The 55,348-nt window shown below is 30.7% G+C and overlaps 5 protein-coding genes across 9 annotated transcripts in view; 2 read left to right on the plus strand and 3 right to left on the minus strand.

Moving 5' to 3' along the window:
* The window catches only part of LOC113868657 (phosphatidylinositol 4-kinase gamma 7-like), a 3,434-nt gene extending 1,726 nt beyond the window's left edge, over positions 1–1,708 (minus strand). Inside the window, exons 1-2 of the mRNA XM_027504446.1 lie at positions 1,278–1,708; positions 1–1,054 (exon numbers count right to left, since the gene is read on the minus strand). The exon at positions 1–1,054 is cut by the window's left edge and continues 1,726 nt beyond it. Coding sequence (XP_027360247.1) covers positions 1–904 — 904 coding nt within the window. The 5' untranslated portion in view covers positions 905–1,054; positions 1,278–1,708. The remainder of the gene's footprint in view (positions 1,055–1,277) is intronic.
* Positions 1,709–17,936: 16,228 nt separating this feature from the next.
* On the plus strand, positions 17,937–23,203 carry LOC113868892 (transcription factor BIM2). Of its 3 annotated transcripts, XR_003505432.1 has the most exons (9): positions 17,965–18,140; positions 18,238–18,362; positions 18,729–18,813; positions 19,328–19,397; positions 19,496–19,591; positions 20,107–20,522; positions 21,199–21,335; positions 21,654–21,783; positions 22,795–23,153. XR_003505432.1 is itself a non-coding variant. In XM_027504869.1 (8 exons), exons 2-8 carry the CDS (start codon positions 18,260–18,262, stop codon positions 22,897–22,899), a joined length of 1,005 nt encoding a protein of 334 aa, XP_027360670.1. In that variant the 5' UTR covers positions 17,937–18,140; positions 18,238–18,259; the 3' UTR covers positions 22,900–23,203. The 3 variants fall into 3 exon arrangements, 2 of the variants coding, with proteins under 2 accessions (XP_027360670.1, XP_027360671.1); XM_027504869.1 differs by lacking the exon at positions 21,199–21,335 and having other exon boundaries at positions 17,937–18,140; positions 22,795–23,203; XM_027504870.1 differs by lacking the exon at positions 21,199–21,335 and having other exon boundaries at positions 17,965–18,362; positions 22,795–23,135.
* Positions 23,204–26,585: 3,382 nt separating this feature from the next.
* On the minus strand, positions 26,586–32,724 carry LOC113870370 (protease 2). The gene is made up of 12 exons (XM_027506964.1): positions 32,363–32,724; positions 31,289–31,455; positions 30,639–30,861; positions 30,376–30,532; positions 30,100–30,303; positions 29,866–30,000; positions 29,519–29,644; positions 28,497–28,909; positions 28,049–28,265; positions 27,563–27,756; positions 27,098–27,441; positions 26,586–26,988 (listed from the first exon to the last, which is right to left on the minus strand). Exons 1-11 carry the CDS (start codon positions 32,722–32,724, stop codon positions 27,246–27,248), a joined length of 2,394 nt encoding a protein of 797 aa, XP_027362765.1. The 3' UTR covers positions 26,586–26,988; positions 27,098–27,245.
* Positions 32,725–35,363: 2,639 nt separating this feature from the next.
* Positions 35,364–39,747, plus strand: LOC113869582 (lysosomal Pro-X carboxypeptidase-like). 3 transcript variants are annotated; one of them, XM_027505974.1, is made up of 9 exons: positions 35,364–35,802; positions 35,925–36,111; positions 36,350–36,483; positions 36,582–36,694; positions 37,136–37,379; positions 38,593–38,745; positions 38,953–39,032; positions 39,156–39,205; positions 39,455–39,747. In XM_027505974.1, the coding sequence occupies exons 1-9, from the start codon at positions 35,407–35,409 to the stop codon at positions 39,598–39,600; spliced, it is 1,503 nt and encodes a 500-aa protein (XP_027361775.1). In that variant the 5' UTR covers positions 35,364–35,406; the 3' UTR covers positions 39,601–39,747. The 3 variants fall into 3 exon arrangements, with proteins under 3 accessions (XP_027361775.1, XP_027361776.1, XP_027361777.1); XM_027505975.1 differs by lacking the exon at positions 38,593–38,745; XM_027505976.1 differs by lacking the exon at positions 38,953–39,032 and having other exon boundaries at positions 39,455–39,594.
* A 2,104-nt stretch (positions 39,748–41,851) lies between these two features.
* Positions 41,852–45,680, minus strand: LOC113869379. The gene is made up of 6 exons (XM_027505676.1): positions 45,205–45,680; positions 45,027–45,130; positions 44,000–44,097; positions 42,912–43,126; positions 42,708–42,757; positions 41,852–42,274 (listed from the first exon to the last, which is right to left on the minus strand). Exons 1-6 carry the CDS (start codon positions 45,590–45,592, stop codon positions 42,224–42,226), a joined length of 906 nt encoding a protein of 301 aa, XP_027361477.1. The 5' UTR covers positions 45,593–45,680; the 3' UTR covers positions 41,852–42,223.
* Positions 45,681–55,348: the final 9,668 nt, after the last annotated feature.

Below are 55,348 nucleotides of genomic sequence, written 5' to 3' on the forward strand. Positions count from 1 at the left end.
TCCCTATTCGATGCACCGAAGCAACTGGGAAGCTAGATGTCCCGTGATCACTTGCATCAAATTCATGAGGAATGAACTGCTGGAAAGACGCAATCTTGCTAACCGGCCTTCCCCTCCGCATATTGTTACCATTGACACCATCATTAACATTGAACACCGAGTGAGTAACCTTCACCAACGCCGTTGGTGGCACATTGGCAAAATGATCATAATCAAGGAGATACGCCGCAACCTCCCTAAACCCAGTCTCCCCTACCCGAACGGATCGCTTCAGCCCTGGTTGTCCCAATGCTTTCCCAACAAAACCTTTCGGGTTATTCGGGGCAAAAGGCTCCTCATCCGTGGGTTTCACAATTGCAACACTTTCCCCCTTAGTATTCATAAAATAATAAGCCCCTCCAAGCCCACTATGCACAGGAATTGGATCAATCCCCATCTTAATCGCCTTCATAGTCTCCTTAACAATGGGCTTTATCTTATCAAGGCGGTTGGATTGCCCCAATGTCTCAATAGGACCACTCTTATCCCTCTGCTGGATGTCCCTTCCGGAGGGCGAAAGACACGGCGTGGAGGAGCTTCTATGAAGGAGATTCCTATTCCTAGTAAGCAAAAGAGGGGAATCATTACGAACAGCACTAAGGTCATTCTCCAAAACAATATCCCCAAAAGTTAACGAACTCTCTTCAGTTGGAACATTGAGAGCAAGCTGCAACCTCCTCTTAACAGTGTGTGCATTGTCACCACGATCCAATTCCATACCAAACACACATCCCTTCTCAGTTTGCACAAACACACGTCTTCTCCCAGCGGGTTGCCTCCCATGATACTCTCTCCCAAGAGGACTACTCCTTATCACTCCCACAGCCATTTGAGTCTGCACAGGACTGTCTAGTTTCCGAGACATTAACAGAACAACCACGCAACAAGGCAACAGCGGAAGAAAGCACCTTCTTCTTCCCTCCCAAGTAGTTGCCCAACCTTAGAGCCAATGCCTTACACCCCCAACGATCATTAATTTGTTAGAACAAGCCAACCAACCATGTAAACTCAATATCTGCAAAAATATGAACCCTCTGTTGAATTCAACACGAGTAATAATAATTCACTTTCAGATACAAGTTCAAATGCATGCATCACACGAAAAAAAAAATTGACTTGATTCAATCGAGATTGAAAAAAACTGTAACTGTTAAGTGAACAATGAATGAGGATTTTGAGGGGAGGAAAACCGGAAGAACTTGATTATTTAAAAATAAGAACGGAAGGAATGGAAATACCCCCAATAAAATGGAATGAAATTGAACAGCGCCGATTGAGCTCGAGCTTTGGATTCGAACTCGCTGTAATCAATGCGAGATCTGAACAAGCACGAGCAAATGAAACCAACCGAAACAGAACAGCAAACCCGCAAAAGCTGATTCGGTCGGAAAATGAAAAAATGAGGATTATGTTGAGGAAGAGGACCGACTCCGAGGACGGAACCGTACGATGAGGCAACTCGTCCGAGTTGACTCGGAAGGGTTTTTTCTCTTGTCCAAGCAACGACGCACAAAGGTTTGAACCCTCTCTCTCTCTATATATCTTTGTATCTTCCTCTTTCCTTTTGAGTTTTTTTTTTTTCTTATTTTCCTCTCTTTACTTTGTGTTTCTCGCTCTCGCTCTCGCTCTCGTTCACGCTAGGAACGTTCTTGCTAAAGCCCGATGCGTGGAGCCCGGTTAAGAAACTAACCCTGGTTAAAACTTGACCACTTTCTCTCTCTGTGTATGCTTAGCGAGTGGAAGACTCTAGAACCGGGATTCAGGACCGTTGGATCCTACTGGGCGATTAACTACACGTGTGATGGGAGGGTGACGTGGAGATAAGGGACTGGACGCTGATGTGGCACTGAGGAGTCACCGTCATGCGAGTAGTGTTAGCGAATGAGGGAGGGGCTTTTGCAATTTTGTGCGGTGATTTTGCATCGTCCATTCTCCCATACACACACGCGTTTTTCACTCGTGTGCTTGTTCATGCCAATTATAATAATAATACGAATTAAAAGAAATAAATTAAATCAATGAATAATAAAAAAATATATAGATAAATGAATTATTTTTTATTCTAAAATAATTTTTTCTTATAATTTATATTTATTAAAATAAATAAATATTAATTTAAATCTAAAAATTAAAGATGAACAATTAAAAGTAATAAATTTTTATTAAAACAATATTTATTATTTTAAGAATATAATAAATATTATATTTTTTGTATAAATTTATTTTTTCATATGCTTAAAATCAATATTAAAGTTGTGATTAATAAAAGAAAAAATTAATTACTAACACCATACTAGTTAAGAAACATAATTTTCTATAAAAAAAATTAAATTTGAATCGTATGACTAAAAAATAAATTGACTTAATTTAACTTCAATTGGTTTAAAATTAGTGCAATTTTTAGATAGTTAATTTTTTAAAAATAATATAAAATGATTTAATTTTCTGAATATATTCTCAAACTGAAAGTAAGAAACGAAAAAGGATTTAATTTAATTTTTCAAATATCAAAGTAATCACTTTACATTATTTAAAAGTAAACATTTTAAAACACCTTACATTATAAGAGCTAACTTGAAGTTATAGTAAAACTAAAATAGTTTAACGAAAAATAAAAAATATCTCTCTCCCTGAGGGTCTTACCGTAAGATCATGGGTCCCTTTAGAAAATTGGACGGGTCGGATTGAATCATAGGATTTTCATCTAGATCCTGTGTTAATTTTAATTTTTACTGATTCTTGACTCGTGTCTACATCATGACAAATTTTCAGAGCATTTGGTGTTACTATAAATTTTGGTAAAAGAAATTAGATCGTACGATCGGAACGGCAATAACAGCCACATGAACAAGATCAGACGGTTCATTTGAAGGGAGTCACCGTCAAGCATACTGTAATGTGGTCTGCAGCAGATGAGAATTGCTTCTCAGCATTGACTCACTCCTGAACGTGTTGCGATGATAATATCGAACACAAAAATGCCTCACATATTAATTATTACTTAAGTTTTTATTTAAAATTATTTAATAATGTCCAAAAGAAAATAAATACATAATAAAGAACTGAATCTAACTTTAGCCCCACTTGGGTTTCTTTATTTAATTTTTGGGCAAGGCGGCTATGTTCCCCATTTATGAGAACTTGAATAAGAAGATGCAGGTTCAGCTAGTGGCACCCACCCTACCCTTTCTCTGTCGCATTTTGAGGTGCTAAGGGTATGAATTGACTCAACTGCGCCCTGATCAAAATCATGTGTGCTGGAAAGGAAGTAACAACTAACAAGTGAAAGTGGACGCTGCAATTTTGGATTTCTGCATAATTTTGCATTGCGCATTAAATATCACGTCATTTTATATGGAAAGATGAAATTGAGAAAATAAAAAATTAAAAACGGAGTGAGTGAGTAATAGAAAACATTCTCAAATAAGAGAGTCATCGACTATATAAAAAGAAAAAATTTTAAGTAGGTTTTATTTTATATATCAAATCTGGACATCTTTTATTTATGTCAGCATTTAATAATACGGACATATATAGTAAAAATTGTCCTCATATTAATACGTTTTGCCAATTGTAAGCGTGATATATTAAGAATTTGTCTATTTTAAAGAAGAAAAATACAGTTTAAGAATATAAATCATAATTGCTAATTAAAAATTAGTATCTAATTATAACATTATTTATATAATCCGAAATAATTAAAGTTCATTTATAACTGTATACATCTGGCTAAATGTATATCTTTAAAAAGAAAAAGGGTAAATATGCAGGTGACCTTGGATGCACACAACGTGTTTGATGTTAGGATAACCACAAGCGGATGACATTGGGAACTCGGTAGCGAATAGCGATATCCACTTTCACTTTTTCTTTAGAAAAAAATTAAGTTTATTTTTCCTTTTTGTACAGAGAAATGGGAGGGTAAAAGAAGGGGAAAAGGGAAAAGCGCAAAAATCAGTTAAAACAAGAGTCTACGGTTGCACTTTGTTGAACCACGAGTTCCCTTTATCCCTTTGTAACCCATGCAACTTGTCATGAAGGGGCCTATAAGGTACATTTGTAAAGTTTAAAAGAAAAATCACATATAACGCCGAATTGTTAGAAATAACATTTAGAAACATCTTAGATATATTAAATTGAAAAGGGTAACTTTGCCGCTATATATATTAAGAATCTAATTTTAATATAATTCAGTGTACACGTAAATTAAAAAAAAAAAGGGAGTCAAAGTTCACCATTCTCTCTTTACACCCATCCCTGATTGTTGTATTTGATACATAACAATAGAAAGACAGTTTATTTTGAAAATAATAATGTCTAAACAACATTTACCTTGGGATTGTTGTTTTGCAATTAATTCAAATATAATTTATATCTCGTAATTTTCCAAAATGGAAATCCCTAAATCAACTCGATTTAAGGGTGCATTTTAATCGAAAATTTGACAGATATAATATGTCTGTGTGCTGTTAATTATAAGAGAAAATCAAACCTATATTTAGATTAGTATAACTATTTATGTATGAGCAACAACTAAATAAATCAATATATAATGTGTTCAAATAAACTTGTATATAAAATTTAGTAGTCGTTGTTTCTTACATCCAGATTCATTGGACGGAAATATCATACAAACATGGGCAGAAAAAAATAATGAAAAACGTATCTTAATTTGAGGTAATATGTATCTATATAAACTAAGAGTTATAACTTTTTCTGAACACTGTTTTAATTTCCAACCCTAATTATGAATGAATGTGTATCTGGGAATTCAAATGTTGCATCACCAGCAAGTATGATTGCATATGAAAAAGCATAACACATGGAGGGACCGAAATGTTAATAGATATTGATCAAGCTGGTCATGACCATGATCTTTTTTGTTGATGAACTTTGTTAGGTACGCCCATTTGTCAACACTTTTGATATAACAGAAGTGAATGTATATCCATTGCCACATATTTGGCCATGGAGATTAGGGTTAGTTAGTGCAATATCACTGTCTATGAATAATTCTTACCCATTAAAATATATAAAGTGTTGCCAAGAATTATTAGTTTTCGCAGGTTTCCTCATCTAATGTATATGCACGCAGCAAATGTTGTGTTTCAAATAATAAACAAATGCTAGCAAGTTTGCTTCAGTTTTTAGAGAAATTTCGAAATTTATTAGAAAACTGAAAAAAAAAAGCTATTATTTCTAAACAGTAAATTGAACATAAGTAAAATGTTTTTATAATAAATTAAAGGTTTAAATACACGAGAGTGCATATTAATAATAAATATTAATTACTCAAAAAATTACATTTAGGATTTTCTAAAAATGTATTGCTAAAAAATTAGAAAGAATGATATACTTAATCTATCTATATCGTAGTAAAAAATGATATAAGAAGAATTGATACTTTTTTACTTGACAAATAATTTTAATTTAATAGAAATATATTATTAAATTCTTCAATTATTTTTAAAATTATTTAAATATAAACTTTTCTATTATACAACTAAATACATAACTATTAAAAATATAATTCCAATAAAATTTTAGAAAATAATTTTTTTATTTTTTAAGTATATAAATCTAGATAGAGAAAAATGATCAAAAATAAAAAATAAAATAAAATCATAAATTTAATAAGTAACAAAAAAATCAAGAGATAATTTTAGTAATTGAAGTAAAAGATAAAAATATATAATAAATAATAACCTTAAAAATTTAAAATGCACTAATAATATAATTAAAAATCATGTCAATTATTGGCAAGTAATAAAATAAAAATTAACAAACAAAAATTTAGAATACACATGATAAAATTACTTGAACAATTGATTTAGACATAATTAAATTCAATTTGATGTATTCTTTGAATTGTTTTATTTTAGAGCAATGATTATATTTTTAATTTTCTAAACAAGTTATAAAAAGTATAATTATTTCTCCAAAGTCGAAATGACACTAACCTAAAATTTATAAGTACTTAAGAAAAATCCTAAAGAAACCTCATAAGACCAGAAGTAATATCAGGCAGCCATAGACAAAGTTGCCATCACTACCCGCAGTTTGTTTATATAACACGGAGAATCATAATAGAAAAAGGAGGAAAGAGTAGTGCACGTGGCAAGACGTGGAAGCTTTATCCACTCGTAAGGTTATTAAAAGAATAAACATGTCAAAGAATACAGAGGTAGTACTCGTACAATACATAGGATAAATAAAAAAGGGGTAAAAGAATACTATAAAGAAGTGAAAACGTTATAATAATAAGATAACAGTGGAAGAAGAAAACAAAAAGATTCAAGTTTGGATAACAGGGGGATTGGGATGGGCATGGGCATGGCAGAAATTAGTGCGTTGCGTGAATGGATACACTGTATCTGTGAGAATGGCCAACCAAGGAACCGGAATCTACTCCAATCACATTCTCTACTGTTTGTGCGCAGCACTGCACAAACTCACTCCTTCATCACTCATTGCCCTTATGTCCTTACCCACTTCCATGTGCAAATCCCAATATATAAATAACCATTTCAAAAATATTCATTTGTATCAAAGTTTACAATGTCATTCTTCAGAAAGTAACGTTATTTTCATGTTTAGCATACATTTTTAAAATTAATTTTCAGATTTTTATTTACTTTTAAGAAATCAGTATCATCAAATTATGTTTAAATTTTATTAATCCATTATTTTTATTTTAAATTCAAAACTCTATACAAAAATTAAGAAAATAAATACCTTAAAATTTGTTAATATTTTAGAAAACAAATTTTATATGTAAGAGCTTTATTTTATTAATTTACAATAATATTAAATAAAATCTTAATTTTAATTAATAATAATTACTAATTACTTTTTCTAATTTTTATTATATTAATTATCTCGTTTATTTATTGATGATTATTTTCTACCAAATATATGTTAGTTATTAAGATAAATTTAAAAAGTATTCAGCATTCATTAATCTTATAAAATAACAACAAAAATATAAACAAAACAAAATTATTGAAATAACAAAGGGAAAAAAATAGGAGTGTCATTATGAGAAGAGAGTATGTTTCATTTCCTTAAAAACATAAGAAGTTATTTTACGATTCATATTAAAATTTATTTTCATTCTTGCTTTTTTACTTTTATCACGTGAAATTGTGAAAATATTAAAGTTTAGCTAAATATAAAATTCACATAAAAACATCAATCCTAATTTTAGTAATTAATCTTAAACATGCAATAATATGATTTATAACAAATGCTACCTACAAATTAAGGTAATTTTAATTAATAAGTTGATATACTCTTTTGGAATTATCTTGTATATATGTATACTTCTAAAATAACACAAACTTTTTTAGAAGTTGAATTATATTTTAACTTTATACATAATAATGCATCTCATTAATAAATATTTTAAGAATATTTATGAAGAAATTTAAATTTAATTTTATTGAATAAAATTGGAATATTTAATACTGACAAATTTAATGCATGTAATGTGAATTTAATATTATGTTTGACTGTAAATATTTGGAGGAAAAGAAATAAAAAATATTTTTTAAATAGTAAGTAATATTTATAAAAACAAATAAAAATTAAAATATATTAAATGTATGATATTTAATATTTTTTTTATTTTTAAAAATTATAAAATAAAAAAATTCATTATTTTTTTATATTTTTTATTAAGCTTATAATTTTATTTTTAGTTTTATTATTGAATTAAGAAGACAAAAAGAAAAGAGCAATTGATATTTCCGTGCCTTTAAACCTTTTTATATCAAATAAAATTTTTAAAATAGATACATATATAGATACAAAAAATATGTTTACTCTTGTGACATTAATATATTTAAAAATTTAAATTCAAACCAAATAAAAAAAAATCTATATTAAGTTATAATGCTTCTGCTTAAATATATTTAACCAAAATAGTTTATATATTGTTACCTCCTTGAGTACTTTTCTTTTTGTGCTAAATCTTGAGTAATTTTTTAAGTTTAACTAAGCATATAAATTAAACACTGACATACTTTAGTTGACGGGTTGTGTCACGAGTAGTTAGAAAAATATAGTTTAATTAACTAAACGTTGAAATTTATATATAATATTATATAGTTTTTTTATTATTTATTTATACATTCTATAAAATATAATAAAAAAAGTTATAATAATGTAGTTTGAACGTATTCTCTTAAATTCATTATTTATTATTAATTAAAATATATTTAAACTTATAAAAATTATACAAGTTTTATTTTTCATTTAGTTTTCTTATATTTTTAATATATTTGAATTAATAATTAAAGTGTGATGAAAATTTTATATATTTTATAAATTATAGAAAATGAATTAGATAACCAATAAAAAATAAAAAAATTAAAGTTCTATTTGAAGTTATCTTGAATGTACTTGTTTTAGTTATTTTTATTTTAAAAATAGAGTTTAATGATTCCGTTTCGGTGGGCGGAGATTGCGGTATTTTGTTATGTTTGGAGGGGATAGGCTCATAGTCGGTCATGGCACATAGAAGTAGCACATTGTATCCTCCTGTAGGGCCCACCCATTGCGCAACTTGGTACCGGTGTTAATGTTCTAAGATACACCTCATCTCCATCAAGCTTCATGTCCCCTCTTACACCTCAATCACAAATTCACTCTTCTTTGATTTACTTCACCAAGTCATACTAAGTTTTTTTCATCAATTCTCTTAATATTTATTATATGAATAAATATTAAACTCAAAATACTAAGTAAAAAAATTTTGTAAAATTTTTTAAAATTAAATTATTTCAACACATCATCGTCTCCCTTCCCTCCAAAAATTAAAATAAAATCATATAATCCTATTAGAATTAATCTTTATTTAAGTATAACCTAAGAACATCATATACTCAACAATTGAATATTAATCCCTTTTTATTATGGAAATTATGAAAATAAATTATATTCCAGGTGATAAAACTCACTTGTTAGTCATTATTGAACATTGTAGTATTTGATTACAATGTTAGTGACACATGTTAATTAAGTATTAGGTATATTGCATAGATCAATAAAATTTATATGGTTAAAAGAAATTTATTAGATGATTTTTCAAAATATAATCAAACATATTGTAAGTGTATTGTTAATTAATTAGAAATTATTATATATATATATATATATATATAAGTGTAAAAAAATTTACATTATTATTTAATACCCAATTATCATATTATTAACAACCATTAACTTTTTTTAATAAATATTAGACAAAATTAAACAAAACTAGTGTTTTCATTCTTCAATTTAAAAATTATTTTTAATTTTATTTTGTAACTTTATTTTTAAAAATATTCTAAACAAACCATTTTTTGTTAAATACATTAACTTCATTAATTTTTTCCTTTATCACATATATCATTTATCATATTTTTATTAAAATATTTGTGCATTTTTTATTGTCTTATTCTTCAAATATTTAATATTAATTGTCTCTTCTATATTTTTAAATTTTTTTTTTCTCAAGTTCCCTCCTTTCCTCAACATACCATACACTCTCGAAACCACTAATCTTGTCACCTTATGATCATTCTTAATACCGCATCTTCCTCATATATTGTAACCATATTTAGAAAGAAAGTGGTAAAAAAGAATAAGAATGATTGAAGATAAATATAAAAGAGAAAAAAAAGCGAGAGAGAAAACTAAAATCGCATATATGAACCATGCATTGAAATGTGAGGAAAAAATACAATAAACAGTGAACAAACAATATACGTGACACAAAAAAATTAATTGATCTAACCTTTTAATAGAAAAGAACACATTTAAATTTTTTTTAAAAGACAGGAAAATAAAACGATTTAAAAGAAAGTTAGTAGAAGAAATTAAATTTACCTTTAAATTAAAGAATGAAATCAAAATTAACTTTTAAATTAGATGGTGAAAACATTAATTTTGCTTAAATATTATAAAAAATATATTTTAAATTTTTTAATTATTAATAATATAAAAATGAGTTTAATTTTAAAAGTAGATCAATTTACATTCATCCTCGCTAATGGCAAGTTTGAAAGAATTTACGTTTGAGTTGAATTTGTCATATTGCCTAAGTCTCATAGATCAAATGTACAGGAGATGAACTAAACTTAGAGTACTAAAGGTTGCACTTATCATTTTTAAGCGTGTCAACTACGAGCATCGTTTAGAAGCATGCACTGATTATCTTGTATGGAGAAAGAGGAGACAAATATGTCTCTAGAAAAGGTCAACTTGTTGAAGGAAAGAGAAATGGAGATAAGAGGAATGATGGTTAGGGTTGGCGTCAACACTTTAAGAGCTTCATATTTTTATAGATGAAATATTTAGATGATTTTTTGAATTACTATGATTAATTAATGCATAATTTATCATTTCAATTTTTTTTTTTACTGAAATTTGCTCTTTCTGGATAGAGATTTCCTTAACGTTGCAACCAAAGTTGTTTTTTTATCGTAACTAAATAAAAAATTAAGTGATAATTAAAATGTTGATTGAAAGTTAAAAAGGTTATTAAGTGATTTTAAGAATGTATCATAAAGTGATTGAGATTTAGAAATTTTACGAAAAAGAAAAGTTAGATTTTTATGCTTATAATTTTAAATTTTACTGTTGCTTTTAAAAATTTATAATAAATAGAAATAATTTTTTAAATTATGTTTTTTTAAAGTGGGGTTTTCAAAATAAAAGTATTTTTTCATAAAAAAATTAAAATAGGTAAAATTTGAATTGAAAATGTTTATTAAAATTAATTGGTCAAAACAATAATACATATAAAATGACCTAAAAGGACAAACTTATATATTTATGTATATAGATATTATAGCGAAAAAAATTAAATTTATATAAAATTTTATTATCAACAAATTATATTTTATAAAAAATGTAAAAACAACTAAATAAGCACATATGATTTATTGAAAATTAGACATTGATTAGAGAAGAATAAAGAATTACCTTTTTTTTTAGAAATTAATAAAGATAACATAAAATAAAATCTTACAACTTGTATCTTAGTAATGGATTCTCCTATTAGCTTATTTAATGACAAATTTCAAGTTAGTAGCTTCTTCCGGAAAGCTCTTGTCAAATACTTTTAATAATTTTGTTTTTTCAAATAAGCCACTCCATTAGCTTATAAGCTACCTACTTTTCTGCAAACACATGCTAAGAATGTGTTTACCAAAATTAGTAGATACATTAGTTATAATTTTAAATAGTTGAAAGTTAAAAAGTGGATCATATCTACAGTGCTCACCAATTACAGGTTCATTTATAACATAGAGTTAAGAGTTTCTGAAACTAAAAAAGAAAAAAGAGAAATTCTAACAAAATATATAATAAAAATAAAATAATATATAATAAACTAAAAATTTATAAACTTGAATATTACATGCAGTAGTTTTTTTGAAAACGCTAATTGAAAACTAGTAAGAAAAAGCTATTTTACTGAATAATTATATTTCCGCCAAAGAAAATTGTAAATTAATTAAATAAATTTAAAAGTAACTTATTTATGTTTTGGAACGCACTTTAAATCTATATTCTTAACTTCATGCAATATATATAAGTTTTACTCCGATACTTTCATTTCAAATTACTAGAAGATTCTATCAGAGTTCCACGTGCATGCAACCCATCTATATTTTCTACTGCCTCTCGCAAGTCCAATTTACCAGTAAAAAGGTTGTTAAGTTGTCGCACTGATCAGGAATGGGGAATTGTTGATGATTTGGATTCTTTGCATGTGTTAGGTTTGATGTTTTTTTCTCTGTCTTTAAACTTTTGGGTTCTAACTTTGATGATTTTCTGTTTACTTAATATTGTTTACCTCAGAAACCACATGGTCGCATAACTGATAGAGAACGCAAAGATTGCAGATGTTGAAACATTATTGGTTGGATAAAGCATCGTTGGATATATATACTCCAATATCTTAGACTTTAAGTTATACAACAATTACTCCTTTATCAGGTATAGAATCATTGACTGAACTGCTTCCCATGTGCCTCTAAATATATAATTAGCAACCATAAATGCATCGATATATAAAAAATAGTGTTAGAAACAAATCTATATTGCAGAAGCAAGAAAATACTGCAACCCTTTAATTCGTTATTGAGAAACTTTAATTTGAAATTGAGTAAACCCTATATCCTGTTAGTCAGAAGTAATATATATATAGTGTGATCAGTGGTTTTTTGTTTTGTTATTTATTTATTTATTTTATTTTATTGGAAGGAGGGGAACAATATTGTTTTTAAAATGTGTGATAAGAGATAACATCTCTCGCCTTCTTGAGTGATAACAATATATTCATCCTCTTCCAATTAACACATTTTATGAAAAACTATTTTTGTCGATTTCATGTCTATCACCTTTCATGTTATACCTAATATATATTAAAATTATGAAATAAATATATTAAAAATTAAATCACCACAATGACCTTTCATATATGTTACAATATATAATTATTAAGTTTTGTTATATTCTTTTACAAATCTTTTTAATAATACTCTTATTACTTAATAAAGTAATTAAGTATTAAATAAAAATGTATAAGTATTCATTATCTTGACAATATAAAAAAATGAATATTTTTTCTATTTAATAATTAAGAAGAGTTAAAATTATTCTATAACTGATATAAACTTAGTTCAATGAAACAAAGATGCAGGGAAATGGAGAAATTTTCTAATTTTATTCATTTTTTATTTCGTTTTTCATGCACCCTGTTAATCTATTTCTCCTAGGCTACAGATATATGTATAGATATATAATAAAAATGAGTTAGAGCAAACTAATTAAACATTAATTACAAGTTTCTCACATAAAAAATGTTTCTACAATGACAATTCTTTAAGACAGCTGATTGTCTCCAAAATTTTAGGTATGTATCTCTTGATACTTTTGAGCATCCCGTAGAGTCATAATTTGTCATTCAACTCATTTAAAAGTCCAGAAAATATTTATATTAGCTCAATTCATTGAATTAAATTTCTAAGGTGGCACTCATAACGGGTGTTAAATGATTGTACTTAGCTTTGCAATGATAGGTGATAATAGTTGTAGCTGAATGATCAATGCGAAACTTGAGAAAGAATCTTGAGAGGTAGATGCTGAGCTACGTGCACCAGTTGGCTTTGACTACTATTGCTGAATTCTATTAGAAGACTCTCATCAAGTGAGATTTAGAGATGGTAGATGTACACAGTTTGAGCCTTTATATAGGTTAATACATTGAATTTAGTTGGAGGAAAATAGCTAGTAGAGAGAGTAGATGAAATATTTTTATAAGACACATTTGAAGGGAAGAAGAAGGAAAATGTGTACAACTATACCTAAGAAAGTAGCCTCAAGACGGTTCGATAATGTCAAAAAAGTTTAAACCATTATAATGAATGTTTACTTATTAGGACAAGGTGAGTGTACATACAAAGATAATTTCAAAGCTCTATGGTTAGTCATGGAGCTATAAAAGATAAGTAGAAGTAAAAAGATGCTCACATAAAAATAGCTATGATGTGGGTATATAGGTATATAAAGCCAATTAATAAATAGGTCTCTTAAACCATTGTCGTTACCAAACATATTATAATAGGAGGTTAATTCTAAAAAGTTAAATTTGACCTAGCATGAGTTTAATGATTTTCTTTGTGTATTAGAAGAGTATAATAGTAGGTTAATATATTTTTTCCCTCTCTACTATAGTCCTTCCCTTACCCACTTGTCCATTGAACCAAATAGACTGTTAATCTTAGTATATGGATGACCTACTGTTAAATAGACTTACAAAGTGGATAATTAAGGTACGTGGGAACATTAATCTGGACACCATTGACCACAATAAAAACAAAGTTCCACCATTACAACTCATATCGCAAATTTGGCTCCAACCAAATAACAAAAAAAAAAAAAAAAAAAAAAAGCTCAAGTAAGATCGTGGTGGTAAGTAATTTCAATTCCATAGAATGAGAGTACAAGTTCAATGTTCTCATCTGGAAAGCAATTTTTGTGGGGAGACCACATAATTTGGTGGTCGTGATTAGTTTCATAGTCAGCTCAAAATGGGTCAAATTTGAAGAAGAGAAATGCTAATAATATTTTTTTTGATGTACTTTTATGATTGGTTAATTTTTTAAAAAGTTAATAAATTAAGTATTTTTAAAATTTTCTTTGTCTTTTTTAAATTCCTGCCATAAATTTTTTAACGGAGTATTATTATTGGTCATAAAATTTCTACAACAAATTTACAATGAAAATTTCCAAGAACAATTTTTATTTTTTTTTCTCTTTTCATCACATCACCTATTTTTCTATTCATTTTTTTAATCTTTCGATTTTTCTAAGTTGTAATGAAGATTATTCAAATCTTTTGTACAAATAGCATGTTCCCATTATTATTACTTTATAGTTTGGGCCAAAATACTTGTTAATGAAAATAACTTTTATTTTACAATTTCTTTTAATGCAATGGGGTCATTAATAATTTGGCAGTTTAGCATACGAGGTTGGGCCTAAACAAAATAATAAGCGATGAGTTAGAATATGGCGTTGAGTTTTGCGATGTCGTGGGCCCAATAACTTTTGATTAGCCCAGCACCAGAATAACATCATCAAGAGATAGTAACAGAATATCACAACCGACTAAATTTATTTTAAATGTTTGAAACTGCATCTGTCAGTTGAAGTAACTGACTTGGTCAAGTTGTTGTTGACAAGAATAGAAGAAACCTACTTACAGTTACAGTGAAACGAAAATATATTGCTATATATATTGAGCAGCTTGCCGTACATAACATTCCACAACAAAACTCTTGTCCTTTTCACGAACATTCTGTTTGCTGTGATCCTTTCATATTCAAAGAGTTGGACGCAAAGGATTAAACACAAATGATGTTCCTTTATCATCCTTGTCGAAGGGAAGATCTTAAACTTCTTGGATTATCAAGGTAATTTTCATACTCGAATTTTTTGTCGTTATTATATTACAAGCTTGCATAATTTAAACACAAATAAAATTCAATTTTTCACTCTATTTTGATTTAGAACATGTTTTACTATCATATCTACAATCAAGTATGCACTTATTCACACTTTTCACGTTTTATTTTATTAGATACTTTCCAAACTTACCTTTATTTAAGTGATGAATGTGAATAAATATATATATTGGAATGTTTGTTTGTCTGATTTTGTTTTTGGTATGTAATTTCCTTGATCTTGCTCTCAGGTAGATTCTGAGAAATTAAGTATAGGATAACAAACAAAAGTAAAAAACCACGGACACCTGTGATTGTAGTTGAAACTAGTCAAAGTCAGACATTATTCTATTACTTTTCATTTTGAATGAATGCAAACAAACTTGGAGACCAAGTATAGCAACATCATCAAGAAATTCATTATTTTTTGGATCTTATAAAAGGCAAGTGAACTTGATTCACAGACATCAATCAGCAACAATTTATAATACAACATATCCAATTCAGAAGTATTAAGTTTGAGTGCTATTACATATTTCCCTGTTTCAACTTGGTAAAATCATATACCATTAATTTTTTTGCATAAATTCTATATTCCGTGATTGTATTGCAGGCCCAATATGGGTCATAAGGACAAGAAGAATAGCTCGTTTTCCTCGAAAGTTAGATCCTTCGTGGTGTGCATCTTTGGTGGAAATGGGAACACAAGTACAAGTGCAGCACCTGGTGGGCCTGTGGAGATGGGTCATAAGGACAAGGAGAATAGCTCGTTTTTCTCTAAAGTTAGATCCTTAGCAGTGTGCATTTTTGGTGGAAATGTGAAGACAAGTAAAAGTGCAGCACCTGCACCTGGTGGGCCTGCAGCCACCATGGTTGCTGCGTCAAAGCATTTCTCTTCACCACACAAAGTGCGGTTTGGTTAATTTAGTTGTTTACTTCTTGCTGCCATTCAATCATTCATGTTTTTTTGGTTATTGGATAGGTGAATTCTCGTAAATCCCTTCCCTGAAATAATCGAATATGATAATTTTTCATCATTCAATTTGAGTTTGGAGCAAACATTTCAATTGTGTCCATAAAAGAAATGCATTTAAATGGTAAGTTGCAATGTCATTTTAAGCGTGAAAAGTTTGCATTATAATAAATGTATAATTGCATACATAACATCTCAGTTATTCTAACGTTGATGAATTGTCGTTAATTTTAAATGTTTTTAAGTCTTTCGTCTCATATTTTGTTCAATAGAACATAAAAATTTAATAAAAGTAACGTGAGATGTGATTTTAACTTAAAGAGAATTGGTAAAGAAAACTCGTCTAAAATTAAGAAATTAAGAAATTAAAAATTTATAACATGTAACAATAGGTTTTTATCTTTATTTGAATGTTTATCTAATTTATTATTATTATATAAAATTTACTTATAAAAACGTACACACAAACATGGCCGATGCAATATTCTATATGAAAAAACCAATCTCTTCGGCCTTTTTGGTGTTTAAGTAACAAAAACGATGCAGCCTAAATGGGCCCAAAATTGCAAAATACCAGCATCGCTGGGCTCGTTATAATTAATTTTGGCCCTAATTAAAAAGGACGAAAAAGGTCTCAGTCCACATATACAACTTTCGGCAGAATTTTATGTTTTCAAAACAAAAATTATTCAGAGTGAAAATTAACTGTGTAGAAGTACTTTTGTGTTCGTAAAATCTTCACAGATTAAATGAGTTTTTCTTTACTCATTTATTAAGTATGAGATAGGTATTGAGAGTACTTGTGTTTGTGAGTTTCCATATTCATTAACTTATTAAAATGTTCTATGTATAAAAGCAAACTTAATGTTAATTTGGTTATTATATGACACTTGTGATGTGTCTAAACTTAATACCGTGTTATTATTGTTGTAACAAACTAATACGTTATTTTAAATATCTATTAAATCACGACTTTCTATATAAGTTATTCTAAATTAGGTTATTTAAAAGATTCTTTTTTCTCTCTTTTAGTTTTTGTAGTTTCTAATAGATATCTGTGGATAGTAATGAAAATTCTAAATCCATTTTAAATCTGCTTAATGTTATATGTGTGTAGGTATGAGAAACATTTTTACCTACAAATTTAAGTGATTCACTTAACCAGTTAACTCTCAACTAGAGTTAAATAAAATAGTTATGTTTAAATAATAATATTTCTAGAAAAATGTAATATTTTTTAAAGATATAACCGTAAAAACACAAGATTTTAGGAATTAAGACCTTCGAATCATATCTATTAGATACTAACAACTTTTTCTATTTTCTGCCACAACCGAATTTTAAAAACTTGACACACTTAAAATAGGAGTTTCCGATATGTTGATAAGGGAAAAATAAACGGAAAAGCTCTTCAAACTTCGTAATGACAACCTTGACCTGCCATGGAAGCCTTTCAAATATCTTTGTATTATGGGGTATAGTATGAACATTAACTTCTTACATTGTTATAGAAAAGAATAAATTTTATCTTTGAGTATTGTGTTTAGTTGTATTATCAATAAAATAAATATTTTCATTATTACAAAAAATATAAATATTAATTTGAGTTGGAATAACTGAAACTACATTCAAATATGTTTTTATAACATAATTTAATTTTTAAAATTTAAATTCATTAAAATTATCTTTAGATTGAGATAAAGGATGCATCCTAGTAACACTTACCATGATATAAGTTAGTTATAATTAGGTAAATACTAGCAAGTGTTGATCTAATTAAGAAATTGAAAAAAAAAATTCTTATGAATAAATATTATTGATGTAATTTTTATACTTTTTAATACGTTTAAATTTAGTTTTCAATATTGTTTTAATTTAATTTATTGTACTCTTATAATTATTACGATTTAGGGAAAGAAAAAAATGATTAAGAAAGAAAGGAGAAAACGAAAGGAGTTTGTTGCCAAATGAAGAAGGCTCACGAGACACGCATGGGGTCAGCCACATGCTATCCTTCCTTATTCTCTCTCCGGGAGTGACTCGTGTCCTTTGCCGGAGACACTCACTGCCACTTCAACGCCGGCGTCGAACCCTTTGCAAATCTCAACAAAATCCTCAACCTTCTAAAGGTTCACACCCCAATTTCCACTTCTTCTCTTTGTTCTCTATTTCCCATCTGGGTATTCCTGTTTCCCTCAACGTTCGCTTTTTTTTTTTTTGATTCAGTGATACCCTTTTGCTTAGAACAATGAAAGCAGCGAAAGGGAACCAGGAAGAGGAAGAGTACGAGGAGGAAGACTTCGGTTCTTCTAAGAAACAGGGTCCTTCTTCTGCGCCTAATACCAACAAAGGTACCCCTTTTTTTGGTTTTTTTTTTTATCTTTTAATTTTTGAAAAACATGCTTATATGTCATTCTTACGTTATTGTTAGATCCAATTGTTGGGCGTTTGTTTGTATTGTTCTAGGTTGTGCGAATGCTTTCTGGTTTCCTATTCTTTTTAGTTTTTTTAGTGTTTTGGATTGTGTTAAATTAAATCCACTGTTATGTGCGTTTTTTTAAAAATATTTTTGTGGAAATATCTTGAATTTGGTGAATTTAAATAATTGGGGTAAAGTTTTTCTTACGTATGAAGTTTAGGGTCGGATTCATTTACGATCTAAAGTTCAAGTTTGAATGAATTTGGAGTTCTTACGTTGGGGGTTATGGTTAAAACAGATGCAAAAGCTATTGACAAGGCTAGTGCAATAAGATCGAAACATTCTGTGACTGAGCAGCGAAGAAGGAGCAAGATAAATGAGAGGTATGTGCAACTCAGGTTGATAAGACTAGGGCTGTTGTACATCGAGTTTTCTAGTATAAGTTGCTAAAAGATAAACTGAAAACCTAAGTTATAGCTTATTATTGGCCCTGGATGATTTAAAATTGAATGAAATTGTTGATATCCTTAAGCACAGTTCTTTAAAAGGTGAATAGATTTGTCAGCAATTTTACAATACTTGGATTTCTTCGCTTCATTGCTTCAGTTTATTTTGTGTTTTAACTCGTGCTGCAGAATTGGTTTTAATCTTTTTAGGAGTTTGTTGAGGTGTTATTCACGTTTGAATAAGATTCATGTTAATAATTGTTAAAGGATACTTAAATAATGTGTTGTGAAGAGTGTTAAAATCTTGAAAATCAAGTTTATAATGGATTTTTAGAAGTCCTATAATTTTTTTAAATAATGTGGAGACCTTGAAATTTTAGCGCTTCCAGTCAGAGTATTGATAATTTGTTCACTAAGCTGGAGATTGATGATTGGTAACCCTTTCCTTCAGATTCCAGATATTGAGGGATCTCATACCTCATAGTGATCAAAAGAGGGACACGGCATCATTTTTATTAGAGGTATTTTTTGTAACGTCAGAAATAATTATATTTTTGTTGTTTAAATTAGCTGATAATATATCTAAGAACCTGTTGATTTATTTATTTTTACTTTGCAGGTGATTGAGTATGTTCAATACTTACAGGAGAAGGTGCAAAAATATGAAGGCTCATATCAAGGTTGGGGTCAAGAGCCCTCGAAGTTGATGCCATGGGTAAATAGAAAAACCATAATGTTTTGGGATGCAAATCCCCTATTGAATATAATATTGGTTAGACAAAAAAAATAAAAATAAAAATGAAACACTTGTTTAGCTTGCAAAAATGATGACGTGAAGTTTGGCAAATACATTGTGTCCAATTGCAAATCCATTGAACATGTGAGCACCTGGATGAAATCAAGAAAATTAATAGAATTGGGAGTGAAGTAGAAAATCAACATTAACTTTATTTTTAATTACTTGTTCATTATGTGTGTGTCAATTGCAATCTGAATTTCTATTTTTCATATACTATTTGCCAACTTGGTCACAATGATTTGATTTATACTTTTCTTGTAGTGTTTTATTGTAAAAGGTTCCACTTCTGTTATTGGGTTGTTTAAGTCTTCAACTTATTTATGTACGTAATGGATAATATAGAGTAATACATATGGTGATGGAATCAGTTCAGTGGCTAATTATTTATTTATTTTTTTGTTTTAGCTTATTTACCTATTGTAATGATACAGAGAAATAGTCATTGGCGTGTCCAAAGCTTTGTTGGTCAACCTCCAGCTATAAAGAATGGTTCAGGTCCAGTTTCACCTTTTCCTGGAAAGTTTGAGGAAAGCAATGTTAGTATCACTCCAACCATGCTTGGTGGCACTCAGAATACAATAGATCCTGATCAGAGCAGGGATATTGTCAACAAAACAGCAGAGAGACAACCTGATTTAGCAAGCAAAGGAATATCTCTGCCCTTGGCTATGCTTTCAAATATGTCTGTTCCTGTCAGAAGTGATGGTGCACTTGCACATCCTCTTCAAGGAACTGTTTCTGATGCACAATCAACTGAATGCCCAACAACTAGTGAACCACAGAACCCGCAGGACGAACTCACAGTTGAAGGAGGGACAATTAGCATCTCAAGTGTTTACTCCCAAGGGTGGGTGATTGCTTAACATTTTTTACTATTATTATAATTATTATTAGTATTGGTATTATTATTATTATTATTTAAGATTGTATGGCTTTATTGATATAGATGTTTGGTTCACTTATTTTATTTTTAAGGGACTTTCTTGTTGTTATGATTTCAAAAATCTAGTCACGCCAAGTTTTTTCTTTTGAATTTGTCTATTTTTAATCTGCTAGTCATTGTTTGAGTTATAATCTAATGCTGGTCAATATTACATTTTCAGAAAGATCTAATAATGTTATGGTGTTTGACATTTTCAAGGTGCATGTGTTGATTTTATGTCTCCTGTTTGTGATATTTTGTTCTGTTGTACACAACTACGGAGATGAGAACCTAAGCTGGGGCTTTGTTTGTCTTGGTTGTACACAACTATGTCTTGGAAAGCACTAGGTCTTATAAAGCCCAATCTAGAATCCCATACTTCCAATGTGGGACCTCAAGTCCCATACCTTGCAATTGGATCCTAATTGAGTGATTACCATATTGATTGGTTTTGGTTTTTTGAAGGGGGAAAAAAAAAAGAAAAGAAGAAAGGCAGCATTCTAGAACCATTGTATTTGATTTTGGGGGAACATTTGTTGTCCCAATTTTTATGTCACTTAACGGATGGTGAATTTACTTGCTTGGTTACTGTATTGTGTAGGTTGCGCATCACTAATTCATGGTATGCATCAACAAAATGTTGAACAGCTAGGGAGCACTTACTTTCTCTCTCTCTCTTTTCCCCTGTTTTTAAAATGTCAAATGTGGTTGATGTGCTGAAACCATCAGTTATTTCAGGTTATAAGAACTCAAATACCTTGGCATTTGCATAAATTGATGATCATTGTTGCCAATTTCCATGGTGTTGCTTGTAGCATTATAATTATAAAGACTTTTAATGGTCTTTGATTAAATGAGTATAAGCTAGAGTTTATGAATTTGATGCTATTACTCCTGTTCACTTACAGTAGCACCATTTGGACCCTTTAGATGCTTCTTCAAAATGGCTTTAGGTGTCTATTTGCCAATGTCAATTGGAATAATGCTGTAGCCCTTTTTTGTTTAAAGTCTCTGTGTCAGCTTTAATGACCATTGTAAAAATCATTTGAATAACAGGTTGTTGAATAATTTATCTCAAGCATTACAAAGTGCTGGTTTAGATCTGTCACAGGCTAGTATATCAGTTCAGATTAATCTAGGGAAACGGGCAAACAAAGGACCAAGTTGTGGGACCTCTTCTCCCAAGGTATATTATAATGACATGTTGCCTTCATTAATGCTTTTGTCTTTTTATTGCAAGAGGTCTAAAAGTTTGAGACACAATTAGGGTGTATAGGAATGCTGCAAAAAGGAATATCATAATTTATCCTGGCCATTTTAATAAAATAATTTGGACCGACACTTTATGTCAAACAAGATTCTGTTCTATAATCACTCTTGTATTTTTGTTTATTACTATAAATATATGCCCTCCGCTAATTGTTGAAACACGGATTCATTCTATGTCTCCAGTGGGCTCACTGCCCATTGGTTAACATTTGTTTTTCCAAAACAATGTCTCTTCTTTTGGTTTTTGACCTCTTCTTGTTTCTATTTGCCTCTGTTCTTGTTGGTGACATTTCCAACCAGCAACCCCTTGGATCTGGGTCGTTGTCTTGCGCCCAGCTAGTCGGTTGGATCCATCCCCATTAGAGGTCAGACGCATGGTCGTGAGCACTTCCTTTGCTCTGCCATGCTTCGCAACATGTCTGGCTAGTTTTTTGACAACTCCTTGGATTTTCGGCTAATAGTTGAAAACTAGCATTTTAAAAAATGTTAGTTAGAAGTGTTTAAAAAAACATTAACAATTGCTTATTTTAACTACTTTTTATAAAAGGGTCCTTTTGTTAAACAAGCTTTTCAGCTAATAAAATAAGTTGAAAAGCCTTCCCAGACATGCTTCAAGGTTATCAATTAATTTCTGCTATGCTCAGTATATCATAGGAGCATTAGATATTTAAATAACTAAACAATGTTAAGACTTAAGAGTATTCATATTTAAAATAAAAATAGTTTATTTGATGGTATGCTTTTCAATGATCAATTTGAAGTTTCAATGATTTACAAGTCCAAAATGTGCAAAACTTCAAATACACAAGAGGTATACAGATCCTCTTTTATAATATATATACATGCTTGGGTGCTGAACTATGTATCGCAGTGATTGCATTTTCCTTTCAGGCTAATTCTGTTTTTCCCCTTTATTTGTGTAATGCAGAATCATGATAACCTTCCTTCAAGCAATCAAACCATTGCACATTTTAGAGATGCATGCAGTGAAGACTCAGATCAAGCACAAAAGCGAATGAAAACATACAAGTGACTTATATGGCCTTTTTCATGGACATTCACTTGGCATCCAGATTTCTCATGACTTGTTCCTGGGGCACCATATTCCTTGTGGTTACTGTACATCCTTTCCCATTTGTTTGACCTTTGATTGTCATTTTAAAACTATAAGAACTTTGTAACACATGCATTATTCGTGGAGATGTTGAGGCTTCTGCAGTAGTGGGCATGTAATCTATTTTGCTTGTATGATACATAATATAATTTAGTATTATTTAGCTTTTGATTGGCAATTTTATGATATAAATGGTTATTTTGATTGTATTTGGCTAAGCTTTGAAAAAGGAATTGATATATCTTTTTAGTTTTTTCTCCCTATAATTATTCTTTCAAGCTTATTAAACACAAACTACTTTTCTTTTGGAATTTTTTGCTTTTATCTTAAAAAATTTGTCGAATTATGGTTTTTTTTTTTCTAAATGTTTTATTTTTAATGAAAAAGACTTGTTAATGAAAAAGCAGAGACTCAACTTGTGGGGTAAGAATGAGTATATTTGCACCTTTTAGACCTCATCAAATGGGGGTCTCATGCATTGGATTTGGACCGCACTTTAGATATCCTGGGCAGCATAATATTCATGATCTGTTTATAAAAGGTTATCTTTTAGGTGCTGTGATGCCATAAATGATAAACGTCTAGTTTTACTTGAATTTTATACAACAGTACGACTATATCGGTACATTATCATGCTAATGGCTATAAGGATGGGGTTAGGCATGCCCCACCCAACTAAGCATAAGGTAAGTATACTCTTTGATTTGAGGCCTCAAAATATTATGAACAAAAAGAAACTTTTAAAAATATTATTAGATATTAATATGATTTATTTAATCAAAACTATTATTAAATAGCATATCAATAATATTAAGAGTAAATATTTTTCTCTTAAAAGGAATAAGTTCATCTTGCCATGACATATCTCTCTTCTAATTATTTTATCTCGGTTGATTTTCATAATTTTATGAATAATCTTAAATAAAATGTGTATATTTTATTATTTAATATTATGAACATTGAAATTGATTAAGACTAGTTTTTTTCAAGCTATGCGCGAAGTAATAAAATTAAAACTTTTGTAACAGTAAATAACATTAATTGATATAAAATTAATCTTATTTAACACATTTTAATATATAAATTATATAATATTTATTTCTTAAAGTTTTATTTCTAACAATAAACAAATAAACAAATGAGGCTTCCAACTAATCAATGTAACTAAAATATCATTTTTAACAAAAATAAAAATAAAAAATCAACAGAAGTACAAACAAGAAATTATATTATGATGTTAAAAACATAATTATTATGCCAGAATAATTGAATTTAATTTCATATCTATTACATAATATGCAATCGATTTCACTTTACTGAAACCTTGCATGGTCATAATCCATTAGAAAAATAAACTGATTCAATATATTTGATAAATATGTTAGCGAATCTTTTTCCACTCTGGTTCCATACCATCATGAAGTAGAGCATAAAATCTTTAGGCTGCAATGCTAAGTTATGGTCCATCAACTGTTGAAGCACTCTTGTGGGTTTGTGTAGAAATAGTCCTCTTCCTTGGGTTTTTCTGGCACCACTGTTCTTGTTGTTGGCTTCCCTACACGATCTGCATGAGCTACCTTCACTGATGTCGAGAACTGATTCGAGTTTATTGTCCCATTTTTGCACTGGTCTATCAGTTCGACCAGAAGCTTTCTGTCTAAAAGAATTGTCTTCTTGAATCCCAAGTACCTAAAAGCATTTAATTTTTATACATTATCAATTTTATTCTATTTTTTTACAATATCAACCAAATCCATATATTGCACTGGATATGACAGTTAAAGTAATTATTATAAAATAAATGTAGTTTAAAAAAATTTAAAAATTAAAGTGAGATTTTTGTAAAGTTGTTATAAGTATTCGACACTTGTAATTTAAGGAATTAAATATGTATTTACTTATTTTCAATTATACCACAATCCATTATTAGATGACATGATAAAAAAAACCTTTACACTGTTAATATATTTTAATTAAAATTTAAAATTAATCTACATATGGTCAAGAGCATGCTAATCATTTAGTTCTGAGGGTTCAAATAATGTCTCCTTCTTAACCTATTGGGTTAATGTTGATAACTAAGTGATCATTTTTGTTTACTTAGAAGAAATTGTTAACTGAAGTTCTGAAAAGGTTCTGTTTACTAACCAAGTTTGGGAAAGCTTCTTTGAGACTTGCCATTCTTTTCTCTGATTTGTATATATCCCCAGAAGCAATATAAATATGAATATTTTGATCAATTCCCAGAGCACGCAGTGCTAGAGTAGTTTCCTCAGGAGTCAATGGGCAATGACCATCTCTCCTTTTCTTCTCAGAATTTATTTCTTTCTCTTTCCACCATGGATAAGCATATCTAAATAAATTTAAAGATCAAACAAAGATTTTAGATTGCTATATTTATGAGGAATGCACTTTTCACAATACTTGCATATGTAGAGAAGTAATGATAATTTCTATTTCACACTCCTTTTTTTTACATTTGCTGCTTTACACCCCTCGTTTTTTATTTGCATGTGAAATGCTTTTTATGATAAAATATACATATCGACCAAATAATTCTTTCCAATGTAAGGGGGTGTTAGGCAGTGTAGAAGTGTGATGTGCAAAACTATACACATGGAGAAAAAACTTTTTAAGTCTAGTTAAATTTTAGGTGGATATTTAGTGTCTGTTTGATTTTTCGTTTAAAAGTGCACTTTTTGACAAAAAAAATGTTGTACTTTTTAATAAAATTTTATTACCTATTTGATTTTTGAAACATATCTTAGCATGATCAACAGTTTAATAAAATTAATCTATCGAAATTAATTCTACATAAATTTAAAACCCCCCGTAGTGTACTTGAAATGGTTGAAGAATGAATAAGTTGTTTACCTCATTCTTGTAAACTCATCAAGCTCTTCTTCATTGCATCCTTCGTTGCAACCAGAGAAAGCTATCATGTCCATTTCATATCTAAGATGAAACGACAAAAAGGACCCTTTTTCCTTAAGAATCCTAACAATTTTATTGGCCAATTCCTCAATTGGAGGAACAAATCTCAAATTTTATAAAATAGATAATCATGTAAGCATTATATTGGAACGTAACATCATACGTGGAATTTTTTTTATATAATTTTAAGGACCAAATTAATAAATATTTAAAATTTAAAAATTCAAATGGTCAATTTTTTTTTTATTATTTTAGGAACTAAAGTAATGAATGCATATGATTTCAACAATTAAATTGGCCGATTTCTCATAGAAACTTTTTATTTCTTTTCATAACTTTAAAAACTAAATGTGTCAGAACTAGAATAATATATTATTTCAATAATTCCATATGTCTAAAGATAATGTCATGCTCATACGTGTGATTATGTTTAAGTGTAACATTAGCATGTTAAACGGAAGGACTGGTAATCTAACATGGTTATTTGTCTTTTTTGATATTTTATATGGTTAATATTTGTGGTCGCCATTTGCGAAAGACGTAAAGATAAAGTGTTCAGTGATTTACATTGCACCCCACTAAATTGAATATTTTTTTAAAGATGAATACGGGTATTTACTAAAATAAATAAATAAATAATATGTGTACTGCTATGTGACGAGAGGAATAATCATTAAAAATGTTTTATTTTCTTTTGGGCCTTGGTCATATATTTCAACCGATGTGAAATCTTGGCATTTAGGAACACCTTGTAGTTATTTTAGCCTGAAGAGAAAGAATATAAGAAGCTTTACTCAATATAACGTAAAAAAGGAGAAAAGAAAAAGAGTTCTAAAAAATTAGGAATTAAACTTATTTACTCTTCATGTGGAAGAGCTAACAAATTTTCCAAAATTTGCTCGTGGGCATTTTAGAGTGCTAATGTTGCACGCAATAAGGCGTGAATAAACGGTAACATCACGTAAGTCTCTACATTGCTCTGCCTCTGCAAACAGCAAAGCTTGCGAACTCAGCAGACACCAAATTGGCTATCTTCTCAATTCTCATCTTGTTTATGGTGTGCAGCTAATCCAACTATTTATCAAGGAAAAGCAATGAAAAATAGAACAAGAGTCGACTAATAGGGTGTGAAAATATTTACTTTGAAAGAACGATACTGGAGAGAGCTCAGTGACATACATACCTACATATAGATAACAGCTGCTCAAACACATTAGCGTCTCTGGAGCCTAGATATTGACAGCGCAATAGGACGACAGAATGTTTTCCTTTACCCAAATGAAAGTCTTCCACTGATATAAAATAACCTTCCAACAGCAGGCCTAATAAATTCATTCATTTAAAGTTCCAAAAGCTTTCATGAGGAAAGCATACTCATATGCTGTCTCGTCGCATTGAGCGTAGCGACCGCCTTCACCAAAATGCCCTCCTATCATACTTGTTTTCATGATGACGGTACAAGAACAATGAGGGCAGGTACTATCTCGTACTTTTGCAACCCACTTAGCACCTTCCCAAACTCCAACCCTGAGAATGAAAGTCAAATGCTAACATCAACATTTTTTACACCATTAAAAGTTGCGAAATGCATAATTAGGAGGTAATATGCACACACACACATATTTATATATAGCAAGATTGAGATTGCCTTGAATCATTAACTGCTGCTGTAACCAAAACAGAAGGAAAGCAACTGCCTTGAGGAATGTTGTCATAAGGAGAATAACTAAAAATAGAATCAAAATTTGACTGTATTTGAGGATTTCCAAATTCTTCATAATCCAAAACTGTGAGGGGCAGACTGGGATCCAACAATGTGTTGCAAACATCAAGAAATGGTACCTGATATATACAACCATACAATCAGAGGGGAAAACTAAAAAAAATTGAAAAAGTATAAAAAATATTTGATAAAACTCATCCTTGCTAAATGAAAGAAGGTGAATCTATTTAATTATTTAAATACAAACTTTTCCCTTTAAAATTGATGCAATAAATTTTATCTAGACAGTAGAGATGTGATGCTTATCAAAGAACTTATATTTTAAATATCCAAAATCTTTTCTTCCCGTGCATCATCTCTGAAAAGCTATCGTTCACATTAATGTAACAATTACAATTCAATAAAATTTACCTTCAATATGGCAGCACGAAAGAGTTTTGGACACATATTCATAGCTGCACCAACCAGAAGGCTGCCTGCACTCCATCCAATAGCACCAAGCAAATCACTCTGAACATAACCCTCATTAACCAGGTAATTGCCACAAGATACAAAGTCAAATATTGAATTGTGTTTGTTTAATCCCCTCCCAGATTTGTGCCATGAAGGACCACCACCACCACCGCCTCTGGTGTAACACAGGTTGCCACATAAAAGAAAATACATATATAAATATTTAAAAATCATTATTAAAACTTCCCATTTGTCACAATCAAGTGGCCATATAACAAAACGCACAATTCAAAACATTAAATTTTAATCTCAACTCAAATATGTATCATAGAAAACCAGCCCATGTCATATATGAAATACCTAAAAGAAAACTATCAACTGTAGAGATAAATGTAAAGCAACCAACCTTACTTCAGCAAATGCCATTACCCAACCACGGTCCAGTAAACTCAGGCGATTTGAACACCAGCTCTTATCCAGATCTTCTCCATATGCTCCATAGCCTACTAAAAGTCCAGGGGATTGACCCTTCTTCCAGGATTCTCTAGAGTACACAATGGTTAGTGGAACCCTTACACCATCATGGGAAATAACTTCCTCCCTATGACAACAGTATACTTGAGAAAAGTCCTTCCATCTCTGCGAATCAAAACTCATGACACACTTTTTCTTATCACTACACACCTCTTGAATTTCATTCTTATTTAGCTCAAAAGCCGGGGTGCATGATTGACCAGCAGAATCACAGTTCACTTCCTCTTGATGCACAATTGAATATGTATGTCTTGATATGTCATAGTCCACAATTAAATCTGGCATCTGTTCATGCACCCAAACCCCACAAAGGGAAAGAAGTTTAATATAGGAGTTTTAAAAGTAAAAGCAGCTAGATATAATACTTCAACAAATATGTACTCCAATAAAATAAACAGTAAACACATTTCATAAATTGTATACAAAAAATTAAATAAAATAAAAATGTCAAAGAAAATTGTCCTCCTTTCTGCAAATTTGAGGGACAACAATTTTCAAAGTAGTTTGGCTTAATATTAGCTTTTGGATTGGAAGAATAGTCTCAATATTTTCACATATTACAGGCTAAAGTATAACATTGAAAAAGGAATTTTGTGTATAATTCAAAATATAAATTTCAAATCATGTCTCTAAATGGAGCACTTTCTATGGTGAAATATGCAAAGCAAAATAATAAACTGAAATCCAAATACATGTATTATTAAATTTTAGAAGAATGTGAATTCTCTGACACATGTATTCAGTGCCGTCCCCAGAGCACCCAAAAAAGTTCAATATTAATAGAACTATTAATTACAAAATCAAGCACATTCATATTTAATGATCAGGTGAATTAAGCAAATCACCATTGAATCTACAACTGTGTATTGCATTCATAATTATTAGTACTCATACCACAGGTGATGAAAGCACCACACGGTAAACCGTATTGAGGAAGTCATGATTGGAACCAGGACTGACACTGCATGTATTTGATGGCAGAGGAAAGTACCACGGTTTCAGGTCTTGAATATATACTTGCTGCAACAAATGAATTCAAGATGAGGTCAAACAAATGTTAACACAGGCAAGTTTTATATTGGAATAACAGTTTATTTATGTTTGATCTTAATGAAGCTTTATGTTCAAAATAACCACAAAGGTATATGCTGCAGAGTCAAACTAGAGAACAAATATAATAACATAAACCTTTCTATTCAGTGGTAAAAACAAATGTTAATGAAGTTGCAATTCATATATACCTTGAAATTGTGTTCTGTAGGAAAGTTCAACGAACATAACAGAGGAAGGCCTTTCTTATTGAGGAAAAGAACCAAATGTCCATTAAACATGTCCATATCATATAGGCTTGTATCTTTATCGGGAAGGATGATATTCTGAAGGAAAACATAAGCAGACCAAAGAGGAGTTAGAGACACAATAGCATGCACACATGCACAGAACAAAATCAAGAAGTATTAAGCTTATTGCAAAACCTGCAATTTAGCTGACTCTATATCTTCAACATGGCATCTAACCAGGTAATAACCTTCACCAGACCATTGGCCAGCAGGAATAGGAGCATTTGTAAGAATATAAAATAAACCAGAGTGATGTTCCACAAAATACTGCACACCAGAGGTACGTTTACATATCTTTTGCAAACCATTTGATGGATTGACCGAATCTATAACATAAACCTGTGATAATCATCAACATCAACATATCACTACAAAAGAATAATCTCATTATATATTCATAAAGTAAGACACATAAATCCCTTCCTCGGATGATGTTCTTGAGTTTGAATTCACAGTTATGAACTTGCCGTCTTTTGTGCTTGTTATGTCCACACAAAAACTAGAATTGCTTTCAGTAAATATTGGATGATCATCCACATGATCATATCCAAGTTTTCTGCAGAGAACCCTGCCACAATATCATATGACAGTTAGGATACCATATTAAGTTAAACCAATTCATTTTCCCAGTAACAAATAACTAACAAAAAGAAAGTCCAATTATCATAGTTTGCCTGTAAGGTCGCTGATGTTCATCTGACAGAGTATAAAACAGAGAACTTGCATCTTGAGCCCAAGCCAAGCTAACAGCACCATCAAATTCTGATCTTGGGTCTATTAATCCACTTCTGAGGTCTTTTACCTGTAGCATGAATCGTTCCCCACCAGAAATATCAACTGTGTATGCAAGGTAGTTGTGATCCGGCGAAACTCTGCATGTTCCAACATTGACGTACCCTGCAATATTGACTATATCGTCAACAATCACCAACACAAGAGTAATAAAATTGAATTTCAAGCAGAATATAACATTTAAACAACTTGAGTACAAACTATCCCTTGAAGGCTGGCCAAAGGTCCAAACTGTGAACCTTTAAAATTTAAGAGAAACAAGATTAATAACTAAACACATCAGCTTCCATTTTGATTAATTACATAACATTTCAGGAACAATGCTGGGTGTAGTAAAATGGTACTTGACTACTTTAAGAACTGACAGAGTAAGGATGCCACATTCCTTACAGATATGGATCTTCTAATACCAGCTCCTGTTAAAGATTGAAAAATGTCTATACTCCAGAGATTCCTTACCCCCACTATTATCACCAATTTTGAAAAGGAATGAAAATACAGAATGAAAGTGGTGAAGCTAGAAAACACATACCATATTTCTCTGCAAGTTCATTCCAGTCAAGTAAAATCTCCTCCCTTTTTGATCCTGCCATTCCATAGTGAAGAAGAGAAGTCTTCAGCCAACCAATTCTCTCCATTTCCAGTCTCCTGCACAGTACAGGATATTCCTTTCCCTCTGGAATGTACTGGTAATACAGCCTGATCAAGAGAAGGTAAAAAAGGCAATCAATTAAACTCAAAAGTGCCAAAGTGCAAAGAAATGGCATATTGCTATTGTTAGTTTCTCACTTTCTCACTCCACCAACAACAGTACAATAGTTGGATTTATATTTAGTTCTACATTATCTATTCTTAGTAATTACCATAATACACAAAAATTTTAGCCTGCAGTATGCCAGTACCCAAGTCTTTGCACCTGAAGCCATGCATGTGTGTATACATATCAGGTGAAAGGAGCTAATCTTGAAAAATAAAAGTATACATCAATGGGCCGGATTAGGTATAAGTAAAATCAATTCCAACTGTCCATGTATAGTTAAATGATCAAAATTAGTTCTTCTGACTCTCCTCACTCTCCTCTCACATAGTAGACTTTTATCCTAAACAAGAGTACAATGCAAATACCATTTACCAATATAACACAAACAAAAATGGGATACCAATGGTCTCATCCTAGGCAACAATAACAACAATAACAATTAAACCTTATCTCCCTAAACAAAGCCAGTTAGATGGATCTCACAATGCCACATGGTAAATAAAACCAATCGTAAGACCAACTGTAACGGCACTTCTACACAGTTCCTAACATCATTACTAAACTATTTCCATTTTTATTATTTTTTAGTAACTCACTAAAAAATATCATTTTAGTCCTGAAATTACAAAAAACTTCTTTCAGTCCTTTTTTTTTCTAATTTCAAAGAGTAAAATAAAACGACTGTAATTAGTAACAACAGGACTAAAATAACTATCGTTTGATAACTTTAGAAACTAAAATAACACTATTATAATTTCGGGAATTAAATTAACTTATCTTCATAACTTCTGAGAGTGATACTCTTTATTTTTTACATAAGAGAAACTAAAAAGAAAAAGGATAAACCAGGGTCCCCAACGCTCAGGGGGAGTGGAAACGGTGACGGCTAAACGGGCTTTCATCTCTGAGGAGAGAAGGGAACGGAGGTTGTGTGTGTCTGCCATGAAGGCATCGGCATAATCGTTTTCGCGATTCAAATGCTCCAACAGTTGCGGATCCTCCGTGTTCGACATCCAATGATAAGGGTCCTGCCACGTCATCCCGTTAACCGACACCGTGAAAGGCACCTTCTTCGCCGACGGTGGAGCTCGCGGCGGCGGCGCCGAAGGTAGGCCTCGCCGCCGGCACACAGAAGAGGTGACGGTGCTCCATGACCTGGTGAGCGTAGTGTTGGAGTGTCGAAGACGAACGAGGGTGCGGAATGCCATGAAAAATTACTCATTCAAACTCCGGTTATTGAGCCATTTTAACTCTCCTAAATAAAAAAAATAAAAAAATTTGATCTCTGTCTTTAAAACTGAATTGATACACTTAAAAATAATAATAATTTTTTATTAAAAGGTATTTACCATATTTTTGTAATTTTAATATGATAAATATACTTTTAATAAAAATTCAGTATTTTTAGGTGTATAAATCCAATTCCAAAAATGAATTTAACAAAAATATAACAATAATTATATTATCAATGCTAACTTGTGGTAGTCCTAGTACTACTAATATTTATAATATCATTTATTTGTTTGCTTAAGAAAAATCAAATATGTTAACTTTATAACCAAACTTAACACTTTTAGGTAGTAGTCGTCAAGACATGTTTATATTAATTTGTTGTCGAAGGAAGGTATTAGTCAGCTGTTATTCCTACGAATGGTGGAAGCGTTATTGAAGATACCAAACAGTTTCAAGCACAATAAGTTGTGCTAGTGATAATTGAATGGCTAAATTAAGTTGGTATGATAATTAATTAAGTTTGAGGATTATTGTTTCTTAGACTTATTTCACTTAAACATTTTTTATTCTTTCTAATGAGCTTATCTTTTAGTCCCATCGTGCATGTTAGGATTATGAACATGTTTGTATTTTATCAATAGAATTAATTAATTAATTTGTTATATGGGTGCTTATAAAACTTAAACTAATCGTTAACTATCACTAAACTTGTAATTTTACATTTCTAGTTGTCTAACCCACATTTATAATCATTTAAGATTATTGATGACAGCCATGACAGTGATAACTTTTTCATCACAACCTCGTCAGTCACAAGCCTATCTTTAAGGAAGTTGATCTTCAAACATATAAGAAATTAAAATATTATTATTTTTTCAAAAAATTGTTTTAAATTACATCTTTTTTACTTTAATGCATTAATGAATTTATCATTTTTAAATTCATTTAAAATTAATTCTTAAATTTTATCTTATTATTAAAAAAATTAGTTTATATTAAAAAAAAGTTTTAATAAATAACATTTAAAATAGATACAATAAATTTATTTGCTGTCCTACAAAAAACATCCAGATTAAGCCAAATTTAATTGATTTGGATTATATCAACTTAACTTAAATTAGACGAATTTCCCTTGAAAAATCAACCCAATATAGATCAAATTAATTACTAATTGTTAAGTCATTGATGGTTGTCACCAGTAAATGAAATAGCTTCGAAGATACATTCATTGTCATGGTAAAGGTCTTCATCTTTATATCAATTTTTAGGTATTTGCCTTTGGCGTTGGATAATAAGATGATTTTAGATATTGCTTTGTGTATCACAAGTTTTAAATAAACGACCCTTTTTTGGGGGCAAATGAATAAAGCAATCAAAGTCTGAAAGTGAACTGAGAAAAACGTAATTCTAAAAGACGAAGCATTTTGCCAAATTGCTAACCAAATATGTATATTAGTCAAACATGTTAATATATTTAGTTTGCCCAAACTTATACTCAACGTTTTCACACATTCTTAAACAATTCGTTAAAAATATATTATTCTAATCACATTATAATTCTTCTTAATGATCTAAATTTATATCATTTACTTCAAATAATTTCATAGAAAAAAAGGATAGCGAATTATTGATACAGAAATTTAATTTATATTAGAAAAAAAATCAAATAATACAACACACTATATTATTAATATTAACTTAAAATATTTTTAATTCTCATTTTTTTTATTAAATTGATGTCATATTATTAAAAACAATCATAACATTTATATATATTTGTCTGTCAGTAAATAAGATTTTTTGAGTAATTTTAGAAATATAAGGGTACCGCAGAGTACCAATATTTATCTTTTAAGACTAACTTGTGTTTGAACTAGTTAAAAAAAAAATTTCAATAATCTATTATATCTATAATTTATTATTATGATAATTGATTATATGAAATAAGTTTTGTGATTGAATGTCATGAAAAATGATTTTAAAATAATCTGTTTGAATCTTATAAATAAACACTCTTCTATGTTAAATATATAAAATTATTTGTAATAGTTAACTTTGTATTTAAATTTTTAATTATTAAGAATAAAATAAAAAATAGTTAAAAATAAAGTAACAATTTTTTATCATAAATTCTATTTTTTTGGTTTTTTTAAATAAATAATGTTTGTAAAAAGTTAATAAAAATTATAAACTAACTTTGTTCAAAATCATTCAAATGAAATAAACAATAATTTTGTTATATATAATCAATAAGAGTAATCTCATTCAGACACAACAACAAGTCGAAACACAACGTATAACATTAAGATTTTATGAAGTGATCAGTTTGATTTTTTACACCAACTTTTGCTATTTTGACTAGTTCTTGTTCTATTTGGCCCATTTCTGCTGTACCATCTTTTTTTTGGATTAACCGAATTAGCTATGTAACTGGCTCCTAATTTGACCTGTTGAAGAGATGGATTTGGTCCCATTTTAATAATTACTTATAATAACTATGATAATGTTACACTTATATTCATGTATAATTTTTCATTTTCTTAAACTTTATATAACATACACATGCTTTAAGTATCACTCGCTAGATATGTAACAACGATTTGATGTATATCAGAAACAGAAAGAATCCTCAGAGGCACTCTTTCTCCTTTATTGCAATGAAACACCACTCATTGTCATCTAAATGGCTTCTTTTGGTTTTTCTCACACACTCAACTTATTTTACTGCAACGCACACGTTAACGATTCCAAGGTTAAGTCCAGTTGCTGAATGGGAAACCACAATACGCGACCCTGCAGTTGCAATCGACAAAGACAAAATCAAAACATTTTACTACAAGCAGATTCTTGATCACTTCAATTATAGGCCAGAAAGCTACACAACATTTCAACAAAGATATCTCATAAATTTCGAGTACTGGGGTGGTGCCAATTCAAGTGCCCCCATATTTGCATACTTTGGTGCAGAAGCACCAATAGATAATTCCCCTAACACCATTGGATTTTTGGTTGATAACGCTGCTTCCTTTAATGCCCTCTTAGTATATATAGAGGTATTGCATAGACATATGTTCCTTTTTATTTATTTATTTTTATTTTGTATTTGACACTTATGATAATATTTATTCTTCAACAATTTAATTCTGCTAGCTTATTCTATCTTTTTATAATTTAGCACCGGTATTATGGGAGATCGGTACCATTTGGATCCAGGGAAGAAGCATTGAAGAATGGAAGCACTATTGGGTATTTCAACTCAGCTCAAGCCATAGCAGATTATGCAGCAATCCTCATACATATAAAGAAGAAATTACACACCCACAATTCCCCTGTGATTGTAATTGGAGGATCATATGGTGGAAGTTAGTTCCTCAAATTAGTCCTCTTTCATACAGCATGTTTGGTTTAATTTATTTTGGAGAAATAATTGATTTCTTTGTTTTAGTTTCTTGAAAAAGTTTTTGAAAAATAAGCAATTATTTTATCTAAATTTAAGCTGAACCAAACATGTCAATAGAGTTTCACTTTTGTACCTTGGTTTCCGCCATTAGTTTATTTATTTTCCTATGTATGTTGTTGATGTATATTTGTTATATACAGTGCTTGCTTCATGGTTTAGGCTCAAATATCCTCACCTGGCCGTTGGTGCCCTGGCCTCATCAGCACCAATCCTCTACTTTGATAATATTACACCACAAAATGGCTACTACTCTGTTGTTACAAGGGATTATCGAGTAATTTGCCATAATTTTATTTTTATGTTTATATTTTTGTTTATTTAATTGTTTCTTTTTTAAATGTATAGTTAATTTGATGAGGAATTGGTGTGCAGGAAGCTAGTGAGACTTGCTATGAAACTATACAAAAGTCCTGGTCTGAAATCCACAGAGTAGCTTCTCTACCAGATGGTCTTTCCATTCTCAGCCACAGATTCAACACTTGCAAGTACAAACACTAATCAAGCCCCAAATGGCATTTTTAAAAAAAAAAAAAATCATATTTCTGTAATTTTGCAAAAAACAAACTCATTTTTTTGAATTTAAAAAAAAAAAACCCATATATAAAAAGATATCCCTCAAAAAATGCTAACATATATTTTTTTCAATATTACACTATGTTTTGAGTCTCACTCCTTGTATAATAAGTCTCACAGTGAGGAGTAAATCAAAGGGTTTCAAAGAGTATACTACTAACATTTTTATTGTTTTTTTTATTAAATTTAATTTTTTAATTTTATTAATATTATTTCTTAGAACTAGTTTTAAACATGTATAATTAGTAAGATTTTTAAAAAAAAAATCATTTTTTTAGTACTTAAAATTAAGTCTAAAGATTAAAGAGAATGTTTTTCTAAAATTTATTTAATGGTAGTGTGACATTTTGCAGGCCCCTAAACGAGGCTTATGAATTGATGGAGGACCTTAGGTTAATGTATGTTTATGCGGCTCAATACAATCATCCACCAAGATATCCAGTTAATGTGATTTGTGGTGGCATTGATGGAGCTTCTTTTGGAAGAGATATATTGAGTAAGATATTTGCAGGTGTTGTGGCTTACAAGGGAAACACCTCATGCAAAGTTAATGCTCCTACTAATGCATCTGAAACAACTGTAGGATGGAAATGGCAGGTAGTTTGCATTTAATTTTGTAATGTTATTGTTAGGTTAGATATTTCGTTTTCCTTATACTAATTTAATGATGCCATTCTTTCAATTAATTAAATTCATAATCTCTCTAGTTTATTTCATGAAATAAATAGTTTTATTTTAGATAAATTAATGAGATTTTTATTATAAAAAAATAATATAATTTTTCGTACAATGCCTTGTCTTTTTTTAATTTACTTAGAATGAGGTTATTTATTGCATGAGATAACGAATTTGACAAACCCTTGAATTCGATATAATATGTGCGATAAACTTTACTTCCTAATAAAATAAATTAAATTAATGATACATATGTATTCATTATGTAAAGAGAAAAATAAAGAAATAAAAAGTTGGTTGCATTTCGTTAGAATTTTTTTTTAATCCTTACTTTTGTTAATTTAATCATTTTTTTATTATGGCTTATAATGGTTGTTCCCATACCAACCAAGTCTTTCATTGATTAACCATAAAGTTTAAGGATGGTTTTGGTTATCATTAAATGTGTAGGGTAGATAATTAATGAATTAGGTCTGCATTGAAAATTCTATGCAAAATTAGTCTTTGAATCAATCATAAAGAGTAGACCGTATATTAAGATACAATGGGAATCACTCATTGTAACTTAACAAAGGATAAAGAGATCAGTTTCAGGTTCATAAAATGGCCGAAATTCGACATTTAATAACACCAAATAAGTACATGTGCAGTAAATTGCTTTCTAAATTTTCCACCTAAAATCAATTTACTTAATATGAAAGATATTTTGAAAAACAAAAACTGAGGTGCAATCATGCTAAAAGGAAACAATTCATAACTAAGACACACTCCAACGAAACGAAGTTTTCTTGGTTCAAGTCCTTACTAACCAGCATTTCAAGAGTATTAGTTAAAACATTAAATTTAAAAATATTAAAAACTATATTGTGATGTATTAGAAATGATAAAAAGAGATACATTAATAATATTTTTGAAAAAAAAAACTCCTTTTAATTCTTTAACTAGTGACTTTAAAATATTGTTTTAGCATTTGCTTCTTCTTCTTTTTTTTCAAGTCGATATCATTAAATTTAAAAGCAACACTATAGCTCATTAACCCTAGCAATACTAATGTAATTTTTTAAAAAGTACTAAACAATGTAAGCATAATTAATTAAGCTATAATTATATTGATAAATTGATGTTATTCATTCAGACATGTAGTGAAATGGTAATACCCATCGGCATAGGAAACGATTCAATGTTCGAACCTATTCCTTTCAGCTTAAAGAGCTTTGCCAAAGCCTGCAAGAAACAATTTGGTGTCTCACCTCGCCCTCACTGGATCACTACTTACTATGGTGGCCATGTAAGTATGTCTTTCTTCTCTTCTCATGTTAACATCCATTTGGTGTACATAATTTTTGTAATTTTTAATAAATTTTAGTTAATAATTTAAAATAGTATGTTGCTAGCATTTTTCTTCTCCAAAATCTATATTATTTAACTTCTAAAATAATTTGGGTTGTCTTCGATTATATTGACACCTGTAATCTTCATCCTGTTGTTAATGCAGAACATAAAATTAGTGCTTCAAAGATTTGGAAGCAACATAATTTTCTCCAATGGCCTAAGAGACCCTTATAGTAGTGGCGGGTAATCAACGTAAAATGAAAAAGATTAAATTAATCTTAATGCTTTAGAACTTAATGTTTTTGTTTAACTGTGTTAGAACAATATTTTGAAACTGTTTTGTATGAATCGTGTAATATATTTCAGGGTTCTGGAGAACATATCAGACAATCTTCTTGCCGTTCATACAGTTAATGGTATGTCGCCTTGGTAATCTATTAATATATTTTAATTGTCTAGTTATATTAGAACATAGCATAAGGCTAGTTATAATGATTTTATGAAAATAAAATAAACTGCAGTTATAATAAAATAATATTAGTAACAAATAATTGAATCAAACTGTTTTAATCTTTCTTATATCATAGTTAGGGTGGACCTAATTTTTTAGCATTTTCTATTAAAACAACGGAAAGATAGCATGTTGACGAACATAGATTTTTCAGGATCTCATTGCCTGGATATTCTGCGTGCAAATCAAAGCGATCCTGAATGGTTGGTTGAACAACGAAAGAAAGAGATAAAGATTATGAAGGAGTGGATCGCCCAATACTATGCTGATTTTGATGCTCTCAAGGGCACACATAAATAAGTTGACTTGCCCCTAAGGGGATATGCTCTCAAACTCTGTTGCACCCACCATTAATTTACTAAAAACCTTTCATTAATAATGATTGATGGCCCTCTTAATTAAAGTTAAGAAATAAATTTAATACGATTAATTTTGATTTATAAAATGTAACAGGGATGTGTATTTAAATTAATTTTAATTATAAATTTTGTATTGTAATAAATTTTCAGTTTTTTTTATCACTCCATTGTTATTTATAAAAAACAACTATCAATATTCTTTTAGTCCAAATTATATATAAGAAATAAAGACAACTTTTTAAATGTATTAATTGATAATTTTTTTATATTTTTGTTTTTATTGTGTTAATGAGATATCCATTCATTATTCATATTAGTAGATGTGTTAAAATTTATTAATTTAACCATTTATTATTATAAATATTTTTAAATATATTATAAACTTGTGATATATAATTACTTTTTATTAGTTTTGATGAATTAGTAAGTTGTTTTTTATTAAAAAAAATAGAAAGTATTTTTATTTATTTGTCATATTTTAAAATTGAAGACGATATTAATTATTGATTTTATTAATTATAGTATTAACCTAAAATAAAAGAATAACTAATAAATGAAAAAGATAAACGGATATAACAAGAAATTATATTATACTTTGAACAAATAATAACAGAAAAAACAGATGAAGTATTAAACGAGCATTAAGTTGTCATGGATTGATCTTTGTGATGTGATAGTAATATTCGTTGGTACCTTTTTGATCGATTTCTCTTCCATCGGTTCATGTGATGTCCCGATGATTAACACGGCACGGCAAACAGGGTGTGCTAAAGTTAACTTATAATGCGTTTGAATTTAGGTATAAAATATTTTGAATTTATATTTTTTTATGGACAAAATATATATTATTAAAAAAAAATTTTAAAAAAATTCATAATTCATATATATATATATAAAATTAATACTTACACAAAAAAAATAAAAAAAATAGAAATATACTCATGCTAAGTTAAGGTAGATAGAATTTTGTGAGTTTAAATATCAATTAATTAACAAAATAGTTTTCCCTTTACTAACAAGTGATAGTCATTTATAAAACCGCAGGATAATAGAATCTAAGATTTTCTTCTCATCTAAAACACTATTAAAAATATTATTCTATTTATATATAACCATAAAAACTACATTATATTTACCTAGACAATTAATAAATATATCTCTTCTCTTTTACTATAACCAACACTAACCGAAGCAAACAAGTGAATTGATAAAATTTGAAGACAAAACCAATATGAATCTAAACTAATGCGCAATAAAGTATTAGATTTGAGATGAAACTGAGCACGTTAAAAACAAATGATTTAGAAATTTCTTCAAATCATGACAAAAGCAATAAGTTATATCATCAATTTAATCACTACAATCAATCAACAGACTTTTACAAGAAATTTTGAATTTATATTTATTTGTTACTAATTATAATTTATGCATTAAATTTATGTTAATAACTTTTTTAACCTAATTACTAATATACACTTGATGTGCTAGTGTAACACAAAACTCTCAAGAGGCTGTGTAAATTAAATTTTTTAATAACCTTTTATCAAAATTAAATTATGTTAATAAATTTATTCTTATTTATCTATTTATATAAAATTTTATCAAACTAATTATCAAATTATTTAATATTATATCAACGAAAGAGATTGGTTCGAATAACAAGTAGTTCGATATCGCTTAAGTAAGATTTCGAGTTCAAATTTTTGTATACACAAAAAAAATTTAATGATAAACCCACTCACCACATCTATACGTGTGATTCCAATCAAATTATGATTAAACTGGATAAAAAACCGTATATATATATATATATATTTAATATTGTCTTTTCAATAATATATATTAAATTTTATATAATTTAATTATTTATAGATATATTATTTAAAATTTGATATTTATTTATACTTTAAAAATACATTTTATATTAAAATAAAATAATATAATAAGGTACTGATAAATTTTATACTTGATATTAACAGATCTTGCTTTCCAACCAAACTAAACTAATATCTGTGACAACGACAAATTTTCATGTAGTCCGAGATCATTCTCACTCCTTGTGACGAATGCATGGACTACAGTGAAATTTAGTATTGATTGCATGCGGTGAGATGACCATTTTACACTTTCATTGAATGAAAAGTGACGTTATGTTCGAGTCCTCGAACAGTTCACAAATTGAACCCCTCCTTTACCGTAAGTACAATGCCCACCACGAAACAAGCCCCAGAATCAATATTGCAAATCGCTGAAAGTAATATCAAATAAGAACTTTTAGGATCATCAACGAATAAGGTCAACTGTACAAGGCAACAGGGGCACCATCAACATTTTATCTAGAATTAATCTGCCACTATATAGAGTAAACAAATAAACAATGACGAATTACTTCAGTTTTTCCAACCAGTTAACCAAATCTACACACTGCCACAACCACCATTCTTAAATTCCAGGCTGCTACAACATCTTATCTTTACAGTTCACTGATAGTCTGATATCTCAGTTAGTTGCAAGCAGCAAACTTCATTTTTACTTTAGTCTCGAACGAAAAGCAAATGGGCATCTTAAACTGTTGCAGCAGTTGTTTTCTTCACATGCTTCTCATCTTCGACATCCTGAAAGTTCCCATTACATGATAAATCAAAATCATCTTATCGAGAAAAGGTGCATGCAGCTAAAATTTTCCATCAATGCCAAGGGAGGTCAATTGTGCAAATAAATTTTCTCAAATAACCTCAATCACCATTACATGCTGCCCTCCCGATCTTCCTCCTATTTCTCCTGCTCCTCTTCTCCAAGTACACGCACTAGCTCCCTAGTTTCCCTCATTTTTTAAACTTCAATTACCCTTTTATTTACTTACAAAAAAAAATCAGTTCCCTAGACAAAATACATATTTAGATTACATTATTTATATTTATTTCGTAAATTGTATTAAATAGACACATGGAGAATGTTACCCTAACAATATTAATATTAAGGTGGCTAGAGAATATTGAATGAAGGTAAAATGGAAAACCAAAGTGGATCCAGGTAAAATACACTTACAGAATTCCCAATCTTGTCAAAATCATCATCAAAACTGCCCTCACCATCATCTGAAAGAAGGAATGATAATTATTATAAAGGTCAACAGAATGCAAGTTCATAGAAGATCAAGACAAATAAATCTTAGTTAAATGTCATCCCAAATATTTCAAAATCAAGTCAAGATCTCCAAGAAGAAGTCTATACAAGCTTTGAGTAATATACCTGGAGCTTCATCACTGTCTTCAAGATCTCCAAGAAGAAACGTATCCAAGTCTTGCTCAGTAGAGGATGAATTAGAAGATTTACCCTTTACATTCTTCCCTGTCGCTTCTGCCTTACCAGCTCCTCCAGTATCAGCAGTTTGCTCTACCTTAGTTTCCACATTCTTCTCTGCTGCTGCTCTAAGCTGAACCTCTTCCATATATTGCTTCTCATACCTGATTGTAGCATCATAATAATTGAAGGAGGCTTGGTTAAAATTTTTACAACTCTGCCCTCGAAACAAAAAAGGTAACAAGCACTGTCTGAATTCTGGCTAAGACAAGAATATGATCACAATTTAGATTTTTAAAAATTTTACTTTCATTTCTTCTTTGTATAAATACAAAATGTAAACACTGGTAAATTGATTTATCTGCCACAGTTTCCGAAGCACAACGGAAGCAAGCTGAGCCAAGCTTCCTAAGAAGAATCAAAAGTTAAAGGTTCCGCTTAAATCTACTTCATGAAGTCAGGAAATGAAAGACACAAAATTAAGAATTAAATCCTATATAAAAATGTCACAATGCTTAAAGGCATCTTTGTCAACATACAAAGCCAATGAATCTAGACACAAGCCAGAATTATCAATTAGGCTTGTTGAAATATTTTTAATATAATAGTATCTAGAATCTTGACTTCAAAGTAGAATATATATATATATATATATATTCTAATATGCATTTGCATATAAAATAAGATAAATAAAAGACTAATCAATTTGTGCAACATCTGAATCATTATAATGACAAGCCATTCCATCACAATATCTCCCCTTCCTTTTATTTACATTTTTTTAACATTGCTCTAGAACAATTTGATTAAAAATACGTAACAAAAGCCAGCAGAAAATATTTCCTTTTGATCACTAGTTTATTTTCAACTCACAAATCTTGTATCTCCTTATGTAGATATTTATTCTTCCAAAAATAAAGAAACAATCAGAACAGAGTTAAACAAAAATACTTCATGAAATAGCAATATTTTTCACCTTTATTAACAAATCTAACATGGTATGTGATTGTGAATTATTAAAATGATGCAGTACTTACGGAGCCACATGAGTATTGACAAGTGTGAAATATATCTTCCAGAAGTGTCTTTCTTTCATAGCACGTGGACATAGTTCATATCTCAATCTTGAAATTTCCTGCAATGGAGTAACTATTAAAATAGAGAAACAGTTCATAATTGCAAGCTAGTGACCACTTGCATTTTAAAATGCATACATGTCTTTTTCAATCCTCTTGTTATATTAGCATTGCTGATGGTAAATGACATCAAATTATAACATATAAAGAGAGGCCGGTGTTACTATTGATGAATTTTGCTTGACCAAAAACAAATGACACACAGAAATAAAACTCTAACTAATCACCAGATGGTAACAGGGGCTGATGAATGCAATAGACTAGTTTTTCTATACATATAGGGAGCAAATGAATTGACAATGCTTGCCATCAAAACAACAAAAGCAGCAACACCAACGAAAGAAAATAAAATAGAACAAAAAACGTGACGTGGAAGTAAGAACAAAAAAACCAGGGAAATGCATGGACCTCTTTATCATGCATCATTATATTTTCCCCCAGAAAGGAACGTTTAGCTTGCAGGACTCACACGTACACATGCCTTTAGCACATTTATAAAGTAAACATGTGAAGATCTTTTCATCATAAAGCAATCCAATGACACATTATTATTTAAAAAATGGGTGTTATCTGTGCTCTCCGTCTTTCATCCCCCGCCTCTGCCACATCACTAAGGAAACATGTGAATCAAAATGCATCACAAAGCAATCACATTTACACACTATCAGTAAAAGACCGGTCTTTTCTCTTTCCTTACTGACCTTCCTTGTTCAAAAGGAATAACAATCAATCGCATATCACGCAACTCCTACACCACACCCAATCAATTTTGAATACCCAATTCTCACATAATCTAAACACATGAAAAAACAACTAAGCTAAAATGGACACACCCACAAAAAACAAGCATAAACTAAAACACAATTCAATTTCCCTGCACCACGGATCCAATATAAAGAAAAAATATCTAGCAAAAGGTAAAATTTACCTTAACAGAAGTTAAAACAAGAGTGGCATGCTTCTCCTGAAACTCGTTGAGATCCTTCCGAACGTTGGAGGCCACAGTGGCCACGTCAGAAGCCTCAGATTCATCTGCATTTTAAAACGCACTCACTTAAACATTAAAAAAAAAAACATAAAACCGCAAATTCGTTTCTGAAAATTACCAGAACTGAGAGGAAAGTTCTGGAAGGTGGTGGAAGTGAGGCCCCTGACAAAGGATCTGAGATCGTCGGTGACGCCGAACTTCTCGAGCTCTTCAGGCGAAGTCGGCGGCGGCGCGGCGGAGGTAGCCGCAGTGGCGGCGGTGGCAATGACGGAGAATTGAGGAGGAATTGTGATGCTGTCGGAGAGGGATTTGATCTGATCCGCTTGGCGGAGCGCGGCGGTTTTGATGATGTCGGCTTTCTTGGATGCTTCGGCAGCGAGTTCCTTTGATTTCTTGGCAGTTTCGGATACGAGATCGGCGATTCTGGAGGAGGAGGTACTCAGGGCTTGGGATTTCTTCGCGGCCTCTTCGGCGAACGTCTTGGCTCGCTTCCATAGGTCCTCCATTGCTCTCTCAGTGGCACAGGAGGAGAGAGAAAGTAGAGAGAGAAAGAAAGGTTGACGAATGAAGATGAAGAGAGAGGAGACAGGATGATGAATGATTGGAGGTTTTGTTTTAGGAGAATGCGACCGCTTTTACAATCACCAGATCACTGCTATTTTCTCTTAGATTCAATAAATACATTTTTTTTATTAAATTTGTAAGAAACATTTTTAAATTTAGACCTGTCTTGAATCCATGAAGATACTTACTGCGACTTTTCAGTCTTCTTAAAGTAATCCTTCATTTTGTTAAGCTCCAATTTAACTTATACCCATGCTAATAATATTCAAAAATAAGTATTCATTTTTCAAATGAAATTTCGAGAATATTAATATAAATTTATATACCTCATATTCATGTTGTTAAATGATAAAAAAAAATATTAATAAGCTTAATAATGTATAAATTATGTCTAAATATCTTTAACAGTTTTTTTTTTTGGTGTGCGATCAAAAACATATGCGATTAAAGACACATAATAAAAATCTATAAATAATAAGATTTTATTAAAAACCATAAGATATTACAAAATATAATATATTGATAATATTAAATTATACAAAATTTAATAAAAAATTTATTTATTGATTTATTAGTGTTATTAGAATTAGTTATCAATACTTACATTCACTCTTTGAAAGACAATCTTTTATTGTAAAATTTATTGAGATAACTATCTTACTGTGATACAAGAAAATCCTATGTTTCATAATCTCATCTTTATCATGGGCTAAGCTATACATTCTTCTAGAAAGTTTTTGGCATTTTCATTTTTCTTATCTTCAAACATCTCAGTTAGCTAAGACAAATCTTCAATTTTCATTACAATAACAACATCCACCTTAAATGTTAGTCAAAAAGAAAAGTGGGGTATGATCCAAAATTGTTGGGGTTGTGGTCACCTAAATGCCTTTCACAGCCTACATACTCGATAATTCTTAGCTTTGATTTCTTTCATGGTTTGGAGTTCAACTTTGCCAATGAAAAGGAAAAAAAACATGTCATTTCTAATAGATTCAATAATAATGAGTAGGGAGTTTTTAGAAGGTTTCTAGACCAAAGTTGCTTCTCAATAAAAATTCGCTTTCTTGTTAGATAACATTTGCTTAAGTGTGAGAGGTACAATGATTTTTTGGTGAAAACGAAAAACACGATGAGATCATCTCAATTACTAATGCATCTTCGAGGAAGTGTTATGAACCATTTGAAGGCTTTTCCCTTAACAGTCCGAGGGAAAAAGCCTTACAAATGTCTCCATCTAAGACTTCTATGGATAGCATTTTTCGGTAAAAAGTGTCAAGGTATTTGTTTTCTATGATTAGTCTCTATATAAGGTTTAATCGATAATAGGACCTCATACCACTCTAAGACATGAATGTTTCTCAATGTTTTAACAAAGCGGTATTGGAAAAGGATGGAATCTCATTTTGCCTTAGCTTGGAATGGTTAATGTTGGTTAGGTTCCTGAACTTCAATTGTGACGATGATGCAACATGATGTGCTTGAAAAAACGTTCTCTATAGTTGTCACGCAATGCGTAAGCCCTTAATTTGATCAATTTTAAGTGGTTGCATGTTTTATTAATGTATTAACTTTTGAAGTTGAGCTTGAAAGAAACATATAAGGTTAATTCTAAAGTTAGTGAAGGAAAAATATTAATTATTCTTTAACAGGGGATTTGAAAGGTTATGACTGATAGTATAACTACTCCTAGTACCACATCCACTACCTCAAAAGAAGGTACTCAAATGTCCATTAGTCCTAACCCAAGCACAATAGCTGACATCAGTGAAGAGAAATCTAGAAGAAATATTCAAACTTCTATCCTTTTGAAGGATTACATTCGCTATTAGCCACGTGTAGGGTCACCTCTGACAATAGGATCAATTCTGTTATTTTGTATGAAGGTTAATGATCCAGAATCTTCTTTTACGTTATTGTTTTTTTTTGTTATAGTGCATATAAGGCACTCTTATAGCATGTATCGAAGTATGCAAAAATGAATTAAGAATATTCTCTCTCACTATCTTCTTCTCTTCCCTCTGTACACCTCTTTCATTGGTGCTTTCATTAAGCTTCTTTCTCCCCTCCCATGGCTGACCATTTTGCAGCTCTTCTCAACATCGAACGCCAACTCTTGCAACTCCTCCTCTCCCACGCAAATTTCTCCAATACACTTCATGAATTAGCCCGACGCATCTCCCATCTTGAAAACAAAGAAACCATCACACCTATCACCAACATCTCATCTCTCACAAAACCCTTTCGTTTTGACCTTCCTAACTTCAACAGATCTTATGCCTTGGGGTAGATTTTTAAAATCACCCAATTTTTTTATTATCACCAAACTCCACCAGAGCAACGCACCCTAATCGCTTTGTTCTATTTGGAGGGACCAGCTCTAGCTTGGTATCAATGGATGTTCAACAACAGTCTCCTCACATCGTGGGAGTCCTTCCTTAGAGCACTTGAACTCCGCTTTGCCCCTTCCAAGTTTGATGACACGATAGCCACTCTTTGTAAGTTATCTCAAACTCAATCCTTGGATGAATACCTCTCTGAGTTTGAAACAATTTCCAACCGCATATCTAGTTATCCTACCAGTTTTTACGTGAGTTGTTTCACCTTTGGCCTCAAACCCAATCTACGTCGTGAGGTGTTAGCTTCACAACCCACTGACCTTCCCTAGGCGATTGCCTTTGCTAAGTTACATGAGGATAAACACAAACACATTTCCTCTCCCTTAACCCGCTTTCCAAGGCTGTCAACCCCACCACCACCAACCCCTACACAACCATTAAAACCACTTCCCCCTCTCTTGCCCACCCCCACATCCAAAATACCCATAAAGAAGCTCACAGAAGCAGAAATGCAAGCTTGTCGAGAAAAAAACCTTTGTTATAACTGTGATGAACGTTACCACCGCGGCCATCATTGTAAGACCTAATTTCTCTTGCTCATCTCGTAGGAAAACCCTGATACACCCGACCCAAGTGATGACATAGATCCAGATCCACCAGACGACTCAAACCTAGAGGCTGGGCTCATAAGCCTACACGCATTCTCTGGCCAATGGATCCCACGTACATTCCATCTCACAGGATCTATTAAAGGCTATGCGGTCCAGATCCTCGTGGACAGCGGGGCAACTCACAATTTTATCCAGCAAAGAGTTGCTCAGTTCCTTCAGTTGCCTCAACAACTCACTCACTCACCTCCTCGTGTTATGGTTGGCAATGGAGATTTCCTTCCATGCTCCACCATTTGCTCAAATACACCATAACATTATCTTCTCTAAAATTTCCGGTGGATCTCTATCCTTTGGAACTCTTGGGTACTGATATTGTTTTGGGAGTGCAATGGTTAACCCAAATCAGCCCGTTTATAATGGACTACACATGCCCATTTATGAAATTTATGTAGGACAACCATTTGGTTGAACTAAGAGGAGAAACAAGCCCAAATCTCACACTCATTTCAGTCCAACAACTAAAGAGACTACATAACACTCATCGAGTTGAGGCCCTATTCCAATTGACCCTAGCACCAAACCTAGTACACCTTGATACTCCCACTACCCTAAACACATTAACCTTACAAAACTGCACCACACATTCAGACATACCCTCTTCCTTCATTCTTGAGTTACAAGATCTTCTTACCAAATACTCCTCCATTTTTGAACCACCAACTTCACTCCCACCTTCTCGACCAGCAGACCACTCAATCACTCTATTACCCAACACACCTCCAATATTCGTTCGCCCATACAAATACCCCCACTTCCAAAAACAAGAAATCGAACAACATGTCCAAAAAATGCTTGATTCTGGTTTCATAAAACCCAGCACTAGTCCCTTCTCATCCCCGATGCTCCTTGTGAAGAAAAAGAACGGCACATGGCATTTTTGTGTAGATTATCGTGCACTAAACATCGTCACTGTTAAGGAAAAATTTTCAATACCCAACATAGATGAATTATTAGATGAGTTGGGTCAGGCAGTCTGGTTTTCAAAGCTGGATCTCCTTTTTGGGTTCCATCAAATACTCATGCGTTCATTGGATTCTGTGAAAACAGCATTCATAACACATAACGGGCATTTTGAATTCAAGGTTATGCCCTTTGGGCTTTGCAATGCCCCCTCAAACTTTCAAGCCACGATGAACGACCTCTTTTGCCCTCACTTGTGACAGTTTATCATCGTCTTTTTCGACAATATACTCGTCTATAGCCCGACCCTTGATGCTCACATATCCCACTTAGAAACAACATTTCAATTGCTGATGGATAACTGTTTCCGGCTAAAAGGCTCGAAGTGTTCAATAGGGCAACAATCCATTCATTATCTTGGGCACATTGTCTCGAGTTCGGGCGTACAACCTGACCCTTCAAAATACAAGTTATATTAGAATGGCCTTTTCCCGCTTCAGTCAAATCCCTCCGCGGATTCCTTGGATTAACTGAGTTTTATCATCGCTTTCTGAAAGGATATGCATCTATTGCATCATCTCTTACAAACCTCTTAAAAAAGGACAATTTCTTGTGGTCAGAAGAAGCATCCATGTCCTTTCAGGCACTAAAAAATGCTCTCACAAATGCACCGGTCTTGGCAATTCCTCAATTCGACCATGTTTTCACAGTCTAAACTGATGCATCAGATTCTAGCATGAAGGCAGTACTTTCACAGCAGGGTCACCCAATAGCTTACTTCAACAAACAATTTTGTCCTAAACTAAAAAATTTCTCTACATACATACGAGAATTATGTGCCATCACCTTTGTTGTCCATAAATGAAGACAATACTTATTGGACTGTCATTTCATCATACAAACAGATCAACAATCAATCTAAGAGCAGATGACTCAAACAATTTAGACACCGAATCAACAAACTCATCTATCCAAACTCTTGGGTTTTGATTTTGAAATTCAGTATAGGCCTGAGAAATCCAATAACGCAGCAAATGCCCTCTCTCGCTTACCATCAGAGGACACTTTTCTAGTCCTTACAGTAACTCAATTGGCTTTCCTCGATGACCTTAAAGCTGCCCTCAATTCAAATCAAGAATTTCTTGACCTCAAATACAAACTCTCCACCTCTCCAACAGAGTTTCCCAACTACTCAGTCCACAAGGAGTTCATCTTGTACAAAGGAAGGTTATAGCTTCCCTCATCTTGTACTTACATTCCTCTATTACTAAATGAATTTCACTCTACTTTGACAGCAGGTCACCCGGGTATAGCTCGAACCTTGGGCAAACTCTAGGCTAATTTTTATTGGGATACTATGAGGAAAGATGTTCACACTTTTGTGTCACAATGCCCCACATGTCAACAGACAAAAATACCTACCCAGAAAACACCAGGACTCCTACAATCGATTCCCCCTCTTACTAGATGCTGGGAAGATTTGTCCTTGGATTTTATAGTGGGTCTACCGCCCTATCAAGGGCATACCGTCATCCTTGTGGTTGTTGATCACTTCTCAAAGGCAACATACTTTGGTACACTACCAACTTCTTTCAACGCCACTAAGGTAGCTGAACTTTTTGTCAACATAGTTTGCAAACTACATGGCCTACCATCTAGTCTCATTTCTAATAGAGACCCAATTTTCATTAGTCATTTTTGGCGGGACCTATTTCGATTAAGTGGCACAAAATTACGTATGTTACTGCCTATCACCATCAAACTGACGGGCAAACCGAGGTTACAAACAAAATATTATAGCAATACCCACGGTGCTTTGTCCATCACCATCCTTCGTTATGGGGCAAGTATCTAGCATGGGCTAAATGGTGCTTTAATACAACACCAAATACTTCTATAAGTCTCACACCTTTTGAAGTAATGTTTGGACGTCCACCACCCTCCATCCCTCAATTGTTGGTCAATGACACATTTAATGCTGTTGTTCAATTCGAGTTGTCCAACAGGGAGGAAATTCTACACAAACTTCACACAAACCTGCATAAAGCTCAATTAGCAATGAAACGCTAAGCTAATATGTTTGACTTCATCCTAGAAGACAAATATCAGCTACCAGGAGATGTTTTAGCAAGCTCCACAAGCGTTACTTCGATCCATTCAAAATCACACAAAAGATCGAGGAAGTTGCTTATAAATTGGACTTGCCTCCTGCTGCAAAAATACACAACGTATTCCATGTGTGCCTCTTAAAACCTCATCTCAGACTGTCCCCACCTCAACCTTTTCCCCTACCTCCTGAGATTGTGGACAACGAACCAATCCTTGAGCCAATCACCATAGTCAACTGGAAAACAAATGACTCAGGCACTTAGGCTCTTGTCCAATGGAAGGGGTTACCCCTCGAAAAAGCAAGTTGGGAACCATGGCCTCAGTTACAGTCCCAATTTCACCTTGAGGACAAGGTGTTTCTTGAACAAGCAGAATATGATAGTATAATTACCCCTAGTACCACACCCACTACCTCAGAAGAAGGTACTCAAAGGCCCATTAGTCTTGGCCCAAGCACAATAGCTGACATCAGTGAAGAGAAATCTATAAGAAATATTCAAGTTTCTATCCGTTTGAAGGATTACATTCGCTATTAGCCACGTGTAGGGCCACCTCTGACAATAAGACCAATTCTATTATTTTATATGAAGTTTAATGATCCAAAATCTTCTATGTTATTGCTTTTTTTTGTTATAGTGCATATAAGACACTCTTATAGTATGTATTGAAGTATGCAAAAATGAATTAAGAATATTCTCTCTCACTATCTTCTTCTCTTCCCTCCGTACACCCCTTTCAATGGCAAAAAAAAAAAAATTTTCCTATTTAAAGCTTAAATAAAATATTTTTTACATGACCATTGAGATCATTTAGAAAAAATGATGGAGAGGTTGATGGCAAATACTCGTTATCACTAGAGTGGGAATAAGTTTTTCTTTTCCATAAATGACACCAATTATTTGTATATAAATTTTAAGGATAGTTCACATTAAGTTTTAGTCTTAGAGTTTAATATTATCTCTAGAAAACACTCTAACATCTAAATTAATAATAATTTTGATAGAGTAACAACAAAAGAAAAAGTAGCATGAAGAGTGTTTTGTGTACAAAACACATGACAAGACACGATGATGAATTTAATTTATACAGTAAAATAATAAGCAAATTAGTAAAGTATAAATTGTATATTTAAAATAAAGATTAAACTTTTAAAAAATTAAAAAGTTAAGATGAATTTACACAAAGCTAACTTTAAATTTTGTATATTTAATTTTGCTTTGTTATTATTTTATTACTTGAATTAACTAGTTAAAGTGTTATTGCTCACTTCATTTGTGTGAATTTTCATAAAATTCATTTAAAATTTAGTATTAAAAATTATATAGATTGTATTAAAAATAATATATAATTTTATCAATAATATAGCGGCAGGATCTTCTTACACTGGTATAAGTCTAAAAACTCTTACACCTAGTCTGAACCTTTCATTTAACTTACAACTAACGAGTTATAATTTATTACTTCATTTTCCGCTAAATGTAAGTTAAATGAAAGGTTTAAATTGAGTATAAGAGTTTTTAAACTTACACTGGTATAAGAAGATCCTTCCCCTATCTTTAAATAAAAATATTTTACTTTTACGTTCCTGTCAGTTGTCTTTTATTAAAACTTTCAAATAATAGTTGTAGTCAAATATAATTAATAAATGAAAATATTTGAGGTTCTCAATAAATATGAGTGTTATTATAAAGTCAATTAAAAATTTTACAATAAAAAATGTGTGAATACCAATTTTTGCCTTCCTCATATTACCTCCAAAATTTTAAAAAATATAAAAAATTAAAAATTAAAATCATTTTACAAAAAAACAGAAAATTTTTAGAAAAAAGAGTTTGGTTCCGAAAGTGAAAGTCCTATGCTATGCAGGCTCATACCCAGTATCAAAGACCAGTCTTAAGTATAAATATGAAAATATTCAGAACTTTTAGCATTTTGTAAAAACCCTAAACATACCAGTATAAAATTAGAAGTAAAAAATTTAGGCGGGGTTTTTTTTAGAGGGGAGAGGGCAAAAAAAAATTTGGAAGAAGAGAGAACAAGTATTCAGGGAGAGGAAAAATCAAGAAGGCTTTTTTTCAGAGGAGATTTGAGAAAGAAGGAGGGAATAAAGCAAAGAAAGACGAAGGATCAGAATATAAAAAAAAAAACTAATACCAAGAAGAAGAAAAAAGTAGAAAAAAATCAAACCAAAATAGAGAAAAGAAACTGTAATATTCCAACCAACTATCGTCCTCCTTACTTATTATCCTGGCCACCCATCATTCTTTTGCTCAGATCTGGAATATCCCTTAACTTTTTAAGGTATGAATATTGTTCTTGGACCATGTGTTGAGTTTTGTTAAATAAATAATAGACCGTGTGTTGAGTTTTGTTAAACAAATAACGTAAAGCAAAATATGAAGATAGAGACAGTAGCTTGCGGATTAATAGTTAACTAAGTTCTTTTTATTTTTTCTTTATTTATTTCATTATTTTGTTATTAAAATAAAAGAAAGAAAAGTTTGATAAAATGACATTTGAAGATCTTAAATCGATACTACAGCTTTTTTACATTTCATATCCATAATGTACTATTACTTTTACAATCGGAACGGAAAAAGTGTTGGGTGATTAGATAGAAAGTCATTATAGCTTCAGAGTAGGTTTCAGAATATATGCCATTAATCTTCACCATTTATGATATTCATTTTTAATCATTATTATTTGTTTATTATTTTTTATTCTTTTATTAGTTTTTTCTTTTCTTTTCAAATTTTCGGTTTTAGGTAGTCAGCTTGCAAATCGAGCGTGAAAATTTTAAGGTTTAAAAAAAGATTTTTTTATTTTAGAATTAAATTCCTTTTATTTTTTATTTTTTTTATTTTTATTCATTCATTTTTTTTTACTTTGTTCTTTAGTATTATTCTCTTTTACTATTTTATGTAAATTTAGAATATAATTTAATTCTATACTTATATTTTTATTTTTTATTTTATGGAGATAAATTATATCTTAAATTTATTTTACAGTAAATGAATAAATAATACATGTTTGCATTAATTTACAATATTAGCGTGTAAATTTTCTATCGTTGTGTGTTATAAATTAATAAAGTCTAAGTGTACTAATGTTACCTTAGGTTTTATATAATATAAATTTAAAAAATAAAATTTTTAATCTTTTTATTAAATAAGTATATTTTTAATCAATTCAAATATATTCATTTCTTTTTTAAAACGAAATTAATCTTATATTTTAAATTTCTTAAATCATATTTCTAATTTTGATCAATAAAAAAAAATTAACACTTTCTTACTTATTTATACAAATTTCTATAATATCGACGTGTAATTTACATTACCTTTAATAGTCTAATAAATATAAGATATTTATGTATAACTTACGATATCTTAAATCTCTTTCAATATTAATCATGATTAAAATTTAAAATTCAAATACTTCATTTACGAATAAAATATTTCTTAACGATTTGTAATATAGTTATGTGATCTTCCTTCACTTTCTGTATTGTTTCTCGTAAGGTACATGTATAACCGCTTTATCTTGTACCCTAAACATTATAATTTTATGAAAATTATTTTAATCTCAAAACAAATTTTCTTTACTAAACTTAATTTTAATTAATCAACCTCATAATTTTTTAGATAGAACTACGTGACTTTGAGTTCTCCATTGCACC

This window comes from Abrus precatorius, unplaced genomic scaffold, assembly GCF_003935025.1.
Source record: "Abrus precatorius isolate BTA unplaced genomic scaffold, Abrus_2018 Scaffold6, whole genome shotgun sequence".
Taxonomy (NCBI): Eukaryota; Viridiplantae; Streptophyta; class Magnoliopsida; order Fabales; family Fabaceae; genus Abrus; species Abrus precatorius.

Coding starts and splice junctions, on each gene's coding strand:
- LOC113869582 (XM_027505974.1), top strand. CDS start 35,407: ATGAAACACCACTCATTGTCATCTAAATGGCTTCTTTTGGTTTTTCTC. Junction 36,112..36,349: donor TGGAGGATCATATGGTGGAA/GTTAGTTCCTCA, acceptor TGTTATATACAG/TGCTTGCTTCATGGTTTAGG. Junction 39,206..39,454: donor TGCCGTTCATACAGTTAATG/GTATGTCGCCTT, acceptor TAGATTTTTCAG/GATCTCATTGCCTGGATATT.
- LOC113868892 (XM_027504869.1), top strand. CDS start 18,260: ATGAAAGCAGCGAAAGGGAACCAGGAAGAGGAAGAGTACGAGGAGGAA. Junction 19,398..19,495: donor CGGCATCATTTTTATTAGAG/GTATTTTTTGTA, acceptor TTTACTTTGCAG/GTGATTGAGTATGTTCAATA. Junction 20,523..21,653: donor TCAAGTGTTTACTCCCAAGG/GTGGGTGATTGC, acceptor TTTGAATAACAG/GTTGTTGAATAATTTATCTC.
- LOC113869379 (XM_027505676.1), bottom strand. CDS start 45,592: ATGGAGGACCTATGGAAGCGAGCCAAGACGTTCGCCGAAGAGGCCGCG. Junction 44,098..45,026: donor TTGTTTTAACTTCTGTTAAG/GTAAATTTTACC, acceptor ACTCCATTGCAG/GAAATTTCAAGATTGAGATA. Junction 43,127..43,999: donor GTCAATACTCATGTGGCTCC/GTAAGTACTGCA, acceptor TGCTACAATCAG/GTATGAGAAGCAATATATGG.
- LOC113870370 (XM_027506964.1), bottom strand. CDS start 32,724: ATGGCATTCCGCACCCTCGTTCGTCTTCGACACTCCAACACTACGCTC. Junction 30,533..30,638: donor GAACATCAGCGACCTTACAG/GCAAACTATGAT, acceptor ATATTGTGGCAG/GGTTCTCTGCAGAAAACTTG. Junction 30,304..30,375: donor CATCCGAGGAAGGGATTTAT/GTGTCTTACTTT, acceptor TGATTATCACAG/GTTTATGTTATAGATTCGGT.